Here is a 72089-nt window from a genome sequence, read left to right as displayed (position 1 = left end):
AGCATGACCAACTCCAAGAAGGGGAACCTTCCAATGACGTCTGGGATGCAGTTAAGCAAGTCTCAGTCACCCACGACGCCTGAAGGAATTGAGCGCATGAGTCGTGTTCCTTATGCATCTGCAATAGGATCAATCATGTATGCCATGATATGCACACGTCCAGACGTGGCATATGCATTGAGTATGACGAGTAGGTACCAAAAGAATCCAGGTGAAATACACTGGATAGCTGTTAAAAACATCCTCAAGTACCTACGGAGGACTAAGGATAGGGTATTGACTTATGGAGGCGATACTAAGCTATGCGCAATCGAATACGCAGATGCTAGCTTCCAAACGGATCGGGATGATTCAAAATCTCAATCCGGGTTCGTCTCTACTCTTAATGGTGCTGCGGTCAGCTGGAAGAGTTCCAAACAGAGTGTTGTAGCAGATTCTACCACTTAATCCGAGTACTATGCCGCTTTGGAAGCAGCTAAGGAAGCGATATGGATGCGTCAATTCTTACAAGGACTTACGATAGTTCCTAGTTCGAATGACCCGATCACCATCTATTGTGACAATAGAGGTGCCATCTTCCAGGCTAAGGAGCCAAAGTCTAGCAACAAATCTAGACATGTACATCGGAAAGCTCACCTGATCCGTGATTACGTGGAGCAAGAAGAGATAGTGATTGACAAGATAGCTTCGGATGATAACATCGCGGACCCTCTCACAAAACCGTTGAATTTTGATAAGCATGAAGGGCACGTTATTTCCATAGGAATTAAACGTGTTCCTGAGTTGTAGTAGTTGATTATGGATTTGATACATTATCTCTTTCATATACTATTTATAACTTCAACGTTTTTTATAAAATTTTGTTTTTCATGTGGATTGTACTAACAACATTGAACGCCACAAAGTGAACTGAATTACATTATATTTTGTTTTGGTCCGTAATCGCCCATATGAGCTGATAACTCTGGCTATTATATTGTGCAGTCGATTGATGGTGGGTTCAACGAGCCATAAGTCAAACAGTTGACTGATCGATCACAAATACGGGTTATAACGATACCTCGTAGGACAATTATTTTTGTGAAAACGTAATGGAGTCCTAAATGTTTAAAAACATTCGGTGTCAGGTCGTGGATAGGACATCCATTGTGTTCCTAGAGTCGATTCTTTTGACTATCGAATGTCTCTTGAGATTAAGGCAGTTTTTGGGTGACTTTGGTTTCTTTCTCATGGTCTGCCGTAACTGGAGACTAAGTAGATTTTTTCTGGGTCATGTCATACTGTGCTTACATCTGCAGGATTCGAGTTGAGGAAAATATCCAACCCTTATCAGGTTTAGTTATTTCTCAGGGCCACTCGAGGAGTTGTAACTGAAATGCATGGCCATACTCGAATGATGATTCGTTTATCAGTTAAGTTACTCTCTAGTCGGGGAAACCACTCTTGATATTGATCACTTGTAAAATACGACCTTTGTGAATATGGATTTTGCAAATTGTTTTACATTGAGTGGGAGAAATTTTAGGATATGAGAATCGGTTATCGCACATACACTTGTGAGGACAAGTGGGAGTTTGTTGGAGCTTGTGTCCTCCACAAATTAGTGTGATAACATTTATAAATCTCTTATAGGTTCACAAGGGTATACTTCGTATTTTATCAGTTGATTAATGATTACCTAATAACGGTTGGCTTGCTAGAAAGTTTGACGTTATTGTCATACAGATGGCGGTGATCAACTGGTCCCTAAAAGTCACACCTAAAGGATGTGTTTGAGAGATGTGATTATGGAAATGTAATCACATTGATGCCTTATATGACTAAACAGTTAGTCAACGTGTTGATGAGACGATTATTTACTGCCGATTAAATAATATTAGCTGAGACGAATTAAATGTCAATTCGTAAATTTAATATAATAAGTTATATTTAATTAATGTATATAATGTTAGCTTAAACGAATTAAGATGTTAATTCGTAATTAAATATAAACGGTTATATTTAATAAGCAAATTATAAATATGCGATATTTATAGTTAATATAAATATTATACGATATTGTCATTATAAATTATTACAGACCGGTATTAATATATCGACTGCAAGTTGTTGTATGTAGATTTATTAATACGGAAGAAAATAAATGACAATTTATAATAATACACACTATTATACCTTTTAGATAACAACTTAATATAAGGAGATTTTTCTCCTTATTTGTTGTTGGTACCACTCGGTCAAACCGAGTAAAATGGGAAAGAAATATTCCCCTTTCTTCTCTTATTTTTTCGGATATTATAAGGGGAGAGGGGATTCATTTTCTTAACCTAATTCTCTTTTGACCTAGCATTTTCCTCTCATCAAAATATCACACACAAAACCCTAAAAATTTTACAGAAAATTGGGGATCTCATTCTAGCAAGAACAAAGGCATATTTCTTATCATCTTGGGTGCAACTGATAGGTGAATATCATTGCGATATTGTTCTTAGGCCGATTTTGCTAGGACCGAAGGTTATTTCTTAATTCTCTAATATTTTGTTTATATAATTTTCATTTATGACTAGTAATCATCTTTATAAATTCGTTATAATCCTTATATTTAAAGGGAAGCATACAGATAATTCCCACAAATCCAACTCGGTAACTAATTGAGCTACTTGAGATTCAAGTAGCTTGAGGTGAGCTTCCCTAGATTTATCGCTTTCTTGCATTTGAAGCATAAGTGCTTTTACCATAGACTTCAATTCGGCAGCCCCTTCATTCTCTTCAACGGGAGGAAGGGTTTGTTGTTGCGGTGGCCAGACAAAAGGAGGCTTGTGATAGCCTCGTTGATAAGGTAGATGTGGCGGCACAACTACAGCAGAATGGCTAGATTGTCTACGGTGCTTGAACGCGTAGACCTCGTCGTTCTCTGCCATGCAAAAGGCTGCATTTTGCTCAGCAGCACCACATCTCCCGCAATAAATCACCTGATGCACCATATAACGGAACATAGGTGACGGGTCAAAGGTACTCAAGCCTTCCCTTTGACGATCTTTTACCTAGAACTGTCTAGGTAGGACCTGTAGGGCCTATCAAAACAACACTCAAGGAAAAAGATAAGAACTGCCTCAAGGAATAAATCCCTTGAGGCTAAAGACAGACAAAAAGAAACAAGTAAATAAATAGTTGCCTCCCCGGCAACGGCGCCAAAATTTGATACCGTCGTCAGGTACCAAAAATAAATACCTAGCTATTACTAACAGAAGTCAGCGGTAAGTAGAGTCAATCTCCACAGGGAAGCGGTCACTATCTACTTGTCTATTCGGTCTGTCTAAGTCACAAGTTGGGAGTTTTGAGTTGTTTGACTAAAATAAATAAGATAAAGCAAGAGAAATAGAAATGAGAGGAATTAACAAGCAAGGGAGAGAGGACTAGGATTTCGGGTCATCAATGAACGTCAGTCAATCGCAGTTAAGGTCACAGATCAGTCGATGTGTCGGTCTAAGGGGCAATGAATATCTCCTTTCGGTCTCAATTCGCCCTAAAATGCTATTAGCTTAACTTTCGCCCTCACTAAAGCATCCTATTGTTCACTGCGGGTCTCACCCCTTCTAACCTTTCGGTCTAGGTCAAGGCTTACCAAAATTAAAAGGCTAATTGCATCGATTCAATCAGCTAGATACAATTAAGGGCAGTGATTAACAACAAAGACTAAAACAACAACGACTAATATGTAAACTAATTAGCAATTAACATTCATCCATTGAATCACCTAATCCTAGCAGAGAAATTAGCCAGACATAATAAAAGTAAGAACAAAAGCAAAGGGGAAAGAAAATAAACATTAAATAAAATGAGAGAAAAGGGAAAGAGAATGTTACAGTGGAAGAGATCCAGAAAATAGAGAGAAAATAATATCCCGCAGTAAAACAGTTGACAAGAGAGAGAAGAGTAAAAGTAACAGGAGAAAGTAGCGTCCCCCCCCCCCCCTTATTAACCTAATTATGAAAGCTTAAATTGGAAAACAAAAGTCTATCACGAAATTAAGCCCAACATGGGTTAATTAATCCCGCGTAACATCAAAACCACTCGATCGAGTAACTTTATATCTGTAACACCCCGGTTTATGAAGGAGCCTTTGGCAAGACATTCCCTAATAAACCGAACTGTTACCATCTCGGTTTCCCGAGGTAGTGAATAACAAATTAAACTCCAAGGCAATTTATCTAATATTTTAACTCAATTATTACAAATTCTCCTTTTAAATAAAATTACAAGAACTGACGTAAATAAAAGTGGAGTCTTCTAGATGATGATCTAGCTACTAGGTCGTCCGATCCAGTGTCTCTCACGCCCATCCAGCTCCCCGTCCTATCTCATAAACTCACAAGTCTGCTCCCCATAAAACGGTTCATCACAGGTGTTCACGAATACACAGGGTCAACCACGAGGTTGAGTAGGGAAAACAATAAAACAGTAAATATGATATGCATGATACTCCGTCACCTCCATCTCCACCTCAACTCATCACACACAACCCCGGCACGCCCAGCCATACCGATCCCCGGTAGACTTTATATATCGACCGTAGTCGATCCGCCCTTCGCGAGGAGGACACCAGGGCAAGTCCTGCAGAACCAGCCTGGGCCTTATCACCACATCACATCATATCTCATCATCGTCACCACCACACCATCCTCCAACTCCAATGCATATGCAATGCTCAACAGTAACAATGCAACACAATGTGTATATTAATGGATGAAATCATGCCAGCTATCAAAAGATTGGAATAACATACTCAACACTAACAATTCGATCAACCCCACCTCATTACATGAAACATAACATCAATCACAACCACGAACAAGTCAACGATCTTAGCTTGGTCATATAGAACACAAACAAGTCAACTCAATTCAATAATACGGTAAGGAGTCAAGTGTGTTTCCCCTACCTCAAGTGCCAGCAAATCCAATTAAGCCGTTAAGCAGTCCAATGGACAGATGCCCAACAATATTTCATCACGAAATCGCTCTCTGAAAGATAAATAATGATAACAATTACTTCACTATTCCCGTTCCCAAGATAGAGGGTTATTAATGATAGAACTTCCTAAAAATGGAAACTTTCCCGATATAGTAATTTTTCAACTTTCAACAAACCCGATTCAAAACCCGACTTGAATTATTTAACTGACTCGGAAATTAAATTGGATAATTAATATGATAAATAAATGAATTATAAGATTAAAGAATCCGAATCAAACATTGAACAACTCAACAATCCCGACTCAAACCCGTCTCTACTTATTTTAATGTACTCGGGAATTAACTCAAATAAATTATTTAGAAGACTCGGGGATTAATTAATTAATTAAGAATATGACCCATAACGAAATATAACGATTGAATTACGAAAACCCGCTTCAAAACCAAAACGCCCGTCATCCACACACCCCCTTCACACGCACTCACGCACCACCACACACCACCTCACCACCGTGTCAACCACCAGGTCAGTCCCCCACTTCAACCCCACCACCAAGGACCACCCCCACGACGGTCGACTCTCGCCGGCGAGTCAGACCGTGGCCTTCTTTTGGCCTGGTTCCACGCCGTGCCTCACCAACACCCACTGTTTCCCCTCTCACCACCACCGCAACCATCACTGAATCCCTGTCAAACCACCACGGCTATGCTCGCCGTCGACCCACCAACACACACATACACGGTGGCACCACCATTTCGACCTCCCCCGAGTCCACGGTGGTGCCACCCCAACACTACTCGTCTAACTCGCCAAAAACCGCATTTAAACTCGTTTGTTACCCCTATGTCGATGCCGCCTATTACTGCCACCCTAACCACCTACAACCACCCCAACAACCACCAAAATACTCGCCACTCACCACACTACTCATATAACCCGTCAACAACCACCCTTACTACCTCTCTAAGTCACGCAACACCCTCCAAAAACCCGACACTAATTCGAAAAACAGAGGAGGGAGTTGGCTGCTTACCTTTCCGCCGCCATAGCTACCACCAGGGCCGCCCACGAACGTCGACATTCATCCCTATCTCTTCCTTGTTTGCACCGACACCACCCCTGCTCTCTCTCTCTCTCGTTTTGCGTGAAGATAGAAGTTGGGGATGATGAAAGGAGGGAGGCGGCTGGGTTGAGAGGGAGGCGGGTTGAGGGATTAGGGTAGGTAGTCTTTAGGTTTAATTAGGGTTAGGGTTAGGGTTAATGGGCTTTGGGTTACTTGGGTTTGGCTAAAAAATAGGGGGCTCAAATGGGTCACTGTTTAATTGTTTAGCTCACCTTTCGAATTCCTTCTAAACCCGTCTTTATTAACTTGCGGTAGATTAACTAATTATCGACTCAACTATTTTCCCGACATAAATGTGATATAAAATGTATAATAATTAACATAAAATAATATCCGTTTAATTAATTATATTATATAAAAATACGGGGTATTACAGTCTTCCCCCCTTAAAATGAACTTCGTCCCGAAGTTCGCTCCCGTACTCAAACCTCAGAAGGGTACACTATATCGTACATACGGACGTCACGCATTTCTAACACAGTTAACACACACTTTTGACACATCAATTAAACATAACAAACACGAAATGTTACATTCTGCCCTCCTAAAAATAAACTTCGTCCCGAAGTTTAACTCATTTTCACTTAACTCAACTAACTACAACTAATAACTACCTGAGAACACAAATGCATAACAACTAAATAATCGTCTGAGAACACCGTCGTCTTCCATCTAAATTCCGATCTCGAACTCAAGTAACTCAATAACCACGATCACACTGGACCGTAAACATAACTCGGCACAAAGGCCTCACAACTCATAACTCAATACCAGAAGTTTGACTTATATTCCCTTTTTTTTCACCTCAACCAACTGACAGAAGTATGAATAAAACGTATAGAACTCATTTGCATAGATACCCCACAACGAAACATCTACTTGGTCAAAACTACCATCTACAAACAAGTGCAACATAAACATTAAGATTTTACAATCCTACCCGACTAGAAACATGGTTACGTCCTCGTGACCTCTTTTCGATTTTCATATACCTATACAACAAAATCATTATCAACCACATGTGACAGGAAAGAATGCATGATAAGAGATTGCGCATCAGCATTAAGGTCGAAACGAGGTTTTATCAAGGAATCAACTGATTGTCAACAAGTAGCATTTATTACTAGCTCATGCTTAACTTAAAACACAACCGCAAACTAAAAGAACAACAAGAAAGGAACCAAGGTTTACACGGTTTCACAACTAAACAAGTTTGATGATCAATTATAGACTATGAACGAGCGAGAGCAAAATCAACAAAACAATTTAAGAACTTCTCACATTTGTAAACATACCACAGAAATAGATCTACCACTATTATCTATCACAATCACAGGATCTTATTGACACGTCCATTCAACCCTTTATTCACTCATTGGTTTAGGTCACGAATTAGGTCGATGAATTTAAGCAATCACCAACATACCCATAATTCATACTTTAAATTATAAAAAAAAAATTGTTTGCACGATATCAATTATGAAAACATGTTTCTCAATAAATGTAACTACATATGATCTATGACAACGACAACATTACTTCCATATCACACCTATGGTTCACATTTTAGCAACCATATCATTCAATTGTGTCCAAAGAACTTGGTAGAATTCATTCTCAAAAAAAAGAGATATTGTATAAATAGTTTAAACATATACATTTGCCATCATATACTTTGTAGAACACTAGCTATGATAAAAGATTAGCAACTTGAACAACTTCTCTGATTTGCATGATTGAATAATTAGGCAACTCGTAGGCTCAATTAAATGTAACTATAATGACTATCATTTAAACCCATGCATATCATGTGAATCATCAAAAGAGTTATCCCATTATAATTGCCAACATAGTTATTATGACAATTTTTATTTTAATATAATTGATAGTAACGGCTCGAGAATATAAATATGCCAATTGTCGTGTTATATCAAACAGTTTCCTTTATATCACACTCATGCAATTGCAAGAATCACTTTAGTATTTTTACGATATTGTAATAACGAACATATTCAATAACAAAAATAACAACACTGTTTATTATCATGTTATAGGTTTAGGTTCAACCGAAATCATTTAATGCAATGGAGGCAATAGATATAACTATAGGCACACAGGCTCACAAAAAGGACCTTAGGACTCAGATGACATCCTACATGTGGTAATATTTAGGCATAACCACTACTACCATTCATGTGTAGACATTTGGACCTAATTATTATAATTACTCATGCGTGTATGTTAGAACAGTCACTTAACTTTTAACGCTATCAACTTACCAAGCTATGACAATATAGTTTTATATTTATATATATACCCGACCACTATGCAAATAAGATGCACACCCAGAGACGTTACACCATGCCAAATGTATACAAAGTATGCAAACAACTGGACTCGTATAAACATTTCACCCTCGGTTAAGAATCAAATTAAGCTATCCAATTTTACTCATGCTATCATGCCAACAATGTTATCAACTAAGTTTTAAATTTTATCACTTGTTAAGATATATGACTACTGAACATGCGTGCTACTATCATCATATAAAACATTATAATTTCACCTTACTAAGGCTCATGGATTAATCAAACAACTGTGTGAAAACTTAGCATAGAACGCACATTTTACAGGTCATGATTCACGTTGTAATTTTCAAAAATCACAAATAAATAACCGTCCAACGAATACTTGAGTTAGATTACTTTTCATAACATACAGAGAGTTAATAATTGTGATAAAAGAATGAGGTCGAAAGTCCAAGAATTCAATTTTTTTAAAGAATTTTACAACTCAGTTGGTCCAAACAAGTATGTGACAAAGAATTGGTCCGTAACTTGGGTCAATTCGCAAAGCTTACCCTTTTAATATAGAGACATCAAGAATTTTTGTGGCTTATCAATTTGAAAACGTATGCGAAACCTCTAGTCGATGGAGTTGGAATTATGCAAAAATCATTTACACAAATTAAATGAGGATTTTTACAAAATCGTCGGTCCACACATCACTGCACAGGAACTTCCCAACCACAGCCCACTAAAACATTTATTACTCTTAATCCGTATACCCTATAAGTATGAAACCAACGCCAAAAGAACACTAACTCACGAGGCTATTTCTCATAAAATTTTCATCCGTAGAAAATTAACAGGAAGGAAATGACAGCAAGATCAATTACAGAGTAAAATCAAACAAAACGGATTTCAACACTAAAGCATTCATTTTCCATGTTCCAAGCTCTTACAACCATACTATCGATACTAACTCATCCTAACTTAAATCTCACACTTTTGTATTTACGTAAACATCTATCCCATAGAAGTCCCTTCGCCTCCCGACCTACCCCTTACATCTAATCACGATTGCTACGACTAGAAACAAGCAATTCAATGGTGTCTCTTATTACTATCACGATACTATACTAGCATGGCTTTGGGATCACATAACCACATATTATCAGACATAATAGCACTATCAACGCGTCATTCACATCCATCCAGATAAATATCATGAATTCGCAATTATTCTCATGCTCACGATTACCACAATCTAACGCTTCATTGATTATCCATCCGTAAATGTCATAATTTCAAACTAAGTCTCCGGTATACGTCAACTCGCTTATATCCAAGGTTTTCCTTCTAACTACCCCATTCACTCGTTTTCTCTTGGGTTGCCTGGTTCAAAACTGAGAGGGCAAAAGAGCACGCATTAAGGGCGCCTTCTTAACCGCACTGTGAGCTCCTAACAGTTTATTCCCAGGGGTTCATTTTATTTAGACACATCCTACGTTCATTGGGTTCATTGGTTTAGGCCTGAGGATCGTTCGCTCTGATACCACTTTGTAACACCCCGGTTTATGAAGGAGCCTTTGGCAAGACATTCCCTAATAAACCGAACTGTTACCATCTCGGTTTCCCGAGGTAGTGAATAACAAATTAAACTCCAAGGCAATTTATCTAATATTTTAACTCAATTATTACAAATTCTCCTTTTAAATAAAATTACAAGAACGCGTAAATAAAAGTGGAGTCTTCTAGATGATGATCTAGCTACTAGGTCGTCCGATCCAGTGTCTCACGCCCATCCAAACTCCCGTCCTATCTCATAAACCCACAAGTCTGCTCCCCCCATAAAACGGTTCATCACCGGTGTTCACGAATACACAGGGTCAACCACGAGGTTGAGTAGGGAAAACAATAAAACAATAAATATGATATGCATGATACTCCGTCACCTCCATCTCCACCTCAACTCATCACACACAACCCGCACGCCCGGCCATACCGATCCCCCTAGACTTTATATATCGACCGTAGTCGATCCGCCTCGTCGTCAGAGGACACCAGGCAAGTCTGCAGAAACCACCGGGCCTTATCACCACATCACATCATATCTCATCATCGTCACCACCACACCATCCTCCAACTCCAATGCATATGCAATGCTCAACAAGAATAATGCAACACAATGTGTATATTAATGGATGAAATCATGCCGACTATCAAAAGATTGGAATAACATACTCAACACTAACAGTTCAGTCAACCCCACCTCATTACATGAAACATAACATCAATCACAACCACGAACAAGTCAACGATCTTAGCTTGGTCATATAGAACACAAACAAGTCAACTCAATTCAATAATACGGTAAGGAGTCAAGTGTGTTTCCCCTACCTCAAGTGCCAAAGAAATCCAATTAAGCCGTTAAGCGGTCAATGGACAGATGCCCAACAATATTTCATCACGAAATCGCTCTCTGAAAGATAAATAATGATAACAATTACTTCACTATTCCCGTTCCCAAGATAGAGGGTTATTAATGATAGAACTTCCTAAAAATGGAAACTTTCCCGATATAGTAATTTTTCAACTTTCAACAAACCCGATTCAAAACCCGACTTGAATTATTTAACTGACTCGGAAATTAAATTGGATAATTAATATGATAAATAAATGAATTATAAGATTAAAGAATCCGAATCAAACATTGAACAACTCAACAATCCCGACTCAAACCCGTCTCTACTTATTTTAATGTACTCGGGAATTAACTCAAATAAATTATTTAGAAGACTCGGGGATTAATTAATTAATTAAGAATATGACCCATAACGAAATATAACGATTGAATTACGAAAACCCGCTTCAAAAACCAAAACAGCCCGTCATCCACACACCCCCTTCACACGCACTCACGCACCACCACACACCACCTCACCACCGTGTCAACCACCAGTGTCGGTCCCCCACTTCAACCCCACCACCAAGGACCACCCCCACGACGGTCGACTCTCGCGGCGAGTCGACCGTGGCCTTCTTTTGGCCTGGTTCCACGCCGTGCCTCACCAACACCCACTGTTTCCCCTCTCACCACCACCGCAACCATCACCGAATCCTGTCAAACCACCACGGCTATGCTCGCCGTCGCCCCACCAACACGGACACGGTGGCACCACCATTTCGACCTCCCCCGAGTCCACGGTGGTGCCACCCCAACACTACTCGTCTAACTCGCCTGAAAACTGCATTTAAACTCGTTTGTTACCCCTATGTCGATGCCGCCTATTACTGCCACCCTAACCACCTACAACCACCCCAACAACCACCAAAATACTCGCCACTCACCACACTACTCATATAACCCGTCAACAACCACCCTTACTACCTCTCTAAGTCACGCAACACCCTCCAAAAACCCGACACTAATTCGAAAAACAGAGGAGGGAGTTGGCTGCTTACCTTTCCGCCGCCATAGCTACCACCAGGGCCGCCCACGAACGTCGACATTCATCCCTATCTCTTCCTTGCTGCACCGACACCACCCCTGCTCTCTCTCTCTCTCTCGTTTTGCGTGAAGATAGAAGTTGGGGATGATGAAAGGAGGGAGGCGGCTGGGTTGAGAGGGAGGCGGGTTGAGGGATTAGGGTAGGTAGTCTTTAGGTTTAATTAGGGTTAGGGTTAGGGTTAATGGGCTTTGGGTTACTTGGGCTGAAACTGTATAGGGCCGGCTCAAATGGGTCACTGTTTAATTGTTTAGCTCACCTTTCGAATTCCTTCTAAACCCGTCTTTATTAACTTGCGGTAGATTAACTAATTATCGACTCAACTATTTTCCCGACATAAATGTGATATAAAATGTATAATAATTAACATAAAATAATATCCGTTTAATTAATTATATTATATAAAAATACGGGGTATTACAGTCTTCCCCCCTTAAAATGAACTTCGTCCCGAAGTTCGCTCCCGTACTCAAACCTCAGAAGGGTACACTATATCGTACATACGGACGTCACGCATTTCTAACACAGTTAACACACACTTTTGACACATCAATTAAACATAACAAACACGAAATGTTACAATATCACTCGATCGAGTAAAATTAAGCTCAAACCACTCGATCGAGTAGAAAATCCACTCGATCGAGTAAACCTTAAAATGCAACTACTCGATCGAGTAGAAAAAGGACTCGATCGAGCATAATTGTACTCGATCGAGTACTTTCCAGCGCACAATTCCTGCTTCGCGCACTGAACTTCAAACGGCTACCATTTATTCGATACTTGGGAAAACAGGGCGATTCCGGTGGCGTTGGAAAGATAATAGGACAAACTTTTATCTCCAATTTGAATCACCTGAATATCAGTTGTATAACGTGAGATATGGCTCTTTAAAGTAGGCACTATCAATTTGAAGTTCTTCCTTTGCTCGCCTAGCTATCTTACTTCTTTGCGCATCTCAAAATAGCTACATTCCCGCTCCAAATTCACTCTTCCTCCAAATGCATGCTAAAAGGACGGTAAAAGGCTCGATTTCACTATTTTCTGGTTCATTCCTGCAAATAAGACAAAACAAACCAAAGTAGCATATTCGGGGCATTTCATAGCATAAAACTACGATAATAGCATAGAAATACGTGCATAAAAAGGCCTAAAAGGACTATATAAAATGCACGTATCATTATGCGCTAAAGAGTTTAGGTATATGATAACAATTGAACGGTTAGATAGTCCAATTTCGCAAGAAGTTGAGATTTGCCACATGTTGCACTCACTTTATAGTAATTCACTCTTACTAAGTGTATAAAATATCACGAATGACATGAAGAGAGGTCTTCATAAGATTCATCTTTGCTTGTTGAAGCAAAAAGGAATGTGAAAGTGAGTGGGAGTTAACAAGAAGTAACCCTAAATGTATGCGATAGGACAATGTTGAAAGAGACGTCTACTCAAAGGATAGGCTAGTTCCACTATCTTGGTATAAGATATCAAGTACGGATCATTTCTTTGTAAAGAAGTTTACATGAATTGATAAAACATAAGACGTCTAGCATAGGACATTTTTGTATCGAAATGGTGCTAGAGTAGTGATACGTGCATTTTATATAGTCTTTTTAGGCCTTTTTATGCACGTATTTCTATGCTATTGTCGTAGTTTATGCTACGAAATGCCCCAAATATGCTACTTTGGTGTGTTTTGTTCTTTCTGCAGGAATGGACCAGAAAGTAGTGAAATCAAGCCTTTATTCACCCGTTTTGCATGCATTTGGAAGAAGAGTGGATTTGGAGTGGAAATATAGTTATCTTGGGATGCGTGAAGCCATTTCGGGAGCTAAAAGACAAGTCAAAGCTGAAACTAACGAGAATATGAGCTGCTGAAGTTAGATATCACTCGATCGAGTACTTTATTGGTCGATCGAGTGGTTTTAGATCAAATAATAAGTCGATCGAGTACTTTATATGGTCGATCGAACAGTTGCATATTAGGGATTACTCGATCGAGTACTTATTTTGCCCGATCGAGTGGTTTGAGTTCAGGTTTACTCGATCGAGTAGTTTTAAACCACTCAATCGAGTGGAATCGTTTATGGGCTTGGTCTTTTTAGTTTTATTTCGTCATTAGGTCAAATAAATCCTATTTTCTTATAAATAGGAAGGTAGGACGTCACTTGTAACATTCCTCTCTTCACCTCTTATCATCATACTACACATCTCATACGTTACTTTTTCCTTTCTTCACTGTTGAATACTACTTTCTCATTTTCCGGATCTTTCCTCTGTAATATTTCTCTCTTTTCCTTTTATCTCTTATTTAATTAATGTTTATTGTTCTTCCTTCCTTTATTCTTGTTCTTTCTTTATTTATGTCTAGCTAATTTCTCTGCTAGGATTAGGGTAGTCAATAAAAGCTGAATGCAGACACAGATATGAAATATGAAAATTAAACGTGATAACAGGAATGCAATAAAAGCTGAATGCAGACACAGATATGGATGCACAACCTCCCCAAACCAAATCGTACAATGCCCTCATTGTACCCAAAAATACGAAAAGGAAATGCAAACTAAAAAGGTGAGAGTTGAGATGCGGAAAACTTACAAGATAACGCGAAGAAGTGACCTCCCCAAACCAGCCAGCAACATGGGAGGTCACAAATAGCTTCATAGTGGCGTCATAGGAAGCGAATCAAAGCAAGAAAACTCGATCGAGAGAACCGATTATTAAACAAAATAAAAATTGAAATGTTTGAAAAACAACTAAAAATAAAATCTCCGGGTTGCCTCCCGGGTAGTGCTAGTTTCAGACAGGTCCTAGCTCGACCTTCTTTTCTTCGAGCCTCTCATATATTAGCCTGGTCAAAACAGCTCAAAGCGCGCAGCAACCGATCAAACAGCTGCGCATGTGCTACACAAAAATGTAAGTAGCACCACAGTGGAATAAAGAAATAGGAAATAAAAATGTACGACCGTTTAAGTCTAACAAATTTCCTATGATAGCTCTTAAATTTGTCCACAAAATAAAGGAGCTCAGGAGCAATTAATAATGAGTTCGGGCTCCATTTCAGATTAACATGTTTGTGACGATAAGTACGGTGAAAAACTATTAAACTACTCGTCCAACTGGGAGGGGTATAGTATTAAAATACAAAGCATGAGTCAAATGAGGCGATGTACTATTTAAACAAACAATAATAGAACTATCGTTAACTACCTCGGGTTGGTTGCTCTCAAGGTCGGAATCATTGACAAAAGAATATATTACCTCATCCGTGTTAGGAGCAATTACCGACTCAGCTACCTCCTCGTCACCCTCCTCAGTGGATTTCATCCCATAAATCGCAGCCTCAAGTGCATCCAACTCGGCCTTGAATAGGGGAGACTCACCATAACCGTTGTCATCATCAAAATTGTCGTCTAAAACGAACCCAAGTAACAAATCATTGCTCTCACTGGCCAAACCACTCGATCGAGCAGAATTATTACTCGATCGAGGACTTTCCTCTTGATAATCACTCGATTGAGCATCTGGTACAGCTCGATCGAGTACTCCCTTTAAGCAGTTGTTTGATCGAGTGGAATTTTCTGCTCGATCGAACCTTTCTTCAGGTATTTCACTCGATCGACTAATAAATGTCACTCGATCAAGTGATTCTTGTTGTACAGTGCATGAATCTTCGTCTGAAGCGTCACTATATGATAGAACTTCGTAATCCGAGTCATAGAAATCATCATCAGCATCAGGCAACATGGTTTCTTCATAAGAAAAACCGCTCTCTGCGTAGGTAACGCAGGCTTCCTCTAGTTGCCTAATTTTCGACTCAGCAACTAACTGAGCTATTTCAGACTCGAGCTCATCAATTTGCGCAAAAAATTGTCTATCATGTTCTTGCCTTTTGAGTGCAAGTTCCTTCATCAAAGATATCAGCTCCGCAATCTCTTCTTTCTGCCTATCAGGGGGAGGAGCTTCTTGTCTCGATGGCCAGACAAACGGAGGCTGTTGGTAGCCCCGTTGATAGGGTGGATGCGGCGGCACAACTATAGAGGAATGGCTAGCGTGTCCCCAAAGCCTGAACTCGCAGACCGCGTCATTTTCTGCCATGCAAAAAACTGCATTGTGCTCAGCAGCACCACATCTCCCGCAGTAAATCACCTGCTGCGCCATATAATGGGACTTAGGTGACGGGTCAAAGGTACTCAAGCCTTCCCTTTGACAATTTTTCACCTAGAACTGTCTAGGTAGGACCTGTAGGGCCTATCAAAACAGCACTCAAGGAAAAAGATAAGAACTGCCTCAAGGAATAAATTCCTTGAGGCTTAAAACAAACAAAATAAAACAAGTAAATAAATAGTTGCCTCCCCGGCAACGGCGCCAAAATTTGATACGTGCTTTGTATTTTAATACTATACCCCCTCCCAGTTGGACGAGTAGTTTAATAGTTTTTCACCGTACTTATCGTCACAAACTTGTTAATCTGAAATGGAGCCCTAAATCATTATTAATTGCTCCTGAGCTCCTTTATTTTGTGGACAAATTTAGGAGCTGTCATAGGAAATTTGTTAGACTTAAACGGTCGTACATTTTTATTTCCTATTTCTTTATTCCACTGTGGTGCTACTTACATTTTTGTGTAGCACATGCGCAGCTGTTTGATCGGTTGCTGCGCGCTTTGAGCTGTTTTGACCAGGCTAATATATGAGAGGCTCGAAGAAAAGAAGGTCAAGCTAGGACCTGTCTGAAACTAGCGCTACCCGGGAGGCAACCCGGAGATTTTATTTTTAGTTGTTTTTCAAACATTTCAGTTTTTATTTTGTTTAATAATCGGTTCTCTCGATCGAGTTTTCTTGCTTTGATTCGCTTCTTATGATGCCACTATGAAGCTGTTTGTGACCTCCCATGTTGCTGGCTGGTTTCGGGAGGTCCCTTCTTCGCGTTATCTTGTAAGTTTTCCGCATCTCCACTCTCTCCTTTTTAGTTTGCATTTCCTTTCCGTATTTTTGGGTACAATGAGGGCATTGTACGGTTTGGTTTGGGGAGGTTATGCATCCATATCTGTGTCAGCATTCAGCTTTTATTGCATTCCTGTTATCACGTTTAATTTTCATATTTCATATGCATTGTTTTTTAAAAAAAAAAACGAATATAATAAAATAATTCACGTTTATTTTTGCATATAGGTTGAGTCGGAATGGTAGATTTTCATGATGAAAGTGCACATTAACTTGTCTTTTTACTTGAGCCTTGCACTTTCGTTGATGGTTATTAGCTAAGTCTTACGCATAATCTACGAGTTTCTGCTCAAATATAGCTGACTTTTTAGACTTGACCTGATAAATTGGCAAACTACTCTATAAATTCTGAGTTTTAGAGCCTTATAACTGGTGACATTCATGACCGGTTTACATAGGAATTGAGAGTAGTACTCCTTGCATAACATGTCTATTACTTTTGCACATTTATGAAATTCGATTTCTTGTCAAATGCATACATTCGGGTTTGTGGTCGGTGTCACATGCAGGGAGGTGCTTACAATTTTCCCCTTTTCTTACATTTTTCACCCATTTAGCTCTACTTAGCCAAATTTAGTTTTTTTTGACCCATTAGCTACATCCAAAACTGAACCTGCCTAGTCAAGCTAGTTTAGTTTGTCTTATGTGGTATGTTTTTCTGTCTGCGGTTTGGCCCGTGTGTATTTTGATTGGAGTTGGTGAAGAATGAAGGAAAGGAGAATGAAAATGAAAAAAAAAAAAAGAACTGAAAAAGAAAAAAAAAAGTGAATAAAAAACAATCAAAAAAATAAATGAAAAAAAATAAATGAAAAAAAATTGAAAATGAAAAGGAAATCACGTATACAGTGAGCCAGGGGAAGAAGAATTGAGAATTTTGTTGTCTGGTTGTATTTGGAGACCGTATGTGCTTACTTTTATCTTGTGACGGTCTCACTCCTCCGTTTTATTTTACATTTTTTGAAGGAGATAGTGTATTTGGACAGTGAGTTGTGTGCCAATGAAGGGCACTTGTACTTTATTTTACAGTCAGTTGAGATTCGGACGGTCTTATATGGTCTTGTTTGGGAACTAGCTTGACGCTTTACCTTCACATTTCCATAATTTGTTTTGCCTTTTCTCACCTGAACCTCACTTTCCCATATCATTTGTAAGCCCTCAGCTGTGACGGACATTGTTGGTTGGAATGTATATGTAGCACTTGAATTGTCTATCATATTAGTTGCATGCATGCTTATGTGGGTCGTAGTCTAGGTGAGCGACTATATTTCTCTCTCTTACATATATTTGTTCACCCTTTGCTTCATGAGAGAAGAGTGACCCGTGAGAGTCTGATTTTAAAGGTCTTGCAAGGTTGACGGTCCAGCTTTATTATAAACATCTTACAACTCGTTTGCATTTGACTGTTTTGCTATAAGTGTTAGTTTACTTGCATTAAATTGGTTTAAGTGGGCATTTGTAGCTAGCTCTGAGCTTTCTTTTTCAGTTCCATTAGTTTGCATTTAGTTTACTCGAGGACGAGTAAAGGTTTGGTTTGGGTATATTTGATACGTGCATTTTATATAGTCTTTTTAGGCCTTTTTATGCACGTATTTCTATGCTATTATCGTAGTTTTATGCTACGAAATGCCCCGAATATACTACTTTGGTGTGTTTTGTTCTATCTGCAGGAATGGACCAGAAAGTAGTGAAATCAAGCCTTTATTCGCCCGTTTTGCATGCATTTGGAGGAAGAGTGGATTTGGAGTGGAAATATAGCTGTCTTGGGATGTGTGAAGCCATTTCGGGAGCTAAAAGACAAGTCAAAGCTGAAACTAATGAGAATATGAGCTGCTGAAGTTAGATATCACTCGATCGAGTACTTTATTGGTCGATCGAGTGGTTTTAGATCAAATAATAAGTCGATCGAGTACTTTATATGGTCGATCGAACAGTTGCATATTAGGGATTACTCGATCGAGTACTTATTTTGCTCGATCGAGTGGTTTGAGTTCAGGTTTACTCGATCGAGTAGTTTTAAACCACTTGATCGAGTGGAATCGTTTATGGGCTTGGGCTTTTTAGTTTTATTTCGTCATTAGGTCAAATAAATCCTATTTTCTTATAAATAGGAAGGTAGGACGTCACTTGTAACGTTCCTCTCTTCACCTCTTATCATCATACTACACATCTCATACGTTACTTTTTTCCTTTCTTCACTGTTGAATACTACTTTCTCATTTTCCGGATCTTTCCTCTGTAATCTTTTTCTCTTTTCCTTTTATCTCTTATTTAATTAATGTTTATTGTTCTTCCTTCCTTTATTCTTGTTCTTTATTTATTTATGTCTAGCTAATTTCTCTGCTAGGATTAGGGTAGTCAATAAACTGTTGTTAATTGCTGATTATGTTTATAGATTTGTCGTTGTTGTTTTAGTCTATGTTGTTAATCACTGCTATAATTGTATCCTGCTAGTTGAGTCGGCACAATTAGCCTATTTAACTTTGGTAAACTTTGACCTGGACCGAAAGGTTGGAAGGGGTGATACTCGCAGTGAACAATAGGATGCTTTAGTGAGGGCGAAAGTTAAGCTAATAGCATTTTAGGGCGAATTGAGACCGAAAGGAGATATTCATTGCCCCTTAGACCGACACATCGACTAATCTGTGACCTTAGCTGCAATTGACTACGTTCATTGATGACCCGAAATCCTAGTTTTCTCTCTCTCCTTGTTAATTTCTCTTATTCCTTTTTAATCTTATTAGTTTAGTTAAAATATTTCAAAACCCTCAATAGTGACATCAGACAGACCGATAGACAAGTGAATAGTGACCGCCTCCCTGTGGAGATCGACCCTATTTATCGCTAGCTTCTGTTAGTTATATTTAGGTATTTATTTTTGGTACAGAAACGACCGTATCAAGTAGCAATGATTTTGATGGGGACAAATGTACCTAAATTTGGTTTTACAAGAATGTAATCATCTATGTTTATACATAGAAGGCATCACTTATGTGATTTAAAACAAAAGGTTGTACCTACTCCTATGATAACTTGGTGGTTGGTTTAGACCACTCAAGTTAGAGGAATTTTACATTATTCACGAAAACTAAATATTATACTATCTAGTAGATTTTAAAGTCTCTAATCTGGTGAACCCAATTGATCAAACCTCAAATAAATTCGTTTCAAATAAGTAAACGAAAAGCACATTGAACAACCATTTGATTGTGAGTCTTATGGTATGTGTGCATGTATTATGTTTTCTTTTGTAGAAAAGAAACACATTAGTGAGGTGATTGACCATATACATACGGATGTGTAAGGCCGATAGTTGGTAATATACATACTTGGTTACTTTTACCGTATTGTTAAGTAGATATGAAAACCTCGTATCTATTTAATAAGACATAAAAGTGATTTTTGAAACGTGGAATATTTTCAAAATGAAGTAGTAAACCAAAAGCACGTCAAGATCAAGATGTTGATCGAAAGTTTCAAAGTAATGACTTTGAAGATCAAATGGGTAATAACAAGTAATGACCTTGATAATCACTAAGAAGATTGTGAACCAGTTCACATAATACCTTCTCCTTGGGACACCATAGAGTATGGTGTAGTCAAGTATATAAACCGAACTTTATGAAATATAGTTTGAGATTTTTCGCAATTTTTGTAAGCTATTTTCTCACTAAAAGTTTAAAACCCGACTATAATAGCCTAAATGACTCCATATGAGATATGGATAGGGAGAGTCCCTAACTTGTCTTTTTATACATTTGGGATCATAAATGTTTATGTTCAGAACCAATTTGTGTATTTGTGAGGGTTATCCAAAATTGAACCACTTGTTTTTTACTCCTCCAAAACGAGAACAAAGAGTTTGTGGCTCATAATACTGTCTTTCTAGAAAGATTTTTATTTTCCAGGAAGACAAAGTGGGAGAAATTTTGAACTTACGGAAGTCCAAGACCCACAAACTGAGTACAATGCAATGCAAGAAGACGTTCTTTATTGTGGCTCAGTGGTTATAAGGAGATAATTTTGCGATAATATTGCGTTACTTTTTCAAAAGTGACGAATCTTAAACCCTCATCGAAGGCTTTTCTATAGTATGAACTCTATGTGATGGCGTGTCACCATGCAATTCAAATTGATCTCCTTGCACACGATGCGATAAGGAAGGAAACACGAGATGTTTTCAAGACTTGATTTAAGGTGAATACTTTGGTTGGTTACCTTGATCTTGTCGTAAAAGTTATATAAGATGTTTAAAATTTTGGGCTTGTTATAGAGAGTTTGTGGCAACCCAAATGCCTTTATCAATTTGTATGGTCTTAGCAATATAGCCTCTCATGAGGATGAGTTTAGGCAAAAGGATAACGAAACTTTCTCCTTGAATGTATCTTATGAAGGGAGAAGTTTTGTTGATGTTGTCAATGCTAAGAAGCCTAACATGCTTGAAAGATCCCTTTTGTGATCTATATACGTCAAAGAGTTGGAACTTTGGGTTCAATCATGTAGTCTATCAAAACGGTATTACTCGAGTGTCGAGATAACATGATGATACATGGAGTTTAGTGGGAGCTAAAGTGAGTTTCTTAGTCTAAAATATGTGCTTGACATATTAGTGACTAGAAATGTAGCTAAGGTGATATTTCTTAGTCTAAAATATGTGCTTGACAAATTATTGACTAGAAATGTAGCTAAGGTGATATTTCTTAGTCTAAAATATGTGTTTGACATATTAGTGACTAGAAATATTCTCGGGTGAATACTTGAGAGTAGCATGGCGCATATTAAATATCCGGATCTAATGGGATAGATCTCTATGGATATTAGAATTATAGTCAAGAGACTTATGTGATAAGATTCTTGACTCGTTCAAGTTGTTGAACAATTAATATGATCTCTTGTGCTTCCGCTGCAGGATCTATTAAATATGCTAAAAGCTTCTCTCGTCGGGACTTATCATGTTGAGAATATGAGAAGTCATTACCAATCATTTCCTAGTGAGTGTCACTAGATGATTATCAAGAGCATCTTTGAGTACTTGAGAAGCACTAAGGATTTACTCTTGTAGTTTGGAGGAATTTATGAATTTTGTCTAAAAGGATTACACGGAAACATTCCTACGCTTATAAGATGTTATGGGCCTCGTTAAGGAATGGTTAGCATGTAAAAGTGTTATGTGCATAAAGAATAATATGTATAAGAAGTTATACATATATGTATGAGGAGTCATACATAAAAGATGTCATGTGAAGGATTTGTATAAGAGTTATACGTATAAATCATGAACGAAAGCTAAGTACATTAAAATATCCGATATTGTATAAGAGACAGTTGATATCCGGAGTTTAATGGAACTAGAGTAATTCTGTTAGCCGAATATCATCTCTCGAGAGACTGTGAAAACAGTGGGAGTGTTTGACTGGCTTTAGAACCAGAGTCTAAAAACTTGTTTAGACATGTACTTAGAAAGGCTCTATGTGATGAAAAGATTGCATAGAACAAAGGAAAATAGCAACGGAAATTAGAGTGATGTAACTGTTGCTAATCCTCTAGCCAAAACCGTTGGCATAAGGTAGACATGATAGTAATGTCATCTCAATGTGATTGAGGAGTATACCTTAATTGCAGAAAATCGTTATGTAAATATTGGATAGAGTATTGATATTTACATAAGTGATGATCGCATTCATTGTTTGAGTTTCTTTAAGAACTCAATTATTCAGTTTGACTGAAAACATTGAATACCTTGTTTATCCGAATTGGTTGTGGAGACAATGTTGAGCCCCAATTTAAGTGAATAGGATGAACATTATATTAGCCCCTAGTCACTTAATGAGGTGACGTCTTGGAGTGACTAGATTGTAAGACGATTGATAGTAGGTTCAGCACCATAAGGTCATAAGGATGACTAGTCGTTTACATAGGCAGACTGTGGGACACTTTGCCGGGCAGTGACATTAATAGAGTCCCTTAGATCTATTACAGATGCCTGGTCGTGGCAGGGACTTCTATGATATTCCTATGAGTCGATTCTTTAAACTGGAGACTATTATCTGAGCAAGTGCAGTTTTCGAGTGACTTTGGTTTTTGTCCTAGGTCATGCCGTGAAAGGGGGTCAAAGGACATCTACTGGGTCATGGTGATCTGTATTGCGCAATAGGATAGATAGGGCAGACGGGAATTGTCCTCCCACGTTGGGTTTAAACATCTCAAGGCCACTCGAGGAGTTATGACTACAAATGCGTGGCCACGCTCGGAAGTAATCTATAGGAGATTTTTCCGGTCAGGTAGTCACACTCCCGATCGAGAAAACCACTCACGATATGTTCATGTGCAAGTGCGACATGAAAGACACCTTGCATTGAGTGGGAGATTGTTGTTAAAACGGACAAGAGAATTGGTAACACACCCTTGTAGAGTACAAGGAGGATATTGTTGAGATAAGGAGTTATCCACAATTTTGTATTATAATCATCGCACAACTTGTCTCGGACAAGTGGGAGATTGTTGGAGTTTTTGTCCTCCACAATAGTGCATGATAATATTATTAAATCTCATTAAGGAATATGCATGGGATATTCATTGGCAATACTAGTCAGCTGATCAACGTATATCGGTAACGGTTGGCCAACTAGGGTTTGACGTTACTGTCGTGAGACGGCGGTTTTCAGCTGATCCCTCTCAGTCACACCTAAAGGAACGAACCTCAACACGAAAGCTAATTAATTGTATGAGATACAGTTTAAATTAGTCCCTTGATAAATAGACTAAAAGGTTAGTCGATTGATTAATTAATTTAGAGAGATATCGAGTTGTGAACTCGAGGCGCGGAAATTATTATTTAATTATGCGATAATTAAATAATAAATTTTATGAGATGGGTTTTAGTCAATTAAGTGTTAATTCACTAAAATTGTACTAATTGATTAATGTGATTAATATTAGTACATAAATAATATGTGTAGCGGTACACGTATATTTACGGAGTGAATTGGAAGAAATTAATTGGAAACATTTAAACATGAAACAATGTTTAGATAAAATTTACACGTATTTGTGCGACAAATATAAGAACCAAAATGGACCCGTAAATGGGATATTGGACTGTGTAAATGGAGTGTAGTGGATGATTACAAACATAATCATTACACTTTATTCTTCCACAAGTTATCTTATGTCTTTTGCATGTGATATGTAATTGGACATAAAATAAGACAATTTCCACACTCCACTATTTTCCCTTGTCCACCCGTCACTTCCTCTACATATACTCCAAAATTGTTGTTCATTTTGTACACTACTTCACTAGTGCATTTTGCATGTGAACAAAGTTGGTACATCTCTCTAAAATTAATATGAACATTATACTATGCTTGTTAGTAATTAAGAATAATTATTACTAAGATTGTTAGTAATATTTACATATTATCAAGGGTAATCTTATTAATATCTAGTTAATATTAGTAAGGTTGTTGGGTAAGTTCTTGGGTGCTTAAGAAATGAGGTGTTCTATTTTGGACACTTGAAGATGGAGGATCTTGCCATTTATTTTAAGCTCAAGAACAACCAAGATGGATGATCTTGGTTGTGCCCAAATACTACCATTTCTCAATGTAAGGAAAATCGTTTTCCTCCTCTTTTATATTAATATGTTTTTATATTCCATGCATGTTACATAGATCACATAAACACAAATTATGAGATAATTTGACATTTAATTAGAGTGTCTAATTAGGATCTATGATCTTTCATTTCCCTACTAAGTTGACTTCATAAATAAGTATAAGATGGCATGATTGTTTTATTGGCATGATTACTCTGATAGTTAATTGGAATTGGCATGTTAATATTGGTATTGTGGTTTTGGTTGTTGTTTGTATGTGGTTCGCGAGGTGCGCCCTCGGCTGAGTGGAGTCACTTGCGGGAGTGGTTTCACGCCCTTGATTCGCCCCTTGTGGTTCCCGTTACAAGGAGGATGTGCACATTAATGGACATGGGTTATTTGCTCTATGGTGTTGAGCGGGGCTTAGGTGGTACGGCTGCGGTACCCACTGGCTGTTGCGATGGGTATTCTGGCAGGGCTACACACTTTAGTGTGTAGTCAGATGATTGGTGAGGAGATGGAGTTGGAGGAATGTGTTTGTATAATTGGATGTTGTTGTTTACTTATCTTGTCTAAATGTTTTGAAAAAACTGTGGTGATCCTTTCGGGGATGGTGAGCAGTTGATTAGTAGATATTTCATTAAAGTACGCGCGGGATCTAGCTGGGGATGGAGTCATCACTTGTCAGAGTCTTTAGTCTTCCGTTGTGTTGTAATGGCAATTTTATTTTAGTTGGATTTCAGTTTGACACATTGTATTTTATACTTCAGTTTCGGTTAAGATGTACGCACATTTAAACTTTCATACTTATATTACGTTTCTTTATGGTCTCCTTTGATTACTATACCTCGGGTAACCGAGATGGTGGTGTAGACACCTCGTTTGTGCACCTCCCGCCAAACACCCAGTGATGATTGGGCCGCATGTTTAGCATATGTCGCGATTTTATGACGTTTCATAAATCGGTTAATAAAAGGTAACTCATACACTTGTGTCTACCCCTTGGTTTTCATCTAGGTGTCATTACGGTCGTTTTGGCAGTAATTAGAGTACATTTTGAGTCCGGGTCAAAAACCGTCTTCATTTCCTAAACCGTCAAACCCCGAGTCAAAAGGCAATGTGCTTGTCTAGTTAAGGTTAGGATGTCATAAAATGTTATGAGTATATCTCATTTTGAATCTCATGTCACTTCTTTGGGCTAAACTTAAAGTTTACATTACAAAATGTGCATTTCATTTAGCTAAAATGACAACCCGACATTTAGGCCCGTTTTACGAGGTGATAACGACTTTTTTGGATCTGGCCTATTTCATAGAATGTTCTAGATCTTTATTTTAGCTTTCCAATGCCACCAAAATCACCTTAATCCGAGTCTTGTAGAGAAAGTTATGACTGAAATACGACATGCTGTCAAACGCGTTTTCTCGCGCAGAAGAATACTACTCGAGAAAGGACGCAGTAAGTGTTACCCCTCTTCTAAGGAGCGCAGCACCTAAGTCGGTTGTTTCCGGATCTTCCCTTCCAATTGCCTTTCCTAAACACTACCCCTGGTGATTAGTATAAATAGAGGCCTTCGCCTCACATATTTTTCACGCGAGTGTCCCCCCTTCTCTTTTGTCTTTGCATTCTAGAGCTTGCTCTAAGCTTTTGACGCCTACGTGCTTGATCAATCGACCACGTAAGCTCAGATCATTCTGAGTACCAGTCACGTTTTCATGACCGACCAATTTGACCACTACACAATTAATTAATCAATCTTTTAATTCCTGTTTCAAGGGCACTTTCATATTTGCATAGATCGAGTCGAGTTACCACTAAAAACCGATTTAGTTAAATCTCGTGACGCTAACATGTAAGTCTAAGGGTGTAAAAACCTATTTTATTTATTGTACTTTTATTTTTTATCACGAATGTAAGATTTATATCAAGAGCACATTCAAAATCGTCTTAAAAACCGTTCTTTAAAACCGTATTTACAAAACAGCGGAGGTCTGACGTCGAGAAGAAACGCAGCCGCAGCTGCGCCTCTTCCTGAGGTTGCCACTGCTCCTGCACTTCTTCTTCTTCCTCGATCTTTTGCAATTTTCCGTTTTCCTTGTTTCTTTCGTTTCTTTTGTTTGTATCAATACATAATCATGTCTTAATTAATCCTTTTCAAATTATAACATTTAATTCGACATAAATCCCTTTAGGTTTTCGTCGTTTATTCAAACCCGGGTTTTAGAGGTTCGATTTTCTCATATCGATTCTCTGGAATTCATCTTTTGTATATAAATTCCTTTGTTCAATTTCGATTTATTCAATTAATTTCGTTTTCAAGTTCAAAGCTTGTTCCTTTATTAAATCCGACACGAGTTCGTCATAATCATGTAAATAGCCGTAAATTATCACCTTTGATTCGTTTATTTATGACGGTTCCAGATGCATGTAATCTGCTAAATTACTTCAACTTGAGTTAAAAATCAATGATCGACCTTAAATTTACCAACGAACATTAACAATCCACGGTTCTGACTTCACAGACAGAGTCCAACTGGAGAACAGACGCAAGAGGAGCTGCGCCTCTTCTAGAGGACGCAACAGATGTTGCGCCTGTTCTGGGTTAGCTTTTGTCCCTGAACTCTTTCTCGCTTTGACGTAGCTTCTAATCACGGTTCTAATCGACTATTAATCGTATTATCACTGCTAATCAGACGTATTTTCATACTTTTATTTTAATTTCACTTTTAATTTTCTTTTCTTCTTCAAAATCCCGTTTTGAGCGTGCTTCTGACGTAGATCAAATAATCCTTGTAATTATTGTAATTTATTTATCGTATTTTATTATTATGTATGATTTATTTACTTGATTTCTCATATGTAATTAATCTAACTTCCAACTTCGACCCAATTGAGTGCTAAAGTACATGTTCACCGACATAGTCTAATCTCACATGCTAGTATTAATATGTATTTGTTGCATTGCATGTATATAATCGACGACATATCAACTATGAACGACTTCCCTAATCATTAGTAGAGGCCGCTATCGAGGCGAACAGGATTAGGTGTTCAATTAAAGAGCTTTCTAATACGTACCCTCACCCCTTACTCCAGATCTCTGTGAACATCCGTGTTCATTGGCATCCACGAGAGTCATTCTAGACATAGAATGCTAAGGGTAACGAGTTCTTAGTGTTCATGTCATCACTTTGTGTCTTGACATGGCACGAGGTATTCGGACGGTTCTAATTTCCCATAAAAATTGGTGGCGACTCCACAAATGCACGCTTATTCAAGCGCTTCCATGCGCGCCGCGGGTGGCCCATGTCCATAGGTAGCATTTCTATGTGCTAGGGTGGTCTTGGTAAGGCACCTTGGTGTGTGGGAGTGTTATAACCTTGGTCATTACTTTGTTATAGATATGGGTAGCTTAGGATTTGTACGTGCATTTACATTAGCTCTGAATTATTTATTCACCATTTGTATGATTGCCTTCTGTATACATATTTATGCCTCCCCTTAGTTACTTTTAAAGAGGTTTTGTGCTTAGATATGTCATTTGTATACCGTTATTACTAGAATGTCGATACTTCCGCCTTTTGGTTTTAATGCAAATTTGATGCATTCGAGGAACAAATGGTTGATAATGAGCACCGTGGAGTCGGTAAGACAGAGTATAAGAAGGATGGAACAAGAATCAAGAAGAACGAAAGGAAAGAAAAGGAGAAAACGTGAAAAGAAGCTGAATTCTGAGGTTCCTCGATCGAGTCTTCCAGCACTCGATCGAATGGTATATACTTGATCGAGTGCACTTGCACTTAATCGAGTATCCTACGTTCTGATGACTTTCCGAGAAATTTCCTAAAGTCAGTTTATGTTTTGTATAAATACTAAACTCGTGCCTTATTATTATTTTATGCGTTGTTACGCCACTTTTACATTAAAAACTCTTAGAATATTTTAGACTTAGTTTATTTAGGCATTGCTTCGGGATCTACATACTTTAATTATGGTATTCTTTAATCTTTCTTTAGTAGTTATTGTTAACTCAATCTCTAGTTTACACAATTAATTTATTGTTCATCCTATTTATGCTTTCAATTATGTTTGCCTTCATATTATTGTTGTTGTTATTACTAGTATGTGTAGCTAAACTTCTAATCTAGGGTATCGGGGATCTAGGATCATGTTAGAAGGGGGTAACTAATACATTAACTGTTAAATTGCTTTTGGTTGTTGTTCAGTTATGGTTTTGAATCTAATTGATTAATTACTGATCATTTTTTATTAATTAGTATTGCAAATTAGGATTATCACCGATCGGGTTAAGACTAATATAGGCTGTGATAACTGAATAGACTGACTTAATATAGTGACCACATGTTAAGTTTAGAATCTAAAGGGCATATTAGAATCGATCGATCATATGACCTTAAACAACCCAATTGCTCTGTTAATTAATTAAATCACCCCCCCCCCCCCGAATAATTGACCTAGTGAACTCGATCCCCAGACCTTTTAATCTTATCGAATTCGTTATTTATTTATTTTGCAATTAGTTTTAGCAAACCAATCAAATCCTTCAAGAAACTTGTTATCTTAAGACAGACTTAGATAATAACAAACCAGAACATTAACGCCTCCCTATGGATTCGACCTTTCTTACCGCTAGTTATCTGTTAGTAGTAATTTAGGATTACTTTGACTAAGGTGATACGACTTTACCTTTATCAACGGTCCTAAAATGACGACTGAGAGCTAGGGCAACCTCCGGCTCCTCGTAAAGAGGGTGTGAACGAAACTCGGCCTGGTGTGAGGGGGATAAAAGAATGGGCGAGAAATCTCTGAGTACCACCTCATGTACCTGTCAGTAACTTCGAATGGCATAAATGTTGGAACTTACCGATGCCACAACGCTATGTTCAAAGTGTTGATCCCCCACATCCTATCGGGCTCTGCTCCGAACTCAAGCCTATAATTACCCTTCGTCGGGCGCTGCTCAAGAGACGGATTCGACATCAAAAACGGGATTGTCAGACGATACCTAAACTGATGCATGCACCGATCAGGATGGTACGGCTCTACTATATCAAGAAATATGATAAAACCCGAGTAAAGCGACACCCTACAAGGGCCCTAGGGACGGTTCCTGTAGGGACACCATCGGACATGCTCTATCCTAAGCTCGTCTAAACTCTGTCGATGCATCTGTAAGAGCTCAAGATCATCCAAACCGCGGCACGGGGGAACCAAGCCCCGACTAAAGGTCTGTCCTGCAGGTAGACTCCAGCGCCGGGTCGAAACTGGGGGGAAGTACTTGTATACCAAGCCTGGAGTAACGGTAGATATCCACTAACACCAAGAGTCTCTCGACGCGATGCTATCCCTAGTTGTTGGTAAAAGTAAGCCAAACAACTGGCATCCCAAGCGTATGAATCAACGCGATCAACATCATCAAGTAAGGGCAACAACTGAGCGTTCACCCTATCACCACTCTTATCCAAGAACAAAGTATGTCCCAATGAAATCAAGAGGTACGCCAGCTCGTTCCCTTCCTTAATAACTTTAATCAACTCTGTCGTCAATAAACCATCGTTCTTATAGCGCGGTGGTACCACCTGGCCATGGGGAACTCCATAAAAACTAGCTATCATCACCCACAAACCCGAAACCTCGGCCCCCACCATCCGCTCTACATCGTGGAGCATAATACTAATCTCTCCAAAAGGCAAATGGAAAGTGTTAGTATCAGGCTGCCACCTCTCTATAAAAGCATTAAACAAGTTATCATCTAGACCGGAGGTAACAAAATGACCTCAAAATCCCAAGCCGGCTCCCATGAACCCTAGCGGCAACAACCGGGGAGCTTAATATTTCTATACATCCTCACACAACTTGGCCTCTCGTAGCACTTGAGCCACGATCTCAACACTTCCGGGTTAGTCTCAGACCAAATTCTGAACGCTACATGTCCACCAAAGCTCCGTAAGAAGGAATTGTTACTAGGACCACCAACAACGGGACCTCTTAAGACCCAAGAAGTATCCCTCTTCGGCCCGACCTCTCCGCACTCGAGGAAGTCTCTCTAGCACTCGAATATCGACCTCTAGGACCCCGGGCCCGAGTCAAGAATCTCTGGGAAGACGGGTTCTCTACGACCCGATACTCATCAACATCCTCGTCCTCCGACCCCTCTTCCTACAGCTCCTCCTCCTCTGCAACATGCCGGTAAGTACCGGCTAACTCCCGTGACCTCGCCTCCTCCGAATCACTAGTGACGTGATTTGGAGTAGGCATCATAACCATGCAAGTTAGCTCTGTAAGTGGCGGCGATGGTGGGTGGGCCTGCAAAATTCGCAAACGACGCTTGGAAGACGTGACATTCCGGCCTAAAGTACACTCAGTCGGACCGTTTAGGTAGCAGAGGTGGAGGTTGCATAATGTTCTTCCCTATATCATTTCGATCTCCCATCTACATTAAACAAATAAAATATGTTACAAAATACCCCACATCGACTATAAAAATTAAAAAAATCGGCAAATAAATGCAATAAACACGACTTAAAAATAATTGAACGGGCCATGGACCAAATGTTGACATTCAAGAATCAACCATATACCAAATGTTGAGATTCAGCGTTTGACCATGGCCAAATGTTTCATATCAACGTTTGACCATGGAAGAAAGTTGAAATTCAACATTCGACCATGGATCAAACGTTGAATCTCAACGTTTGGATCATGGATATTGTTTAATTTCAACTAAAACTAATTACAAACAATAATGAAATCAACAACATACAAACTAATTAAAAATAAATTAACAAGAAACAACTAAACCTAATTCAAAACTAATTCAATTGTGTTGCATACGCCCTAAAACATAAACTAATTACAACTGATTCAATTAAATAGCCAAATCGAAGTCATATAATCAATTAACAACAACAATAACGGAAGGGGAATGGAAACAAACCATTAAAAACGATTAATTAACAGCAACTAAGCTAATTAAAAAGAGAGAGAGAAAGAGAAAAGTGACTAACATCTTTATGGTGGCAGTGGCGGCTAGCTGACGGCAGTGGTGGCGGCAGTCGTGGTTGTGGGGTGGCGGCTAGCTGGCGGCACTGGTGGTGGCGTGGTGGGAGGGGTGTTGTTGGTGGTGGGTTTATTTTTTGGGTTTTTTTAAATTAGAGAGAAAATTGTGTTAGTTAGTGAGAGAGTAGGGGTATAGTCGTCTTTTGTTATGAAAACGTCGTTGATAGTTACTAAATTGGCATCAATGTTTATCGATTGGAAAATTTATTTGCTTACTTTTTGTGTCAAAAAGAAAAGAGAACAAAATAGCGACTTGGAGGGAGTAGTGTATAATTTTGAAGCTAAATATTGTGCAATAGTTTTTTGAAGGACAACCGTTCGTCGTTGCCTATTCGCCTTGATATCATTACATGCTATGATGGCAAGGAGATAAAAATTGTATTGTTATATAAATATTCTTCTTATGTTGATTTATGGCTTAACTATTTTAAATTATACTATAAATCTTTAAACCAAAAACCAATGGCTTAATTATTTTAAATCATACTGTCAATCTTTAAACCAAAAACCAATCTAAGGTAGAATTGTTAGTAGCTAACCCAATTTGTTATTTAGATTTGAGACGATCTAAATCCTATCCGAGTCGTTAATTAAGAGCCAAAACTCGCTCATCCGAGTAATAAATAGGTGAAAAATGTTGATCTAAGCATAAATTAATTTAAAAAGTAATTCAATGTTAGAATGATTATGCTAAACATAATATTATATGATGTCAAGTATGAAAATAAGTTTAATTTAAACATATGAGCCACATGAACATCAAATTATATTCTAAAGATAATTTTTTTATATTTAAAATAAGGAATAAAAAGCGGCTAGAACTTGGACCTGTATTTATAACCCTAACCTAACTATAACCAATTTATACCAACCCGCTTGTTTCATGATCGACCCGTATATATAACCCAAGCTTGAACCAAACCGCCCCAGGTAAGTCTAGTACTCTACTATAGAGGTGGACAGTGGGCGGGGCCGGGTTGGGGTGGGGGACCCCGAGCACAGACCAGTGGCTCAGATTGTGCTGACCGAGCAGGAGGAGTGATGGCTCTGAACCGACTCGATTGGGCAAAGATGGTTGTGGGCCGTGCGGCCTAGGCGGGTTGACCAGTGTGGGTTGAAGAGGAGTGAGACTGGGCCCGACCCGGTTGGGGATGTGGGGTGGGCTGGATGTGTTAGCGGGCCGTAGACTTTAGGGGTCGGCTGATTGGGTTAGGGCAGTGTGGGCCGGGTCAGCCCACACTTGTGTCCAGGTCTACTCTAATGTCCACTAACAATATTTTTCCAGCCGAATTAGGGATGACAATGTGGCGGGTCTCAATATTTCATAAGACCATGCCCAAGCAAGGTCACCAACTGGGTCGTGACCTTGTTGGATCATCCTAATGACGGTAATTAAGGACTAATAAGGTGGTAATTTGGTGACCTTGAGTTACTCAGGGTCACCAGGTGACCTTGAAGAAGAATTGGTGACATTGGTGGTGACCTTGTATGTGGCATCATCTGGTTGGTTGCTTGCTGGACACTGATGAAAGAGGAGAAAAAAGGATGCCTGCAAATCTGTAATTTTGCAGAGCAACACTTCTCCTTAGTCCTTTCTCCTGCCAAAAAAATAGATAATATTAATATGAAAAACTAGGATTACATACCATAGCAAGAAAAAATAAAATACAAGCATATTTTTTTTTGAATCACTTTTAAAATTACCTATTGAACAAACTCAGTTATGACTGATTTTGGAACTTTTTTTTTTAGCGAAAAACACAAATAAATGACTGATTTTGATTGTGAGCCAAATAAATTAAAAATTACAGATTATAAATATCAAACATGCGAAAAATAAACCCAAATAAATTATATAGATATAAAAATACAAATTACCTGACGAGGTGATGGAGACGATGGTGATGTTGCAGATAATAAGATAATATTGAAGAACGATGGAGATGAGTGATCTACGGAGAGGTTGTTCGATGATGACGAACAAATAAGGCAAAGTATAGAGATCTCAGATTATTTGAGGAAAGATCGGAGGATGATGACAATGGTAAATGGTTTGAGGTATAATGGTTGATGATGACAATGGTAAATTAGAAGGATTTAGGATGATGAAGATGATGTTGATTTAGAAAAGGGGGGAGAGTACTATACGGTATTGGTTTGGGGGTATAATGGTTTGGGGGAAGGGATTATTTGGGGGATTGTCAATAAAATCGTCTTTCACTTTTTAAAATTTTTCAATATATTTTTTCAATATATTATTTCTTAATGTACGAAATAAAATTAATATACTTATCATATTTTATTAATTTATTAAGAAATTTACATAATTAACTTATTTATAATTTGTTAGTAAATTATAATTGAAAAGTAAGAGAGAGGTTTTGGTGGGTGGAGAATGTGTAAAATGATTGAAAATGTTGGAAAGTGAAAAATTATTGGGTTGGTAACCTAGGTCGTGACCTTCTGCTTGGGAGGGTGAAAGTGGATCAAGATTAATAAGGTGTGATTAAGAGAAAAAAATTTGGTGACCCGATTAAGGTGACCTTCTGCTTGGGGATGGTCTAAGACTCTAGACCTATTACTATCCTTGATCCGTGTGAACCTTTAAACAACCAATCGTAGCCGTTGACACCAATAGAGAAAACACAAATTCCACTGTTCACCACCCTTGGATGATCAACTGCCATCTCACACGGATCGCCAATCTCCACCGTCAGATATCCACACATATCCATCCAGAATATCCTATATATACCCACCTACTCCTACCCTTTCCCAAATTTTCTGTTTATAATTCCTTCTCTCTCCCCCATTCAAATTAAGAAAAAGTCTTGAACGAAGAAAACATCTTGTAGATTTTGCAACTGAAATTTCCTCCAGGTATTCTTTTATCCTTGTTAATTCCCTTTTCTTGTAGTTAACGATGTCGTTCTTCGTCCTCCGCCTCAACTGATTCTTTCTTTATGTTTTTTTTCCGTCTTGGAAAAGTATTTTAATCAAATGTGAAGAACTTTTTGATTTTGATATAAACTGAGGATTTGTTTGATTAATTAGGGTTTATGGGCTTAGTATATAGTGTTTGATTTGTAGAATGGGGTCTATTGATGTTTCGATCAATGAAGACTATATATGGCCTTGGAAATTAGGGTTAGGGTTAGGGTTAGGGTTCTTGCTATCCGTGAATGTATTTGATTTTACTCGCAACTTACCTAAACAGATTATTGGAAATAATTCCTAAACCAAGCCTGGTTTCCGTCTTGCTAGACTTTGGTTATGTTTAGAGTTCTTAATTGTGATTAGGAAAACAATTACTTGTGTGAATATTGTATTTCCTAAAATTAGTTAAGGAAACTAGAGCTCTTGTATTATATAAATACACACATTGTATCTTTGATTTCCAATACGGAGTAGGCGCTTCAAATACGATTTGGAGTAAAATTACTCTCCCGTTTCCCTTTTCTTGCGTTCTCCGTCTTGAAATCCAAATTCACCCTAATTAATCAATTGTTGTTAATCGTGTTTATTTAGATGGCCCGTACAAAGCAAACTGCCCGTAAGAGTACAGGAGGGAAGGCTCCCAGGAAGCAATTGGCCACCAAGGCAGCACGTAAGTCGGCACCAACTACCGGTGGAGTGAAGAAGCCACACAGATACAGACCAGGAACTGTGGCACTTCGTGAAATCAGGAAGTACCAGAAAAGCACTGAGCTGTTGATCAGGAAGCTGCCATTCCAGAGGCTGGTTCGTGAGATTGCCCAGGATTTTAAGACTGATTTGCGATTCCAGAGTCATGCTGTGTTGGCTCTTCAAGAGGCTGCTGAAGCTTACCTTGTTGGATTGTTCGAGGATACTAACCTTTGTGCCATCCACGCTAAGCGTGTCACTATCATGCCCAAGGATATTCAGCTTGCTAGGAGGATCAGGGGTGAACGTGCTTAAGCTGTTAATCGTGTTATGTCTGCTGTGATATACTAGTATTGGGTTATAGGTTTTAGTAGCTATGCTAATGTGGGGTAGGATTGTTGGTTTTTGTTGTTTTTGCGAGTGAACGATGATAATGGTGTTTTAATGGCAACTCTTGACATTCTGGTAGATCATGTTTGATGTTTTTAGGATGTCACACTGATTTTGTGTGAAACATTCATTCATAATATATGTAATTTGTTAGTTTGACATTATACAATATCAGCTTTAATCCTGTATGTTTGATCTACTTCTCTGCGTTTAATATGCCTATCGTGGATGTGGAGTATTAATGTCGTATTTATAATTGCCGTTAAGGTTGTGGTACTCCATTTTGAAGTAGCTATAGCTTAATTAAAGATTAGAGTGAATTACTTGTGTCTCGAGTCTATTCTATTTACTTACTGCAAAAACACTCGATGAGAAACGTAGAATTTGATGAAACTTTGAATTACATTCTGGGATGTTTGTTATGTTAAAAACAGCAGGGAACCCATCATATAGTTACAGGACAGTGTCATAAGCGGGGCAGCTCATCTGGGAAGAATGAATAGCCCTGATATTTGACAGTCGAAAGAGTCTGAGACAATCTTTGAAAGGGCATATCGAAGTGACAGAACCGGATGTTATATATACCTGCACACAGGCGCAGCGAATGAAACCAGATCTGAATCCTGTGTCGCCTTTTGAGGTATTTTACCCCCCAATTTTGCTCGATTAACGCCATTATTTGAAATAGCACAACTGAGAGCTAGTTACTGAAATATGAGTTATGTATGAGACTATCTGTTTTACTGTGTTTAATTTAATTCTTATTTAGTGAGATGGTTATATTGTTTGTTAAGTATGAAATCAAACTCATATAAATCAGAAGTATGAACTCATAAGCTTAAAAGTCGGCTGTTTTGTGGTAATGTGCATGATTGACAATGGATAACTTCCCAGAACCTCCCCAGAACAGTCTTAACCACAACGCTCGTTTTCAGAATCAACCTATATACTTTTTCAAATCTATTTCAACTTGCATAGATTGACAATTTGAATTGTTACTTTATTATGACGTCGGTTTGACTAAATCAAAATCTGGACTTATAATCTCATATGAAGTATTATTATAGATATGTCGTATCGAATTTGCATGGATATATATCCGCTGCTCACCAAACTGAAGCATCAGTATTACTACGCTGAGCGATCTACTTGCATCATATATCGACATAACTTGGAAAAGATCATATAATTTCTCCTTATATATTCCCAGTGGTGATTGTTTTAAAATGATCAAACTGACATTTTTCTTTCTTTCATTTCAACTCGGAAAAAAATAGGTAAATGCATCTGGAATACTAATAAAATTTAGTCAGTTGGTGGCTTCTAAGTTTGGTTTAACGAAAATTCAATGGCTAGAAGATTATTTCTTAGTTTAGCAGCGTTCCATATTCAAAGTCCTCCCACATTTGTTCTCTGCCTTATGCTTCTTTTCCAAATATAGCAGATTTGGATTATCAGTGATTTTGCCTTAATTTCAGATTTTACTCTTATTAAATACACTCTTTTTTTTCTCTCTTCTTTTCCTCTTTTGACTTATCTTGTTCTTCTTACAAGGAAGAATATATTCATACAATAAATAAAACTTCTCTGGGTAGAGCTTGTTTTTGTACCCAGGCTCTGCTCAATTTTTCGGAAAAGCGAAAAAAAAAAAAACCGACAAAAAATACAGAAAAGAGTGAAAGAAAGAAAACCCCCAAAAAAAAAAGACGAAAATAGAACAAAACATAACAAAATATTTTTTTTTGTTTGGAATAATTCCAATTGAAGTCTCGATACAAATCTGTGAGGGGAACATTAGTGGTTAATCTTTTCAGGTATTGACAATTGTCTGAATTGTTGATTTATTTTTCAAGATTGTTTTGTATGTGATTATATAATATCCGAGTTGTAGGCAATGCTGATTTTGATGCAATATTTTCGAGGAGAAAAGAGGGGAGCATCATAGAGATGCAGCAGCAAATGGTGAGGCAAGAAGAAGAAGTTGTTGATCAGGAGGAGCTCAACGAGGTTAAAGCCCAGTTGAGCGTTGCGGAGAAAGATAAAAATCACGCTTTTGATGAGCTCAGGGAAATCAAGCTTCGATTAAGCAAGATTTCTGCGGAGAATAATGATGAGCTGAGTATCGTAAAGGAATCCCTGCAGGATGCGAACAAGGAATTAAAGAGCAAGGATAAAACTATTCAGTCCTTGCAAGAACAAGTTGACAAGTTTAAAAAGCTTGAATCGACGTTGTCTGAGAAGGATGATGAAGTTAAGGCGATTAAAGAAGAGTTGAGTGTTTTAAAAGAGCGCGAGGGCTTGATTTCTGATAGTAGGAAGAAGGTTGAAGAGTTGGAGGCTGAAGTGGAGAGAAGCAAGGAAACGGAGGCAAAGCTTTTTGAATCCTTTGTGGAACAGAAAGATAAGCTTCAGGAAGCGTCTCTTCTGATAGATAAGCACAAGGTTGAAGCAGCTTCTCTTCGTGAGAAGATGGAATCTGAAGAAAAAAGCGATAATGCTTCCAAAGAAAAAGTGGCGACTATAGAGACCAAGAGCTTGTTAAATGAGATTGATTTTCTCAAGAATGAGCTGAAACGGGCTATGGAAGCTGAAGAAAATAAAGATAAGGCGTTGGAGGATCTTGCATTGGCGCTTAAAGAAGTAGTATCTGAGTGCACGCAGGTTAAGGATAAGCTACTATCGACAGAACAACAACTTGAGGCTGTCAAAGAGGAAGCCGCCAATTTGAAGAAGATGGTCAAGTCCACTGAAGGGACTTATGAAGCCCTTTTGAGAGAACACAAGAAAGAGAATGATCGCCTTACTAATATTGTTAACAGGCAAAGATTGGAGGCCGATGAATCTCTATTGGCCTGGAGCGGGAAAGAGATTGAGTTTGTCAAATGCATTAGGAAGGCCGAGGATGAGAAAAATGCAACCCAAGTCGAGTACAATAAGCTGATGAAATCGATGAGAGAGGTTGAAGAGGCTAGTGAAAAATCTAAGGAAGAGGGTAAGAAGTTGAGAGATATACTAAAACAAGCATTAAACGAAGCTAATGTCGCTAAAGAAGCTGCTGGTCTTGCTAGGAGTGAAAACTCGTATCTCCAAGACGCCCTTGCCGAGAAGGATAAGGCCCTTATAACCCTTGCTCAGGAAACTGAGCGCCTTAGGATCAGTGAGGCCGAGGCTAATGAGAGCATTAAGGAACTTAAACGGGTTTTAACTTCAGGGTCGAAGAAAGAGGTGGCTAAGTTGGAGAAAGAGAGCAAAGAGCTGAAAAAGGTGGCAAAGAAAGACTGTGCAGCTGATACTTCTGAGAAAGAGCACAAGGAGAGAAAATTGAGCAGCACCTTCAGCTTCGATCTTAACCAGTTTTGGCCTTCTATACCGGGTTTGGCATCCAAGCCAAGCAAGGAGTTGGATGATGAGCAGGTGAGGGAGAAGGATGATGCCCTTGGAGGTTCCATATTTGATCTAGTTGAATCTCCAGAAAAAGACTCACCGGCTTATCATCGGAGGGCTTCATCCCCTTCTAGTAGTACTGATGAAGATGCTAATTTGTCTTTTGAGGACGAAGACGCTCATTTTGATGACATAGAGACTGAAAGAAACTCCCAGGTCAAGAAGAAAGCATTGTTGAGGAGGTTTGGTGATCTTCTCAAGAGGAAAAATTCTCACCCGCCAAAAGACTCTCATACACCAAAAGATTCGCCTCATCCACCCAAAGATTCACCTCATCCACCAAAAGATCATCCACCAAAGGATTCAGTTCATCCACCGAAAGATCATGCACAAAAAGACTCGCTTCTTCCACCAAAAGATCATCCACAAAAGGATCCGCATCTTCAACAAAAAGATCATACACCAAAAGATTCGCTTCATCCACCAAAAGAAGCAGAACATTCTCAGAAGGAAATCGCAGCATAGCTTCAATCTCCTTAGTTGTTCTTAGTCCCTTTACTACATTTATGACACTAATATTACTAGCTACCATATAGTTTCTTAAAATTCATGTTCGGATTGAAAGCGAGGCCATGTGTTGTAGTTTTCTGAAGGATGTACCTTTCATTACCTGAAGCATTTAGTACCAATAGTTGATACTAGGCCTTTTTGGCCTCATTGCTTTTTTGATATTTGAATCTAGCTTTGGACATATTTGTGCACTATTTGCTTTGCATCAGTTACAAACCAGTGCTTCCATTCTTTGCTAACCAATTTCAATTTCAATCATGTTCCGAAGACAGCAATTATTACATCGCCCAGTCATTCTAGCTCACTTTGTGTTACAGTATGCTTAACAATGGCGGAATCAAGCTACTGTAACTACAACAATGGCGTCAAGGAGCCTTGCTCAACTTGTGATTGTTGTTAGGAAGAAGTAGAGAGAGAAGTAAGAAGAATTAAAAGTGTAAAAACAAATGATGTATTGATTGAATGAATAGTTTGTTACAGCTTTTTTGGTATTTTATAACAAATTGCCAACTAATGACAACTAACTGCCAGCTCATTGATAACTAACAAACTTCTAACCGACTTAACAAACTCTACAACTGATTCTTATAATAAACTTCCTGATCCTACAACATACTTTCCCCCATCAAAAATTGACTTGTCCTCAAGTCAAGCATTAACTCCTGGAATTGCAAAGTTAGGGTACTTCTCCTCAAATGCCAAAGCAGGCTCCCAAGTAGCTTCATGATCTGCAAAGTCCTGCCACTGGACCAAGTATTGGACTTGAGCTCCATTCTACGAAATTTGACATTCTTCTCTCAATAATTGCCGGGGTCGTAGCACTTCATCTGACCTCTGTCCTTGCAGCCACGTAGGAATGTGTATAGCTATAGGTAAGACACCCACAAATTTCTTCAATTGTGACACATGAAAGACATTGTGTATTCTGGCCTCACTTGGTAATTTCAACTTATAAGCCACAATACCAATTTTAGCTTCAACCTGGAAAGGGCCACAATATTTATGAGCCAATTTCGATTACTCCTCTCCCGTACGAGATATTTGTCTATAAGGATGAAGTTTAAGCCAAACCCAATCCCCCATCCAAACTCTCTTTCGGATCTATGTCTATTAGCCATCCGCCTCATTCTATTCTCGTGTCCTCAACATGACTTTTCTTTCAACATTGAGATCATTTGTTCTCTCTTTTGTAATGACCTATCCACACCTCAACATCGACTCTCCCGGAAGGTAAGGAAGGTGTAGAGGGGGAGGTTGATTATATATCACCTCATAAGGGGTCTTCCCCATTGCGGTGCGAGAGTGAGTGTTAAACCACCATTCACCAAAGGTGGCGACCACATACTCCATTCCTTAGGTGAATCTCCACACACACACCTTAAGTATGCTTCCAAACATCTATTCACCACTTCGGTTTGGCCATCGGTTTGGGGATGATAGGGTCAAGAAAGCTTGAATTCAAGATGCAAAAGAATGTGAATAAACCTTGCCGAAATTGACTAAGGAATACTTGAATCCTGTCACTCACTCACAATACTTCTAGGCCATCCATGGAGTTTAAAAACGTTATCCATGTAAGCTTGAGCCACTTGGACAGCTGTAAATGGGTGACTCAAGGCCATAAAATGGGCTCCCTTGCTTAGCCTGTCAACTACCACAAAAATCACTTCTTTCCCATTGGACTTGGGTAAACCAGTAATGAAGTCCATTGAAATGTCCACCCACACTTCCTCGGGTATAGGTAAGGGTTGCAGTAGCCACTGGTATCTTTGCACAATCGCCTTTGTCGCTGACAAGTCACACAGTTCCTAACCCACCTTGCTACATCCTTTGTTAAGCCCTTCCAATAGAAAATAGCTTTTACCCTTTTTAAGGTAATGTCTCTTCCAGAATGACCAGCTTCTCCTGAGGAATGAAGCCAACTCAGAATTTGCTTCCTTAATTCTTCAGTATGTCCCACCACAATCTTTCCTTTCCTCCTTAACAAACCATCCCTTAACGAGTAGTGAGTGATATGGTTTTGCGAGTAAGTTTCTGGATTGTATCGGACAAATCTTTCTGAAATATAGTTGTCCTTAATTTGCTGCTGTAAGTCAGAAGAAACTACAGATATAGCCAAAATTTCTGACCCCTGAACTCTAGATAAGGCATCAGCTGCAAGATTTTCTTTGCCACTCCTGTATTGGATTTCATAGCTAAACCCCATGAGTTTAGATAACCAAAACTGCTGGAATGGAGTGGAAATTTTCTGTTGAAGTAACCACTTAAGGCTTCTTTGGTCTGTCTTTATGACAAAATGCTGCCCGGATAAGTATTGTTCCCATTTCTGAACTGCAAACACAATTGCCAATAACTCCTTCTCATACACAGACAGTTTTTGCCATTTAGGTCCCAATGTCCTGCTGATATAGGCTAAGGGGTGGCTATCCTGCATCAATACTGCCCCTATCCCTTCATTTGAAGCATCTGTTTCAACAAGAAATTGCTTAGAAAAATCTGGTAAAGCTAGGACTGGTGCAGTTGTCAAGGCTCCTTTTAATTTGTCAAGAGCAACAGTAGCTTCATTAGTCCAATTAAATGCCCCTTTCCTTAACAAGTCGATGAGTGGCTCATTGAGCACGCATAATTCTTAACAAATTTCCTATAATACCCTGCCAAGCCCAAAAAACTTCTCAACTCTTTAACTGACTTGGGTGTAGGCCAATTTGCAACAGCTTCAATCTTCCTTGGGTCAGTTTCAACTCCTCTTCCAGAGATAAAATGCCCCAAATATTCCACCTTTTCCATTGCAAAAGAGCATTTGGATGCCTTAGGCGACATCCGGTGGTGCTTTGCATTATCCGAAATACTTCTTCTAAATGCTTCCAATGCTCATCTGGAGAATTGCTGTACACAAGTATATCATCAAAGAAGACTAATACACACTTCCTTAATAATCTTTTAAAGACCGAATTCATCCAAGCCTGAAAGGAAGCTGGTGCATTTGTCAATCCAAAGGGCATTACTAAGAATTCATAATGGCCCTCATGAGTCTTAAAAGCAGTTTTATAGACATCATCCTTATGCATCCTAAGTTGGTGGTATCCTGCTCTTAAATCCAACTTACTGAAGATATTTGCCCCTGACAACTCATCAATGAGCTCATCAATCACTGGAATTGGGAACTTATCTTTTACAGTCTTCTTATTGAGGTCTCTATAATCAATGCAAAGTCTCCATGTCCCATCCTTCTTCCCCACTAATACCACTGGTGATGCAAATGGGCTACTGCTATTTTGAATAATTCCATGGCTTAACATCTCTTCAACCAGTTTCTCAATTATATCCCTTTGCTTCAATGGATACCTATAAGGTCTGATGCTTACTGGGCCTGCCCCTGGTTCTAGTGGTATCCTGTGATCAAATAAGTCTCTAGAAGGGGGTAGACTCTTGGGTTCGTTGAAAATATTTTCATACTTTCCCAAAAGAGTCTGCAGTTCAGGATGTAAAGTTGATTGCTTTCCTTTGCCATAGACAGTGATCGAACTCCATTCTTGGACTGGTTGCAGTGTTACCAGTTGCAGGAGACACACAGATGCCTGAGATATTAGCTTGTGAGTGATTTCTCCCTTATGGACCTTAAACTGACTGGCTGGCACTCCTTGCAGGCGAACTGAGTTGCCCTTCCACTTAAACTCCATAACCAGTCTTTTGAAATCCCATTGGACAGGTCCTAAGATGCTCAACCACTGTACACCCAACACCATATCACAACTCCCCAAGGGAATCAACAAAACATCAGTGATGAATTTTTGACCCTGCAGATCCCAAGAGAAATTTTTACAAATGTATTGACAGGCTAAATGATTCCCATCAGCTACTGCCACAGCCTGAGGTGGTATTTTTTCCAGCTGACAACCCAACTTTTGAGCTAGGTCTAAATCCATAAAGTTGTGAGTACTACCAGAATCTATTAGAATATGTAATGGTTTTCTACCATAGGTTCCCACCACTCTCATAGTCGATAGCTTTGGTCGCTGACAAAGCATTCATGGAAATACATGGTTCAAGCAAGGACTGCTCATCCACTGTTTCCTCCTCATCTTCTAAATGTACCAACTCATCCTCTAAACAATCCTCCCCAAGAATCTCTACTGTAAACAACTGAGTTTTCTTGAACTGACAGTTATGGTTTTTATCATAAGGTTTGTTACAGTAGTAGCATTCTCCTTTTGCACGTTTTTCAGCTCTAACAGAGGCAGGAATATAGGTTCTTGGATTATACTTGGTACCCTCAGTAGACATAGGTGTTTTTAAGGGAATATTTGAGACAAAAGAGGATGCAACACTTGTTTTGGGGTAATGTGGTGAAGTTTTAACAGTTGCAGCAAGGTTCTCCTCCTGCAATCGAGCATACTCGATGGCCTCAGCCATTGTCTTGGGCTTAAAAGCTTTGACAAAGGATTTCAAAGAAGCTTTCAAACCTCCAACAAAACAGTCCAAGAAATAATCATCACTTAAACCCGGGTTTCGTTGCATCATTAAACCTTTTAATGCTTCAAAATCATCAATGTATGAATCAATTGTTCCTAGTTGATGCAATCTATTAAATTTTTCAGTGACATTATGAGAAGATTCATCCCTAAATCTTGCAAGTAAATCCACCACAAATTCATCCCACAAGACTCCTTTATGAACCGCAAGATAACTCATAACCCAAGTTTCAGCTTTACCAACCATGTTTAATGCAGCCAAATCAACTTTTTGTTCATCAATTATTCGACACAAAGAAAAATATCGAACACATTTCTTAACCCAAATTGATGAATTACTACCATCAAAAACAGGAAATTCGAGTTTAGGCATATACCCTAACTGTCGTGGAGTTGGAGTTTCTGCATTTGGTTGTCTTTCTGGAGTAGGAATTCGTCTTTCCCCCAAATTAGCTTGAATACCCTGCATTAAGGTCATCATCTGCCCAATTTGTATCTCCAATTTCTGAGTATGTTGCGATTGTGCGGCTAATTGCGACTGTAAACCCTTAATTTGGTCTTCCATGCCGGTCTTTTTCGTTCTTGTTTTTGGCGCCAGGATCGTAAACAGCTGATACCAATGTTACAGTATGCTTAACAATGGCGGAATCAAGCTACTGTAACTACAACAATGGCGTCAAGGAGCCTTGCTCAACTTGTGATTGTTGTTAGGAAGAAGTAGAGAGAGAAGTAAGAAGAATTAAAAGTGTAAAAACAAATGATGTATTGATTGAATGAATAGTTTGTTACAGCTTTTTTGGTATTTTATAACAAATTGCCAACTAATGACAACTAACTGCCAGCTCATTGATAACTAACAAACTTCTAACCGACTTAACAAACTCTACAACTGATTCTTATAATAAACTTCCTGATCCTACAACACTTTGTCATCCGAAGCGGACTTGAATCAAGACATTTTTAACTATTTAGTGCCTAAGAAAAAACGATTACTCCTGCAGTCCTGCAATCTGCAATCATGTTTACTAATTTGGATCGAGTTACTTTGGGCGATTTTTCCGTTTTGGGCCGGAAAGGGTTGGGTCTGGCAATTTATTTCTTATGCAGTTTTCGTAAATATCGTTTTTTTTTTTTTTTTTTTTTTTTTTTTTTTTTTTATTTTTAACAGGTGAATAACTTACATTATTGTTGTAACACCCCCATATTTTGAGGAGCCTTAACTAGGCCTTCCTTAGCATATAAGGGCGTTACCATCCCGGTTGCCCGAGGTAAGTAATCATCAAAATTCGATAAAAGAACAATTATAGTTATATTACAAGCGTTACAACCAACTTAACAAAATAAAGGTACAACTCATCGGCTATACTCTATTACAATCAGAACTCGTGAAGACTCATCCCTGCCCGGACTCCAGCTATCAACGACATCAACACCTGCTAAGACAGACTGCTCACCATAAGGGATCACGGCAGACACATAAACAAACAAGACAACCACACAAGGTCAGTAACCGAGGCAAGACTCAACCTGAATCAACAGCAATTATCAACACATTACAAACACAACCAGTCACACACAATCACACCCACTCCAATCATTCTCCGTCACCGACTGTCCACTGGACCAGCCCTGCCAGTGGGGGACCGCAGCCGTACCCATCAAATCCCCGCTCATCATACCGAGCGATAACCCTGTCCCATTAATGTGCACATCCCCTCCCGTGGCGGGTTCCACGGAGGGCGAAACTAGGGCGTGAAGCCACTCCCGCAAGCGACTCCACTCAGCCGAGGACGCACCTCGAGAACCAGAGACAAACAATCACAGACAACTGCAATACAACAACAACCAACAAACTGTACACACCAACCGACTACCGCATATACGCTGCCACACAAACACAACTACAACTACAACATAACAACCACGACACAACAACCGACACACTAGACCATCCACAGAAACTGAGTAGGCGAACCTATCTTTAAGCGACTGCAACCATTCCATATCCACACACGCAATATCCAACAACCAAGCAACACCTATATATACAACACAACCATCTATCACTACCAAGCAAACCCTAACTGCAAAGACAAGGATATGGATGATGATGACGACATACCTACAAGAGGAAACCTGGCAAAAGACCGCTACCCGACTCAAGCTATGCTCTCCTAAGGCACAAGAACCTTCAAAGGCTTCCATGGAGGCTATATGGTGAAGGGAAGGGAAGGAGGCGACCTAAGGATCTGAAGAAATGAGGCGGAAATGATTTGCGGATTTAACAAAACACGATTATAAACCCTAGCTGAAAACCCGTTACTCGATGGAGTGGCCCACCTACTCGATCGAGTGGCCCCTACTCGATCGAGTATCTAAGCTACTCGATCGAGTAGCCTCTACTCTATCGAGTACCACCTCTAACTCAAGGCACAAGATAACTTTGGTACGCACTTCTAAGGACTATTACCGCTCCCAAGGTCAGTCAACGCTGGTCATCGAGTCTCTAAAAGGGCGGGTATTACTGTCTTCCCCCCTTAAAAGGAACTTCATCCCCGAAGTTCAACTCACCTATCTCAAGGCACAAGACACGGGAACAAAACGACATCATACTCTTTCGACATAGGTCACTACTCCCCGGAAATACCATCCCCCATGTCATCATCATCAACTGTCTAACGCTCCATATAGATCGACCTCTACAAGCTACCACTTGAAATACCAACCCCACAACACGAACCGGCATAACCAACGATTACCCAACACATTACGAGATTATACTTTCATTAGCAACAACCATCAACACGAAATAAATCACATTAACACCACTATGTTATCCAACGATACGATTCTATTCCAACACATGACATCATAACTTGTCTCTTTGTGACCGTCTTTTAAAGCACACTATCAACTTTTACTTCATCCCACAAATCACCCAACGAACAAGTGCAAACAATTATAACTTCATGCAAAAAATGTAACCAAAGTAATAGAAAACCTTATAAACAAACAACAAAATAATTGTAATATCGGCCTTTTTATTTTGCGACATTACTTTTCCCCTCTAAAAGGAACTTCGTCCCCGAAGTTCACCCCCAAACTAGTACACATGTTACTTACTACTTACAGCTTGACAGATATCCAACCCATATTACTCATTATTGACATTACTCATTAATCATATAACCATTAAACCATAAAACATATGCAAGCATATTCGAATAACTATCCAACGTCAAGAGTGCATGTATATACCATTTGTATTTGTATATGGGAGGACACATCTCTGGTGAAATATGATTAGTAGACATTACGGATGTAAAATGAATGCAATAAGAAACAATTACTACCTCACTATTCGTTACAAATACGCGTCTAAAATCCAAGCACGACTTCCAACATATGAAATTAACGGTTCAAACATGTTACTAATCACCAATAACCATATTAAACATCAAAACATGTAACTATATAACCATTAATCAATTTTAATTAGTGAAAAGTTCCTGTAACAGTGCTACTCGATCGAGTATATAGTGGTACTCGATCGAGTGTCCGCTACTCGATCGAGTGTCTTGGCTACTCGATCGAGTAGCCCTGAGATCAGAATGCTCCATATCCGTCACACCTATAGCTACTCGACCAAGTGTGGGGCACTCTGTCGAGTAACCGCATGTCAAACCTTAGAGAATGCCTGTCATAACACCATATATATATGTATAAATGTCACATAAACGCGAGTCGGGATGACACCCGACCCCCAAAATCCTGCAACAAGTTCAAACTAAGCAAATCCGGCCTTATGGCCATCCATACAAACCAACATAAAAGTTCCAACTAAGATCCACTACCATCGTCCAACATCATCAACCATAAACAAAAGAAGGAAAAAGGAGTATCACTCCTGCTGCTGCTGCTGCTCATCCATCATCTCATTTCCACCACCATCTCCTCCCGAAGTGCCTGCTCTCGATGACCCAATACCCACATCAACCCCTGCCCCAGCTCCAGGACTCACATACCATGGGGTCAAGCCACCAAAAGCAAAGGACTGTGGTGTCCCCCAGGCTGACTGATCCACCCCGTAAGAGTGGAAAACCCCACTATAGTCCCCAACTCTGCTCCACCACACTGGATGTGGTCCCTCGGTCCCAATCCCCTGAGCATACGCCATCTCATGCATGTTCCGGAGTGTCAAAGTAGATGACACTCTCTCTGCCAAGTAGCTCGAACGCGTCTCCGGGGTGTTGAGGTAGGGGTAACAAGGAAAAGGGTGCTGCTGCGGTGGTGCTGCCGGCCGTGGTCTAGTCTCAGTTGTCCTCTCCCTCACTCGACGAGGTCCTCTCCCCAACCTGGGTCTCTTCTCCACCACCGCCACATTCTCCCCCTTCTTCGACTCGGGCATCACCTGAAGGATCGTGTCATCAATGAGGTATGTCTGCAACTGCCGAGGCACATCATCATCCGCCTCCTCCTCATCGGAGTCAACATCTACCACCACCGGGTCTAACGGCTCTGTCGGTGGGAGGTGCTCAGGAGCCGGGATCCTCATCCAGCTCATACCCCACACTCTCCAAGCTAGGCCACCATCAACTAAAGTTCTCAACCACTTCAGGTCGAGGTAGTAGCCTCTGTCCATGGTAGGCACCGGTGTAGACAAGGGCACGTACTTAGAAGAAGCCTCAAAGGAGGCTAGCTTTTCAGCTAGTCGAGTGGCGATAACACCACAACTCAGGTACCGGGTGGTAGAAGTAGCCATCAAGGCCAGGATAGCGCAGACCATGGCAGAAGCATTAAAGACCACCCTCTCGGTCCGCTCCGGGTTCAGATAAGACATCAAAAGCAAGAGTTCATGATTGTTCAGCTTACTCATATCCGACCTCTCATAAAGAAGGTTTGACAAAGAACAAAGAAAGATCCTCAAAGTAACATGTTGAACATCATTAATCAACATGTTGCCGGAGGTTGGAGCTGGCTTTTCGGAAAGACAAGGCATAAGGCGGAAAACACCGCACTCGGAAGGAATTTCACTGATGGAATCCTTGGGAGGCTTGGCCAACCCAAGGTGAGAAGCAAAAAGGTCCATAGACAACACAAAGCTCGTGTTCATAAGACGAAACTCAACAGACTGCTCAGCTGGCTCGTATTTAAACGAGCTCATAAACTCCAAAGTCAGAAAAGGGTAGGAATGCTTTCTCAACCGATACAACCCCATAAATCCCAAAGTCTCAAAGATGTGACAGACATCCGTCTTAATTCCCAAATCATCAAGAAGTGTGGTATCCACACAACGGGTGGGTCTCATCTTGCGGTTTTGCAACGCCACAAATCTCTCCCTCTGTTTAAAGTCTACAAACACCACCGAAGGGTATTCCGATACAACGGGTACCACGGGTCCACTACCTTCCTCAACTTCGGGCTGTGAAGCCCTCCCCCTCTTACTCTGACGGGTCCCTATATTTAGTCTCGGTATCTGTTTAAGCATACGGTTTAAACAAACTTGCATAGGCACTTAAATCACATAAATTACACAATTGAACATATAATAATCATTTAGGTACACACTTTCACCAACAAATCCCAAATTGATACATAAATTCAGTTTATAGTAACTCAGACGATCTCTATAGCTGTAAAAAGTTTAACATGATAAACACAATCTACTCGACCAATTTGGATATCATGGCATGGCTCAAATTCTATGTAATACTACGGTTTTATGAGTCTCGGGGTACTCTATCGAGTAGGCCTTACTCTGTCGAGTAAGGGTGAGTTGCGTTTTAAAATAGTTTCTGACCTGTTGGGTACTCGATCGAGTAACTATGATACTCGATCGAGTAAGGGGGCACTCGATCGAGTACCTTAGCTACTCGATCGAGTAGCCGGTTTACGGGGAGTTATTTCTCGGGTTTCGTTAATTATGCGATTAAGGTATATAATGTTTTCCGTCATCATTCTAAACACTTTTCAAAATCTAATTTACTGTCAAAGAGAGAAAGCAAGTACGTTCATCCCTTTAATCGCATTGTTAGCAAATCCCGGAGTTTGGAAGGTCGGATTTCATCGTTCTTTATACCATTGTGATCCTTGTGTCAAGAGTAAGACCTATATACCTTTTTTTATAATGTTTCTCTAAAGTTGGTCAAACCCTAATTTGGGAATTGGGGGTTTTGTAGTATGTTATGCTTGGTAGTGATTATATGTTTGTATGTTAGGAGGAGGATTCGTAGAGGAGGCTTTTTGATATCAGCTGTGAGATCGTCTGATTGTTGTGCTTTCCAGGTAGGGTTTCCCTACTCAGTATTAGTTACATAACGTGTGGTGATTGTGCTGTAATTAGTACTTGTTGTTTGGTTTCGTAACGGTTGTTGATTGATTGTTGTTGATGGATGTGATTGTTTGTCTCTGGTTCTCGAGATGCGTTCTCGGCTGAGTGGAGTCACTTGCGGGAGTGGCTTCACGCCCTAGTTTTGCCCTCCGTGGAACCCGCCACGGGAGGGGATGTGCACATTAATAGGACAGGGTTATCGCTCGGTATGATGAGCGGGGCTTAGGTGGGAACGGCTGCGGTCCCCCACTGGCAGGGCTGGTCCAGTGGACAGTCGGTGACGGAGATTTATTGGAGTGGGTGTGATTGTGTGTGTGACCGTTTGAGCTGTGTTTTTTGTTGTGTTGTTGGATTATATAAATTGTGTGATTAGTACTGACCCCGTTTAAATGTTTTAAAAACTGTGGTGATCCATTCGGGGGTGGTGAGCAGTTGCTTGACAGGTATATCTTGGATACGCGTGGGATCTAGCTGGGGATGGAGTCATCACATATCAGAGTCTTTAGTCTTCCGCTGTGTTTGTTAAGACAGTTCCATTCAGTTGGTCTATAGTTTGAGAACAATTGTATTTTGCTTACAGTTGGTTTTGTTATGTAATCACTTAAACTTATTTAATAAAGTACGTTTCCTTATTGTCTTATGATTATCATTGCCTCGGGTAACCGAGATGGCAACATCCTTATACCTGGGTGGTCCTGGTAAGGCACTTGGAGTATGGGAGTGTTACATTCTACCCCATATAATTACTTGATAACATGTGAAATATTCATATATGGTCATAGAAAGGCAACTTAAAACATGTCATCATCAACCTTCAACATTAGAAGCAAACAACTCAATTAGACTAGTCAGACGGTCTCTACAGTTGTAACGATTTTGACACATTCATCAAGAATTAACATCACTACTACTAAATTAAGAGTTTAACTCTTGCATATCCATTCATATCCAACACAAAACCTTAGTCATACAAGACGAATTTCAATTTGGGGCACTTTTAAGACGGAGTTTTAATGCAAGTTTTAAGGTGAAAATTACCAAAATCCAACTTCTAACATAACATATGTAATATATAGTACTCAATTTCATCATCCCACATGTAGAAAACAACCAAAAATCGATTTTATTTTGCAAACCCTAGAAAATTCGTCCCCAATTTTGCAATTTCTACTCTATTTTTAGCACAATTAACATCAATAATCATGAAAGGGAAGCATATGAATCACATTACAACAATTACAAGCAATTTTTGTCCACATGAATCGAAATTTCAGTTTATTCTATCATTCTAATAGATTCAAGTGGTAAAAACATATAAATAAGGAAGAGATTCATACCTTGATTAGATAGGAAGGTAAAAGAACGAAATCAAACAAAGAAAGCAACCCAAATTAGTCACCACAACCACAAGATTAGGAGAGTTTTGAGAGATTTAGGGCTTAGGGTTTCGAAATAAGGAAGATAGAATGAGAAGAAAAAGGAGAAATAAGGGTTTTAAGAAACCCGTAAGAGCCTCTGTACTGTAGCCTACTCGATCGAGTGGTTAGGGTACTCGATCGAGTGCCCTCAACTCGATCGATTAGGTGTTATTTCGTCGAGTATCTGTAGAAAATTCCCACATCCCGATGTCATAGCTTTCTAACTAGATCGAGTGAGGTCTACTCGGTCTAGTAAGCACTCGCACTTGGTCAAGTAAGGTTGAGTACTCGGTCAGAAATACGAAATAAATTGAAGATTCCTGCAAAACAATATCACGTGACGATTCCAAACCAAGTTCGAAATTCGTCACTGGTTATCGTACTCACTTCTATATCACCATTATTTAAACATATCATACCATCTCATCAGACAAGATTTATATTGTATTACGCTACAACAACTGCACACAACACGGTTTACTTGCTACTGAGTCATTCATATACACATTTACGTCACCATGTCATACCTAAACTCGTTTTACCACATTGCTAGCGAACTTATGCTCACGTCGATTTAAAACTTATAATTAACGAGAACTATTCTTCCATATGTCATTCAAATGTATTACTATTATGTTCCAATTCAACATAAACAAGCCATTCTACACAAATTAATCACCACGTAAGCGGAAGCTTTCAGCTATTAAACATTGCACCAACGCTTCACTATTAGCTATTTCTCACAGCATAACTCAACATTCTCTAACTATCATCATTATAGCTACAGTAGGACTTATGAACTTATATGGGATCGCCATTTCTAACAACCTTAAGCAAACACCAACATGATTACTTTCATATTACAGCATACACTTCCACACTTTTCACGCATAAGCTCACTAATTCTACCAAAACTTCACTACGCACAATCCAAATACAACTATCATGCCCATATCAACTTTTAACAAAGACTCAACCACGGATAGTTCCGACGCAATCAACATACACCTTAAATACATACACACGGACTCCACATTCCCATACCCAGTGACTGGCTTAAGTACAATGAGGCCAAGATTTTGAAATGAGGGCGCCTACTCACCCAAAACCTAGCATCAGCTGGGGCTCCCATTATACATACACCAGGTTCATTTTATTAGACTCGCTACGTTCATTATGTTCATTGGTTACAGGTTCCAAAATCGTCGCTCTGATACCACTTTGTAACACCCCCATATTCTGAGGAGCCTTAACTAGGCCTTCCTTAGCATATAAGGGCGTTACCATCCCGATTGCCCGAGGTAAGTAATCATCAAAAGTCGATAAAAGAACAATTATAGTTATATTACAAGCGTTACAACCAACTTAACAAAATAAAGGTACAACTCATCGGCTATACTCTATTACTATCAGAACTCGTGAAGACTCATCCCTGCCCGGACTTCAGCTATCAACGACATCAACACCTGCTAAGACAGACTGCTCACCATAAGGGATCACGGCAGACACATAAACAAACAAGACAACCACACAAGGTCAGTAACCGAGGCAAGACTCAACCTGAATCAACAACAATTATCAACACATTACAAACACAACCAGTCACACACAATCACACCCACTCCAATCATTCTCCGTCACCGACTGTCCACTGGACCAGCCCTGCCAGTGGGGGACCGCAGTCGTACCCACCAAATCCTCGCTCATCATACCGAGCGATAACCCTGTCCCATTAATGTGTACATCCCCTCCCGTGGTGTGTTCCACGGAGGGCGAAACTAGGGCGTGAAGCCACTCCCACAAGCGACTCCACTCAGCCGAGGACGCACCTCGAGAACCAGAGACAAACAATCACAGACAGTTGCAATACAACAACAACCAACAAACTGTACACACCAACCAACTACCGCATATACGCTGCCACACAAACACAACAACAACACAACAACCACGACACAACAACCGACACACTAGACCATCCACAAAAACTGAGTAGGCGAACCTACCTTTAAGCGACTGCAACCATTCCATGTCCACACACGCAATATACAGCAACCAAGCAACACCTATATATACAACACAACCATCTATCACTACCAAGCAAACCCTAACTACAAAGACAAGGATACGGATGATGATGACGACATACCTACAAAAGGAAACCTGACAAAAGAACACTACCCGACTCAAGCTATGCTCTCCTAAGGCACAAGATCCTTCAAAGGCTTCCATGGAGGCTATATGGTGAAGGGAAGGGAAGGAGGCGACCTAAGGATCTGAAGAAATTAAGCGGAAATGATTTGCGGATTTAACAAAACACGATTATAAACCCGCGCTGAAAACCCCTTACTCGATCGAGTGGCCCACCTACTCGATCGAGTGGCCCCTACTCGATCGAGTACCTAAGCTACTCGATCGAGTAGCCTCTACTCTATCGAGTACCACCCCTAACTCAAGGCACATGATAACTTTGGTACGCACTTCTAAGGACTTTGGTACCACCGCTCCCAAGGTCAGTCAACGCTGGTCAACGGGTCTCTAAAAGGGCGGGTATTACAATTGTAACCGATACAACGTAAGCTACTCGACTAGGTAGCACCAGCCACATCATAACTAGATCTAGCACTACAAAGCCATACATAGAGATTAAAGAACCTTTATTCAAAAGTAAATCTACAACATTAAGGTAAACAGGAAGAACGATGGTAGAAAGGCAGAAGACGGCAGCTTGGTCACGATCGTTGATGTCAACTTCATTAACACGGAAGACCTCCAAAAACAGTCGATTCATACAGACGACGGAGTGACAATGACAAGGTACACTTACGCTCTTGCGAAAAGAACATAGAAAGAAAGGATGAGAAGCAAGATGGAGTCTGCCCTCGACGGAGATAAATCTCCTACACCTAAGACAACGCATCCATCGATCATAGAACAAACCGTCCGAGAAGGCCAACATACAATGAGTAACACGAACCCCCAAAGACACAAACACCGCACCACTAACACCATTAAGAGGACAAGGTTTACCACTAAAATTTATTAAAAGAAAATGAAATGACAGGAAAAGCAGAATTAGCATCATTCCAAGACGAGAAGAGCACAACCACAGACCCAACCAACGCCATCCCCGGAAACCCAAACTCACCCTACCCAACACGCCTCAAACAGGAAAACGGACCCCAACAAACTTGACCTAACCCTAACTAAGAAACAGCCGGACGCGACCAACCATCCACGAAGACACGGTCCATCCAACATATTTCTCATATGCTTAGAATCCTCACTTGTGTTATGGTCATCATTAGGAATAGACCTAAAATGAAGGTCATCCTCTTTCTTTTCTTGGGTAGTCGTCTCCCATGAATCACTACCAGAAAGATCTGGTCAGGTACATTTTTACAACAACAACATCAGAGCCTTAATCTCAAAATGATTTGGGGTCGGCTAACATGAATCAACCTTTCGAACCGTCCATGAGTGAACGCACGCCTCAAAAAGCGAATAAAAAGGGTAAAATGAAAAACAAACAGGGAGAACGAAAATGTAATGAAAAGTAAGGTAAACTTAGGGGTTTTAGAATCGAATTCCGGATTTCTTTTATAAAAACTTCAAATTTTAATAGAGAGAAAAGATTGAAACGATTTTTTTAAAAAACCGAAATAGAATTAAGGATCCGGAATGCCTTAAAAGTAAACCAAGTAAAATCTATAAGAAAGTGGTGGTAAAAAGTGTAATAAAGGAGAGAAGAGTAAATAATTTAATTTCTTTAAATTAAATAAAAAAAACTAAATATGTCAAAAAAAATCAAATACTAAAAATCCACATGTATCCTTTCCCTCCATTGTGCCCTCTCCGTCACCATACTCTCCTCAAGCCCCAGAAATCTCATATCGTGCTCTATCACTCTCAACCATGTCTGTCTCGGTCTTCCTCTACCTCTAGGGACCTTTTCTGTTCTCCAAGTCTCCAGCCTCCTAACTGGTGCGTCCATAGGTCTCCTTCTCACATAGCCAAACCATCTTAGTCGGTTTTCCATCATCTTGTCCTCTACTGGCGACACTTTTACCTTTTCCCTAATCACCTCATTCCTCAACCGATCTTTCCTTGTATGTCCGCACATCCACCTCAACATGCGCATCTCCGCCACACTCATCTTTTGAATATGACAATGTTTCACGGCCTAACACTCGGAACTGTAAAGTAAGGCAGGCTTAATTGTCGTGCGATAAAATTTTACTTTTAGTCTTTGGGGCATATCTTTATCGCATAGAAACCCTGAAGCACTCTTCCATTTCAACCATCCCGCTTTAATTCTGTGAGCCACATCTCCGTCTAACTCCCCATCTTTTTGAATAATAGATCCTAGATATCTGAAGAAATCCGACCCCTCAACAACATTCCCATCGAAAATAATACTCCCCGCCTTTGTCGATCTCAACCCCGCCACCTTAGTGAACTGACACCTCAAATACTCAGTCTTACTCCTGTTCAGCCTAAACCCACGAGTCTCTAAAGTCCGCCTCCACAATTCCAACTTTCTCTCCACCCCTTCTTTTGTCTCATCAATCAACACAATATCATCAGCAAACATCATACACCAAGGGATGTCGTCCTAAATATCCCTTTTCAACTCATCCATAACTATAGCAAAGAGAAAAGGACTAAGTGCGGAACCTTGATGCACCCCGATGGTAATGGGAAATTCTTCCGTTCTCCCAACATATGTGCGAACACTTGCACTAGCCCCCTCATACATGTCCTTTATGAGGTCAATATATTTTCGCGACACACCCTTTCTCGCCAAAGCCCACCAAAGTACTTCTCTTGGTACCCTATCATATGCCTTTTCCAAGTCAATAAAAACCATATGCAAGTCCTTCTTCTTGTCCCGATGGTGTTCCATCAACTGTCAGGTACATTTTTAGCGTTAATAAAATGATCTTTATCCTGTTCGCTTCTCTCATTTTAGATTTAGATCTAGTAGAGTATATTTTCCACTCTTTGATGAGTTCTGAAATGTTGGAAACACTAAATTTATTGATTCTTCCACCGTGGTCGCCAAAAATTTGTTTAACATGGTATCTTAAAGAAGCCTACATTTCGTAATTACCCTTATACTCTTTGTGAACTCCCCTGAACATAAATGGCTCGTAACACGGATGATTGGGTAGTGTCAATTAATAACGCTGCTAAATTGTTTGTACTACTAGCATTGGGAACGAATGGTATTGTTCTAGACGAATAAACATGAGAATCTTTCAAACATACTTATATATCATGAAATACCATATATACAATGACCGTGTTTATACAAGAGGACTTGTATTTGCTAAATTACATGGTAAACGGTACATGACTAGCGCTCTCTAAAATTTTAGAGGGAGAAAAACCATCTAAAAGCCTCAAAATCCCTAAAAATTAAAATAAATCTGCTTTCATTTTTTTCTTCCCTTACTTTTTGTTCATCTCTTCTTTTTGAAAACGGTTTTTCAGTTAATTTTCTTATTTAACCTTTTTACCTTCTATATGATCTGACTGATTCTACTCTCCATCTTTAGCACCGGAGAGTTAATTTCAGTCTTACATCTTTAGTTTGAAAGTTTAAATTAAACAGGAATTTAAATAGAAATTTATGAGATTTACTCTCATGAGTTAATTTTAGCAAAATTCAATTAGAAATTGTGTTAAGAGCTTTTTTTTTTTTTTTTTTTTTTTTTGGTTTTTTTTCTCCATTTTCAGTGTGTAATGGAGATTTGAATCTTTAAACCTTTTTTCTTATGATTATCCAATGATTTTGAATGGTTTGTTTGTTGCAGCATGGTGTGTGTTTGGAGTTTTGGTTTAATTTGACTCTCCCTTTCCCATCAATCTATTGATTTTTTATTTTGGCTTTTGGGTTTAAAGTTTGGCAAATATTTCTTTAAGAGTATATTTTACCCTCTTTGTTTCCCTCTTTTATGTTCTTTGGGTAATTTGAAAGTTTTTCGCTTTCGATTACTGCTCTTATTCGCGAGGATGTTATGGGTCAATTTCGATTGACCTACTTTCCTTTCCTTATTAAAAAAAAGTACGGAATACATGACTAAGAGGTCGTTTGGTTGCCACTTAGAAAACATAGGCATTGAAAAATCTCATGATTTTGAAAAACATGGGTTGTTTGGTTGCCATAAATTTTGGAAAATGTAGGAATTAGCACTTCCCAGGAACTTCCAATGCCTACTTAATGTGGGAAGTTGCTTACCTACTCCCCCCCTTGGTCATTGGAAGTTCCTGTGTGAAGACTCACGGACGAGGGCACCTAAGAGGGGGAGGGGGTGAATTAGGTGTCTATTTAAAAATTTAAGCTTAATGAAAGCTTCTTTTAAAACTCTTAAACACTTTAAACAATGCTTAGATGAAAGGAGAAGTCGATACTTAGAACTATAGAGTTAGAAGTATTCAACAACGATTCAGCAAGCAGAAGTTACAGTGTACTCAACAGTTGATTCTGTAGATAAAAACGTGAGTAGAGTGTGCAGCGGAAATAAAACGAAATAGACACAACTAACGATGTTTTTAAAAACTGGTTCGGTCACTACTCCGCGACCTACGTCCAGCGCTATTTTATTAAACGTCTCAGAAGTAAACTCATACAAAATAAGACCACCCCGAATAATAAAACAACTCCCCAACCTACTCCGGTTGCTAATGCTTAAAAGTTACTCCGCTTCCAAGACTTTTGCTTTGGGCTACTCCGCCGAAAGACTCCTTGCTTAAAGCTACTCCGCAATAAGACTTTTGCTTTGGGCTACTCTGCCGAAAGACTTCATGCTCAAAAGCTACTCCGCTTCGAAGACTTCATGCTTAAGGATAACTCTATCCTAAGACTTTTTGGTTCTACCCGTTTGTTACAAGACCACTTATCTCAATGTTGTTCACTCAATTGAACGGAGGAGATAAAGTTTAAGTACAAAACACGGGATCCTTGAACACGACTAAAACGACTAGGTGCAACAACAAACTCAAGTAAAAGACTCAAAAGATAAATAAACAAACTGATAAAATGTGAAAGGTTACAATCCGGAAACCAAACTGATAAAATGTGAATACATGTTCTCCAAAATCAAATGTCTAAAAGCTAAACATAATGTCTGACAACAGCGGAAGACTCTTCTAACTGCAGTGATGACTCATCCAAGCTAGCCCATGTATCTCTACTCATACTTGCTCAACAACTGCTCACCATCCCCGAATGGATCACCACAGTTTTTAAAACAATAAACGGGGTCAGTACTAATCACACAATTTATATAATCCAACAACACAACAAACAACACAACTCAATCATCACAGATATACTCCGAACTCCATTCCCAACTCCACAATACTGAATACACACTAAAGTGTGTAGCCCTGCCAGAGTGCCCATCACAACAGGTCACTCCACGCCGCCAGTGGGGGACCGCAGCCGTTCCCACCTAATCCCCACTCATCTCCGTCGAGCGATAAACCCAAATCCATTAATGTGCACATCCCTTCTGTGGCGGGTTCCACAGAAGACGAATAATGGGCGTGAAGCCACTCTCGCAAGTGACTCCACTCAGCCAGGGACGCGCCCCGAAGAACACAGACAGATACAAACAATCACAACTACTAAATAGCAATCAAAACCAACAACCATCACAATACTCGTATGATAACAATCATCAAACACAAATCACCACCAACACATTATGGGATTAGTACTGAGTAGGGAAACCCTACCTGGAATGCAATACAGCCAGACGATCTCAACAGCTGTTATCAAAAGGCCTCTTCTACGAATCCTCCTCCTAACATACGATCATACAATTACTACCAATCAAGAAAGGCAACAAAACCCCCAAATCCCAAATTAGGTTTTAACTAACTTTAACAAAATACCATAAAAACAGTACGTAGCTCTTACCCTCGACACATGAATCACAAAGGTGTAAAGAATGACGAATTCCGACCTTCCACGCTCCGGGATTTGCCAATAATGCGATGAATGCGAAGTACGTAGATTGATTTCTCTTTTGAAAGTAATTAGGTTTGTAAAAGTGTATTATGAAAGTGACGGAAGTGTTTATATATTAAATCGCATTATTAACAAAACCCGACAAATCATCCCCCCGTAAACCGGTTACTCGATCGAGTAACTGACGTACTCGATCGAGTGCCGCCTACTCGATCGAGTAGCCTTCGATCGAGTACCAAGGCTACTCGATCGAGTACCCAACAGGTCAGAAACTATTTTAAATCGCAACACACCCTTACTCGACAGAGTAAGGCCCACTCGATAGAGTACCCAGAAACTCATAAAACCGTAGTATTACAGTCTTCCCTCCTTAAAAAGAACTTCATCCTCGAAGTTCAAACCACAAAAAAAAGCAAAGACATCCTACTACACTCCCGGCACAACAACCAAAACAAAACTCAACATAAAAACATATTACTAACCCAAACTCAACCCGACTCAACCACAACAAACATACCGACACAACACAAAAAGGGTATAAAAGCTCTTAAAAATTCTTTGCGATCATCTCCTACCCCCCTAAAAGAAACAAGGTTACGTCCCCGTAACCATACATACCTGATCAAAAAGGAAAGGGTAACGCTCTCTTATAGCCTCCTCTGCCTCCCATGTAGCTTCCTCAGTCTCGTGGTTAGACCAAAGGATTTTGAGCAAAACTGTCTCTCCACTCCTAGTCTTCCTAACCTTCCGGTCAAGAATCTGCTTAGGCACCTCAAGGTATGACAAGGACTCATCTAGCTCTAAGCTCTCTGCCTCTACTAACACATGTGACAGATCACTCACATACTTCCGCAGCTGAGATACATGAAACACATTATGCACCCTCTCTAACGCAGCTGGTAAAGCCAAACGATATGCAACCTCTCCAACCCACTCTAAGATCTCATAAGGCTCTATGAATTTCTGACTCAGCTTACCTTTCTTCCCAAATCTCATAACCCCACGCATAGGAGACACTTTCAGAAGAACCTTGTCCCCAACCTGAAACTCTATATCCCGGCGATGTAGATCTGCATAACTCTTTTGCCTATCCTGAGCCGCTCTAATCCTTTCCCTGATCATCTTAATCTGTTCAACCATCTCATGAACCATCTCTGGTCCTAGAACCACTACCTCAGCACTGTCGTCCCAACAAATCGGACTCCTACATCTCCTCCCATATAAGGCTTTAAACGGTGCTATGCCAATACTAGTGTGATAGCTGTTGTTGTAAGAAAACTCTATCAAATCCAACCTCTGTTCCCAGCTACCACCAAAGTCCATTACACAATCTCGTAACATATCCTCAAGAGTCTTGATCGTTCTCTCAGTCTGACCGTCTGTCGCAGGATGAAATGTTGTACTCATCTTCAAAGTCGTTCCCAAAGATTCCTGCAACTCTTTCCAAAACTTTGAGATAAATCTCGCATCTCTGTCCGATACTATGTCCTTAGGGATTCCATGTAACTTTAGCACATTCTTCCGATAAGCCATAGCTAATTGTGCCTTAGTCCATGTATCTTTCATTGGCACAAAATGAGCTGACTTGGTCAGTCGATCCACTATTACCCATATCATGTTGTTACCCTGTTGACTCTTTGGCAAACCCACGATAAAATCCATGGAAATGGATTCCCACTTCCACTCAGGTACCTCTAAAGACTGAATCTTACCTTGTGGTCGTCGTTGTTCCCCTTTAACTCTCTGGCATGTCAAACAACGGGCCACAAACTCAGCTGTTTCTTTCTTCATCCCAGGCCACCAGATTGTGTTCTTTAAATCCTTGTATAGCTTGTCACCACCTGGATGTACTGAATATGGTGTACAATGTGCCTCTATCATGATTGCCTTTTTCAGCTCCTCATCATTAGGGACACACCACCTACCATCAAACCTCAAACTACCATCTGAATGAATAGAGAATCGAGACACTGTCCATTTCTCTACTCCAGCTCTCCACTCAACTATCTTAGGATCCAACACCTGTTTATCTCGAATATCATCATAAAGATCAGGTTGCACTGTCAAATCTCCCATGGCATCCCCTCTCTGCATCATATGTATCCCAAACTTCCCCACCTCATCTCTCAACCTCATTAAAGATAAAGCTGTACATAAAGAATGTACACTCTTCCTACTCAAAGCATCTGCAACAACATTGGCTTTCCCTTCATGATAGATAATATCCATGTCATAATCGCCAATCAGCTTCATCCACCTCCTCTGTCTCATGTTCAACTCCTTTTGAGTGAAGATGTACTTGAGACTCTTGTGATCAGAAAATACCTTAAAGGTCGCCCCGTAAAGGTAATGTTTCCATATCTTGATAGCAAATACCACTGCACCCAACTCTAGATCGTGTGTAGGATAGTTCTCCTCATAAGGCTTCAATTGCCTAGAAGTATAGGCAATCACTTTACCGTTCTGCATCAACACACATCCCAACCCATTATTTGAGGCATCTGTATAAACCTCAAAGTTATCAATCCCTTCAGGCAATGCTAAGATAGGAGCTGTGGTCAAACGCTCCTTTAATGTTTGGAACGCCGTCTCACAACTCTCATCCCAACGAAACCTGTTCTCTTTCCTCATCAAAGTTGTCATATATAGGTCTAGCAATCTTGGAGAAATCCTTCACGAACCGTCTGTAGTATCCAGCTAATCCCAAGAAACTCCTGATCTCAGCAACATTCTTTGGTGCTTCCCACTTTGTCACTACCTCAATCTTTGTCGGATCCACAGCTACTCTATCCTTAGAGATCACATGCCCCAGAAAAGCAACTTTCTCTAACCAGAACTCACACTTGGACAGCTTAGCATATAACTTATGCTCCCTCAAGGTTTGCAACACAATCCGCAGATGCTCCTCATGCTCCTCCTTAGTCTTGGAATAGACTAAGATGTCATCGATAAACACCACCACAAACTTGTCCAAAAATTGTCTGAAGATTCTGTTCATCAAGTCCATAAACACAGCCGGTGCATTAGATAACCCAAAAGGCATCACCATATACTCATAATAGCCATACCTAGACGTGAAAGCTGTCTTTGGTATGTCCACCTCTCTAATCTTTACCTGATGGTACCCCGACCTCAAATCAATCTTGGAAAAGACCGATGCACCACTCAACTGATCAAACAGGTCATCTATCCTTGGCAAATGATACTTGTTCTTCACCGTCACTCGGTTCAGCTCCTTGTAGTCTATGCACAACCTCAAGCTCCCATCTTTCTTCTTCACAAAAAGAACTGGTGCTCCCCACGGTGATACACTAGGTCTAATGTATCCCTTCTCTATCAGATCATCCAACTGTTTCCTGAGCTCCTCCATCTCCTTAGGACCCATCCGGTACGGTGCCTTAGAGATTGACCCCGTCCCCGGTTTCAACTCAACCGTGAAATCTATCTCCCTCTTCGGTGGCAACCCCGGAATCTCCTCTGGAAAGACATCTGCAAACTCACCCACCACTGGTATCTGATCAACCGTCAGACTCTCTATCCGGTCATCTCTCACATGGCACAAGATCAAAGGGCATCCCTTCCTCAGATAAGACTTCAAGGTCACAGCTGCAATCAACTTAACTTTGGGTTTGACTACAAACCCACGCTAAGACACGCTAACACCCTTAGGACCTCTCAAAGACACTTTCTTTTGATGACAGTCTATCTTAGCTTTGTACTTTCCCAACCAATCCATCCCGACTATCATCTCAAAACCGTCTAAAGGAAACTCTAGCAAGTCTACAGGTAGATCAACTTGCCCAACTCTCATAGAGACATCCCCATACAACCTCTCACATGATACAGACTTACCTGAAGGTATAAAAAATTTCTCACTTACAGACTCATATACCCTCAAACCCAACCGTTTAACATGACTCGAAGATACAAACGACTGAGACGCCCCCGAATCAAACAAAACAAAGGTATGAATACCGTTAACAAGAAAGGAACCAGTGATCACATGTGCATCGTCCTCAGCTGCTTTCTTGTCCATCATGAACAGCTTTCCACTGGTCTTCTGTCCACCTCCCTGGACAGTACTGGCGGATGTGGTCGGCTTAGCACCCGACCCCTGATTGTTGTTGTTGTTCGTAGCTAGTTTCTGATAGGAATTACCGTCATTGCGGTTAACTCCACCCTGGTTGCTCTGACCTCCCCGGTTAGACCATGACCCAGCTGGTCTGTTACTCGCATAACTCTGTGCCGGTCCCTGAGAATAGCTCCCCTGAGCCGATCTCTGAAAAGCTCCAGGTACACTCCTGTACTCATGTCTCTTGTGGCCTACACCGCCACAGCCATAGCAGGTCATCCCCCAACTACCACTACCACTCACACGGCCACGCCCAAAGGAAGCCCCAACACTGAACCCTGAACCAGAAGAAAACGCTCTAGCCTGATTGTGGTTGCCTTTCTTGTAGTTAGATTGGCCACCACCTTCACTCTCAGCCTTTCTTTTTTCACCCACTTTCTCTCGGGCCATCTCCACCAACCTCTCAGCTCTCCCAGCCCTCTCATAAGCTTCCTTAACATCAGTAAGGACTCCCACGGGTAACTTGTCCATGATATTGGGAGTCAACCCCCTCTCAAATCTCAGCGCTAGTTTCTCCTCACTCAAACCCATGTCCTCAGCATACCTAGACTTCTCATTAAACTGCTTGTAGTACTCAGCAACTGACATATCAGACGTCATCCTAAACCCATCAAACTCCTCCCTCAGCTTACTCCTCACATGCTCAGGTACAAACTCTTTCCTCATAGCCCTCCGGAACGCTTCCCAAGGTATAGCAGGTAAGCCATGATTCGTATACATCTCCCTAGCACTCGCTTTCACCTTATCCCACTACTCACCAGCTGCCTCCCTCAAGTAGAACGCAGCTTGTTCTACTTTCATCTCATCAGGACAATGTACCAGGTCCAGTATGTTCTCCATCTCATGATGCCAATTGTCAAGAAGAATTGGCTCCTCGGTCCCCTTGTACTCTTTTGGGTTAAACCTCGCTATATAAAGGCTGATCTTAGAGTGATCAACCTACTTATCCTTTCCCACTCTCTTTAGGGCCTCCGTAAGAGCATCTTGATGCTCCAAAATCTTAACTATATCATCGATGTTCATACTCTCAGCTCTCGCATACAACGCGGTTTTCTTGGGCGGCATCTTGAAACTATATAAGAAAAGGTAGATATGAACATACGCACTATAACCCCAAAACACGAAAACAAACTGCCCAGAACCCACTCGATCGAGTGCCTAACCCTACTCGATCGAGTAGAGGCTACTCGATCGAGTGCCCACCATACTCGATCGAGTGCCCCGACCTCAGACCCAAAACAGACCTTCTGATCTCTAACATACTCGACCTAGTAGCACAACCACTCGATCGAGTGACCCCCTACTCGATCGAGTGCCCTATATACTCGATCGAGTACCCAAAAACACGATTCTGGTTATAAAAACGTCAAATACCCACTCGATCGAGTCAGACCCACTCGACCGAGTACCTCACCTACTTGATCGAGTGCCCCCTACTCGATCGAGTCATGCTGACTCGTACATACTACCCGCATGTTATCTCTCATAACCCAACATACTGTGCAACTTTATAAACTCAACATTATAATATAACTAAGCATGCAATTCTACACAACTCCTCATATGATCAACAATTACACTACTTCATGTTATCAAATGCCACATAGTAAACATCCATCATGCTTCTTTATGCAACCAACATACAAACACACCCCACCAAATTTTTTCAATCTCTACTCCCAATATCCAACAATTCATAACATATATCGTCATATCACATACAAACTAGTAAACACCACATACAACTTTGACATATGCCCCCCATGTGACCGGTTCAAAATTGTAGGGCGAGTTCGCGACTTTAGGACGTCTCCCAAGCCTTTGCATTATCTCCTACAACCTTTACCCCGGGTTCATTTTAATTGACTCCCTATGTTCATTAGATTCATTGGTTACAGGTTTCAGGATCGTCGCTCTGATACCATTTTGTAACACCCCCATACTCCAAGTGCCTTACCAGGACCACTCAGGTATAAAGATGTTACCATCTCGGTTTCCCGAGACAATGATAATCATAAGACAATAACGAAACAGTATTTAAATAGTATAAAGTTAAGTGAAAGGTTACAATCCGGAGACCAAACTCATAAAATGTGAATACATGTTCTCCAAAATCAAATGTCTAAAAGCTAAACATAATGTCTGACAACAGCGGAAGACTCTTCTAACTACAGTGATGACTCATCCCAGCTAGCCCATGTATCTCTACTCATACCTGCTCAACAACTGCTCACCATCCCCGAATGGATCACCACAGTTTTTAAAACAATAAACGGGGTTAGTACTAATCACACAATTTATATAATCCAACAACACAACAAACAACACAGCTCAATCATCACAGATATACTCCGAACTCCATTTCCAACTCCACAATCCTGACTACACACTAAAAAGTGTGTAGCCCCGCCAGAGCGCCCATCACAACAGGTCACTCCACGCCGCCAGTGGGGGACCGCAGCCGTTCCCACCTAATCCCCGCTCATCTCCGTCGAGCGATAAACTCAAATCCATTAATGTGCACATCCCTTCTGTGGCGGGTTCCACAGAAGGCGAATAATGGGCAAGAAGCCGCTCCCGCAAGTGACTCCACTCAGCCAGGGACGCGCCCCGAAGAACACAGACAGATACAAACAATCACAACTACTAAACAACAATCAAAACCAACAACCGTCACAATACTCGTATGATAACAATCATCAAACACAAATCACCACCAACACATTATGGGACTAATACTGAGTAGGAAAACCCTACCTGGAATGCAATACAGTCAGACGATCTCAACAGCTGTTATCAAAAGACCTCTTCTACGAATCCTCCTCCTAACATACGATCATACAATTACTACCAATCAAGAAAGGCAACAAAACCCCCAAATCCCAAATTAGGGTTTAACTAACTTTAACAAAATACCATAAAAACAGTACGCAGCTCTTACCCTCGACGCAAGGATCACAAAGGTGTAAAGAAAGACGAATTCCGACCTTCCACGCTCCGGGATTTGCCAATAATGCGATGAATGCGAAGTACGTAGATTGATTTCTCTTTTGAAAGTAATTAGGTTTGTAAAAGTGTATTATGAAAGTGATGGAAGTGTTTATATATTAAATCGCATTATTAACAAAACCCGACAAATCATCCCCCCGTAAACCGGCTACTCGATTGAGTAACTGACGTACTCGATCGAGTGCCGCCTACTCGATCGAGTAGCCTTCGATCGAGTACCAAGGCTACTCGATCGAGTACCCAACAGGTCAGAAACTATTTTAAATCGCAACACACCCTTACTCGGCAGAGTAAGGCCCACTCGATAGAGTACCCAGAGACTCATAAAACCGTAGTATACAAAAACACCCTTGCACCTTTGCCATGTTTTGAACTTGAAGGGCCTTGAGAAATGGGAAGTGCAATGGTTTTGAGAGTGGTAAAACAAAAAAGGATTAGATCATGCCGGCAGCCTCCTTCTCCGTCGACGACTACCCTCCTCGCTGGTGACATCCCTCTCGCCAGCCGACAACCGCAACAGACCTTGTCATTGTTGAAGGTGGAGCGACGTTGTTGACGGTGTTTATGGGTGAGATAGGAAACTAGAGGAAAACGCAGTAAAAACAAATGAGAGAGAAAATGTGCGAGGAAAATGAGAGGGGTATAATTGTCAAATGTGTACTGCGATGAGTAAAATGTGTACTACGAAAATCAGCACCCTTTGATTTTTGCTTACTTTTTTTGTGAAACGGTTCGATTCGGTTAACTGGTTTTCTAAAATTGCGAACCTTAACCGAACCTTTTCCATAATAAAGTTAACGGTTGAGTTCAAAGAAACGCCTTGTCAAAATCGTTCGATTAACCGAAGCTTTAAAATACACGATTTTTTGATTTTTCAATTCGATTATTGCAGTTCAATTTATTCTGAACACCCCTACTTTTGAGGTAATAAAGAGTAACGTAACTCCTCGAAAATTAGGCAAAGACATAACCCACACGGTGGTATAGTAAATCAATGGGCCCTGAGAACCACGTTTTTAGTAAGTAGAACCACAGAGCGTGTATCACGATGCCATTGGAAGATCTGGTCTGTCTAGAACAGTAGCTATCCAAATCCAAACTCAAAAACATACATACATACAGTACAAAATAGAAAAGCAGAAACTCGGTGGTGTGTGCTTATAAAAAGCTTAGGCTATGTTACGACTTGCGTACATGAAACGCGTTTAATAACAAGACATGTGTCCACTCATATATTTCACCTTCCTTTATAAACTAAGACTAGCATCTTCACTCCACAGTCCACACCTTTATTTTCTCGTACTAACACGCACCACAATCCCCTGTCCTTCCTCAAACGGCGTACTACTCATAAATCTTGTTTAGGAGAGACCATCTCTTGTAAGTTTTTGTGTTAAGCGAGATCGTATCATATTGAAGACTATAGGAACGTAAATAATGTCGTCATCTATAGTGGACCAGCCTTCTTCAGATGATCAACAACACAAGCGTGACGAGGCCGGAAATGAGACTGTTGATCCCACCGCGTTGCTGCTTCACTCTCTTACTTGCTCCTCTCTAATGGCCACCGCTCTTTCTATCAAAAATCAGGTTCCTACTTTTCTTCCTCCTCGTCGTATAGGCAAGCACGCGTTCAGAAGTTAATTAAAGAAAGATATATATAATTATATTTCATTAATTATGGTAAAAATGAGTTTATACATTCATTTATGTTGATATATTCTTAATAATCTTTCTTTAACTAGCTTCTTAAATGCGCATAAGGGAATTCGGTATTACTATGAGTTTGAAAAACGAAAAACCAAACCAAGTTTCATGTTTGGTATTTGTACGAAAATATAAGGACATATGCGGAAGCGATCTATTTGTTGTGGAGTACTCCGTATTTGATAACTGTCACAACTAAATGGAAATTGGAATGGTAATCCCCATATTTAGGCCCTGTTCGTCTAGGCTCAATAAAGTTGAATTGAATTGAACTCAGTTGAATGAACTTGAATTGAATTGATATTTGCTAAGATGACTACAACTGTAATGAAGTGGGCTAAATTGAGTTGAACTGGACTGAGGTGAGCTTAAAGTGAGTTGAAATTAAGCCGAAAAGAAAAGGGCCATCCACAATAGTATTAAAACCTCATTTCAATTCATGGAGCTCATCTCTAAGTTAGTACTAACAAACAATAGGACGTATACTTGTAGTAAATTTCGTAGGTAAAATGATGAAAAACCTTATCTGTTAATGTAATTAGATATTTTTTTTTTTTTTTTTTGCGATTCACCAAAAAAGTTATCAATTGCATTGGGCAAATACGATAACATGGTCGGCCAAGGAGCTAAGACATGCATATCCCTATTCTCTTATCTAGCGCTCACTTGAACAAAAAAATTACTATCAATCTATCACACATGTGATAGTATTTGGACCCGTTTTAAAGATAAAATGGATATTTTCGTCCTCAGACAAACCTATTGGTTTCATAATCATATATGCGATGCTAGGGATAGCCACTAGGCACTAGCCAGAGTGATATTGGAGTCTCTCACTCTCTCCCTTGGGACCCAAACTTGAAAATAACATTCGTTAATAGGGGTATAGATATTTATTGCATTTTCTCAACAAAAAAAAAAACACTAGTAGGGAACATGGCGTAATACATGCTCGGTATATACGTAATCAACAATGAGTGTTAGTGATGGAATTAGGTCGTGGAGGTGACATGGAAAGAAGATAGGAGGCTAAATGGCATTGACCCGACAACTTATACGGGTTTGATGGGGACGGCTTTTACCTGCTTACGCTCTTATCAAGCTACCGGTTGTCAATCAGACTTGTTAGTGGCTGCTGATATTGTCCACGCCTGCGCTGCTGCTGCACACTTAACAAGGTTCGGCTTAATATTTACCAAATTATCTTTTTACGCCCTAGTCATTTGTTTACTTAGATTAAAATACTTCTCACAACAAATAAACTAACATAGAGAGTTGACTCAATAAAATATGTAAACAATTGATTGGGACGGGCACTCTAATTTTTTTCAATACTGATACCTTAAAGATTTGTCAATTCTGAAGCATAATACTCAGACCGTTGATTTGCAAGTTGGTAGGATTATCCTGGCAAATAAATGTGATAATATTAATGACACAAGTAGATTTTTATGATGTTAGTAGGACAATCTTGTTGTTTATCCTAAGCCACATCTTAATGCCGAAATGAGCACGTGTTTTTATGAGCTACTATCGCTTGTTATCTGACTTGTAGGACTGATTTTGTTTATAATTTCTTATGCAGACATGTGACATTTTTGTGCGGTAGAGGAGGAATTTATGCGCTTGGTGTTGTTGTCATGAACTACTTGGGGGACCATCAAAACAGTGCCCATTTTCTCGAATTGTTTCATGAGGTACTTTGTTCAGTTTGCTAGTTGCTTGTTAGTGATCGGGATTTGTAAAAGGGATCTAACCGAACTTCTGGAATTTATAAATGGGTTATAAGTGTCGTGAAGTGCCTGAAAATGTAGAGCCTGAGGGCCGCCCTTGCGTGAAAAATGTATGTTCATAGCATATAGGTGGAAGTAGATGCGAGAAAGTGATAATCAACTGAGGGAGGCAGAGAGCTTTGTAGCTAGTGTTATACGGAGTACTTTATGTACCGCTTTATAACATTTTAATGGTCTAACTTGGCATTTCGACTATGTACTTTGATATAAATCTGCACAGGGAACTCCCACTTGTAACAATGGATATACTCGTATGTTGAAGTTTGAGTTGTCAATATATGAACTTGTTGCAAAAAGAAATCCTGCAGAGGTTTGTTTATCATGGTTGCTTACCAAGTTTTAAAGCTACCCACCTTTAGTAAGTGGGTAATTTTTAAGAGGTTTGTAATGATATGTTCTTAAAACAATAGGAGGAAAGATAAATTTTAGTTTTGAGAATTGTGAGTTCGCATGGAAAATATTGGAAATGACTGAAATCATGTCACATAATAATGCTCAGGTGGCACAAGAAAAGGCATTGCCCGTTGGACCAGAAGAAGGCGGTTTTGGGATGTCATATGACCTACTTTATGGTAGAGCAGGGTTCTTATGGGCGGCTTTGTTCATTAGGAGCTATCTAGGGGAATCAGCGGTTCCAAACGACCTGCTAATGCCTGTTGTGGAAGCTATCTTAGCAGGCGGAAGGGCAGGTGCTTCAGTCAATCAGTCCTGTCCGTTGACGTACAGGTGGCACGGAACCAGATACTGGGGTGCTCCACACGGCCTTGCTGGGATATTGCATGTTCTGCTTCATTTTCCTCTATCCGAAGAGGATGCTGAAGATGTCAAGTGCACTCTGAGGTACATGATGAGCAACAGATTCCCCAAGAGTGGAAACTACCCATCAAGCGAGGGGAACCCCAGGGACGTGTTGGTTCAGTGGTCTCACGGAGCAACTGCCATGGCTATTACCTTGTGCAAGGCATCACAGGTACCCATGCAAACTCTTATACCATGCTCTATCTGAAGTACTGGATTATTTGTCCTGCACCTTCTATTTTCCGGGTTTGATAGCAGATATGGACTGTTTCTCTTGACTGAGTTAATTAAAGATTTATTATTGCTTGTGCCATTGTGATATAGTCGGAGAATAGCCGTGTAAATCTTCAGTCGTTTTTTCTATATAAACTTGTAAAAGTTGGTTGTCCCATTTTCATCCGAGAGTTTGAAGGAGTTAAGGGGAGAGTCTTTGAAGGCGTTAAAGGGGTTATGGTGCTGACGGATAGCATATAACATAACAAAATCTTACTCTAATGTCTTGCATTCTTACTGTGAAGTAATTAAACTGAGAGATGAATGACTAATTTGTGTTTAATTATTACAGATATTCCCAAACGAAAGAGAATTCAGGGATGGGGCGATAGAAGCAGGGGAAGTGGTGTGGAAGAGCGGGCTGGTGAAGAAAGTAGGGCTAGCAGATGGGGTTGCCGGGAACGCCTATGCATTTCTATCTCTTCATAGATTGACAGGAGACGAGATATACGTAGAAAGAGCCAAGGCATTTGCAAGTTTCTTGTATCATAATGGACACGAGCTGGTAGGGTCAGACCCAGGGGGTTCCGATCATTCCTACTCGCTTTTCCTTGGACTTGCAGGAACATCATGCCTCTTCTTTGATTTACTTTCTCCTCAGCATTCTAAATTCCCAGGCTATGAGCTCTAGACTTC

General features: G+C 39.9%; 3 protein-coding genes across 4 annotated transcripts in view; all 3 read left to right on the top strand.

Annotated features, from left to right (window-relative positions):
- The first annotated feature begins 34332 nt into the window (after positions 1–34332).
- Positions 34333–35784, top strand: LOC141643292 (histone H3.3). The gene is made up of 2 exons (XM_074452379.1): positions 34333–34451; positions 35100–35784. Exon 2 carries the CDS (start codon positions 35100–35102, stop codon positions 35508–35510), a length of 411 nt encoding a protein of 136 aa, XP_074308480.1. The 5' UTR covers positions 34333–34451; the 3' UTR covers positions 35511–35784.
- Positions 35785–35872: 88 nt separating this feature from the next.
- Positions 35873–39700, top strand: LOC141643290 (uncharacterized). Of its 2 annotated transcripts, none has more exons than XM_074452378.1 (2): positions 35873–36225; positions 37477–39700. In XM_074452378.1, the coding sequence occupies exon 2, from the start codon at positions 37533–37535 to the stop codon at positions 39492–39494; it is 1962 nt and encodes a 653-aa protein (XP_074308479.1). In that variant the 5' UTR covers positions 35873–36225; positions 37477–37532; the 3' UTR covers positions 39495–39700. The 2 variants fall into 2 exon arrangements, with proteins under 2 accessions (XP_074308479.1, XP_074308478.1); XM_074452377.1 differs by lacking the exon at positions 35873–36225 and adding an exon at positions 36258–37399.
- A 28376-nt stretch (positions 39701–68076) lies between these two features.
- The window catches only part of LOC141643286 (lanC-like protein GCL1), a 4256-nt gene continuing 243 nt past the window's right edge, over positions 68077–72089 (top strand). The window contains exons 1-5 of the mRNA XM_074452372.1: positions 68077–68472; positions 69586–69767; positions 70175–70286; positions 70882–71352; positions 71746–72089. The exon at positions 71746–72089 is cut by the window's right edge and continues 243 nt beyond it. Of these exons, the coding sequence (XP_074308473.1) occupies positions 68320–68472; positions 69586–69767; positions 70175–70286; positions 70882–71352; positions 71746–72084 (1257 nt within the window). The 5' untranslated portion in view covers positions 68077–68319 and the 3' untranslated portion in view covers positions 72085–72089. The remainder of the gene's footprint in view (positions 68473–69585; positions 69768–70174; positions 70287–70881; positions 71353–71745) is intronic.

Source organism: Silene latifolia, chromosome 2 (genome assembly GCF_048544455.1).
Source record: "Silene latifolia isolate original U9 population chromosome 2, ASM4854445v1, whole genome shotgun sequence".
Taxonomy (NCBI): Eukaryota; Viridiplantae; Streptophyta; class Magnoliopsida; order Caryophyllales; family Caryophyllaceae; genus Silene; species Silene latifolia.
This window is presented reverse-complemented; position numbering and strand designations above follow the sequence as displayed.

Excerpts from the sequence above, each read along its gene's own strand:
- LOC141643290 (XM_074452378.1), top strand. The coding sequence starts at position 37,533 with ATGCAGCAGCAAATGGTGAGGCAAGAAGAAGAAGTTGTTGATCAGGAG.
- LOC141643292 (XM_074452379.1), top strand. The coding sequence starts at position 35,100 with ATGGCCCGTACAAAGCAAACTGCCCGTAAGAGTACAGGAGGGAAGGCT.